This window comes from Bos indicus x Bos taurus, chromosome 10 (assembly GCF_003369695.1).
Source record: "Bos indicus x Bos taurus breed Angus x Brahman F1 hybrid chromosome 10, Bos_hybrid_MaternalHap_v2.0, whole genome shotgun sequence".
Lineage (NCBI taxonomy): Eukaryota > Metazoa > Chordata > Mammalia > Artiodactyla > Bovidae > Bos > Bos indicus x Bos taurus.
Genome location: NC_040085.1, coordinates 58827306 through 58889600, shown reverse-complemented (window position 1 = coordinate 58889600; position 62295 = coordinate 58827306). Strand labels below are relative to the sequence as shown.

General features: G+C 40.7%; 2 protein-coding genes and 1 long non-coding RNA gene across 4 annotated transcripts; all 3 read left to right on the top strand.

The window, feature by feature from the left end:
* The first annotated feature begins 10016 nt into the window (after nucleotides 1-10016).
* On the top strand, nucleotides 10017-20486 carry LOC113900383. Of its 2 annotated transcripts, none has more exons than XR_003513132.1 (4): nucleotides 10017-10075; nucleotides 10193-10280; nucleotides 10620-10711; nucleotides 20447-20486. It is a non-coding gene; the product is annotated as an uncharacterized LOC113900383 (long non-coding RNA). The 2 variants fall into 2 exon arrangements; XR_003513131.1 differs by lacking the exon at nucleotides 20447-20486 and adding an exon at nucleotides 14725-14764 and having other exon boundaries at nucleotides 10018-10075.
* Nucleotides 20487-21508: 1022 nt separating this feature from the next.
* Nucleotides 21509-41988, top strand: SPATA5L1 (spermatogenesis associated 5 like 1). Its single transcript, XM_027554106.1, is given in 9 exon segments — nucleotides 21509-22277; nucleotides 22279-22707; nucleotides 26978-27163; nucleotides 31816-31974; nucleotides 36541-36750; nucleotides 37637-37861; nucleotides 39137-39271; nucleotides 40006-40131; nucleotides 41655-41988. Coding segments are annotated over 9 exon segments (2304 nt in total). The 5' UTR covers nucleotides 21509-21611; the 3' UTR covers nucleotides 41823-41988.
* Nucleotides 41989-50735: 8747 nt separating this feature from the next.
* C10H15orf48 (chromosome 10 C15orf48 homolog) lies at nucleotides 50736-54485 on the top strand. The gene is made up of 5 exons (XM_027554105.1): nucleotides 50736-50890; nucleotides 51029-51089; nucleotides 51244-51329; nucleotides 52508-52568; nucleotides 54117-54485. Exons 2-5 carry the CDS (start codon nucleotides 51054-51056, stop codon nucleotides 54183-54185), a joined length of 252 nt encoding a protein of 83 aa, XP_027409906.1. The 5' UTR covers nucleotides 50736-50890; nucleotides 51029-51053; the 3' UTR covers nucleotides 54186-54485.
* The last annotated feature ends 7810 nt before the right edge of the window (nucleotides 54486-62295 follow it).

Genomic DNA, 62295 nt, shown 5'->3' with positions numbered 1-62295 from the left:
TCATGCATTGGAGAAGGAAATGGCAACCCACTCCAGTGTTCTTGCCTGGAGAATCCCAGGGACGGGAGAGCCTGGTGGGCTGCTGTCTATGGGATTGCACAGAGTCGGACACGACTGAAGTGACTTAGTAGTAGTAGTAGTAGTAGTATTCTGACTAGTGTGAGGAGAAATTCACTAAATTGTTAATAATAGTTATTATCCTTGTATAGAGATATATAATGGGTGTTATTTTTGTTCTTCTTTCCAATGTTCAGTAACTTCTTCAGTTTTCTCTATGAATCATTCTTACACTTATAATCAGAAAAAAATAAATGTCAGTATTTTTTTCTTTGATGCAAAGTGTCCTGTGTTGTGCTATAAAGAACTCTCTCATTGTCACAGATGTTTTCTCTCACAGCTCTGCACCAGGAAAACTGGAAACACTGCTCTGGGAGAACGCCTCCCACAGCCACCTGGCTCCTCTCATGTCCACACACGTGGGGATCCAGCAGAATGAAGAGATTAGTGTGGGAAGGTGCTTCTGTCTGCCATGCTCTTTGCCCAGCTCTCGCAGGTCTGTGCTTGCCACTCCATTCCTGTCTGTCTCACTTGTTGTTGGTGAGGAATTTTCCCAAATTATCACTCCCAGCGAAAGGCATTTCTCTAACTAGGTCTTGGGAGATGGAGACGTAACATTTGCCAGGTTTCTCAACCCGTCTCTCAGGTTGACTTCGGCCACATCCCGGGAGAAAGCACTTACCCCACCCACCTCAGGATCACTCAAGTGGCAAAACATGCCCCCAGCTGTGACATGTTCTCACTGAAGAAAGGCCTGCCTACACAGAATTTTTCAGAATTTTCAAGCTTAGTGTCAGTGTAGGAGCCACTTTTTAATATTTTGCTTAGGACTCCTACATTTCCATTTCCACCATGCTGTTCAGAATTTAAAAGCAAAACTCTATACTAAGACTGAGGACTGCAAGGCCTGAGCCACAAATGTTCAGCCATAAGATGGAAATGAAATGATCTGAGAGGTATGAATGTTTAATGAGGCCTGATTTGGAAATGACAGGATATGCAGCCAACACATGGCCTTTTCTGGAAAGTTATATTGTTCGTGTGACAGCAATTAAGTCACCCCAGGGGACAGATTTCATGCATATCAACATTCCGCAGAGAGGCGAGTCTGCAACAGGAGACAATGTGCTTTTCTGGCCCAGCTCTGCAACAGCCACATTTCTGACTTAAGAGTCCATTTACAGCAGGAAAAGTCCAGTAATCTCAAATTATCATACACAGCCAATTAAAAAAATGTGTAATACTATAGGACAGGTTCGTCACTGACTCTGGTTAGGTTAACTTGTAATATGTCATGGTGATCTTGTTTCTCAGGTCCAAAGCCTTCTCTAACCTCCACAGGCAGAGTGAAGCAGCTCCACCCTGAGTACCGTCGCACCTTGTTAACGCCTCTTTTACAGCACTTGTTACCTGCCCGTAACCGCTTGTTTACAGATCCCTCTCTATCACTGGACCAAGACTTCTGGAGGCAAGGGCTAGAACTCTTGTACTGAGTGCAGAGATTGCCACTTAATAAACGTCTGTGGCACTAACTGCCTGTCAAAATGTTCATTTCCCCCCCTCAGAATTGATACCACACTTTAAACAATGTTTAACACAGTTGAGAGAGGTATATTTATAGAATTTTAGAACCGAGGGGGAACCTCATTTTGTTGAAGGGATAACCACAACTCAGGAAAGCCTAGTGACCCATCCAAATTCATCGAACATTGCTGAACTGAAACATGCACACTACCATGTGTAAAACATAGCTGGTGGGAAGTTGCTGTCTAACACAAAAGCTCAACCTCATGCTCTGTGATGACCTAGAGGGGTGGGATCAGGGGAGGGAGGGAGGCTCAGAAGCGAGGGGGCAGTTGTATACTTACGGCTGATTCACGTTGTGGTATGGCAGAAACTGACACGACATTGTAAAGCACCTATCCTCCAATTAAAAATAAATTAAAAAAAAACATTGCTGAGACCATTCCTCAGTGCAGTTCTCTTTGTGAGAGTTAAATGTGCTTTAGGAAAATGGACTTTTATTTTACATTCTGGGAATTCAAATCTGTAAGCCTTTAACTTCCACGTTTAACAAAATGGTGCTAACAGGCCTCAAGAAGTATTTTAAGTGTGGGTAGTATAGGTCATTGTTTGGCCTAAGTCTGCCCTCTAAACGTGAGGAAGATATGGATCAAGAGACACCTTACTTTAATGTGTTAAAACTATTTTCATGAGTTTGTGGAACATTTTATTTTTATTTTCCATTATAGTTTTAGATTTATAGAAAAGTCACAAGGTAGTACAGAGCCCTCATAAATCTGTCGCCCAGTGTCAGTTTCACCTAATGTCATCTTACATTATCCGTGTATATTTCTCAAAACTAAAGAGACTAACACTGTGTGCATTCCTATTAATGGAACTGTGCATCCCTATAAATGGAACACCAGAATTAATTCAGATTTCACCGGTTTTCCCACCAATGTCCTGTTTCCATACCAGGGTCCCGTCCGGGATACCACATATGGTTAGTTGTCATCTCTTCTCTGAGCGTCTCTGGTCTGTGACAGAGAAGGGTCTTTGCTCTATGACAATTTGTTTGCTTTTAATTTTTTTGGAGTATAGTTGATTTACAGGGTTGTGTTGGTTTCAGGTGTACAGCAAAGTGAATCAGTTATACATATGTCCATTCTTTTTTAGATCCTTTTCCCATATATGCCATTACAGGGTACTGAGCAGAGTTGCCTGTGCTATGCACTTGGTCCTTACCACTTACCTATTTTATATATAGTAGTTTATATATGTCCGTCCTGACAATTTATCCCTCCCTTCTTTCCCCTGGAAACTCTGTTTGTTTTCTATATCTGTAAGACATTTCTGTTTTGTAAGTAAGTTCATTTATATTCTTTTTTTTTTTTTTTTTGGTTCCACATATAAGCGATATCATATGAGATTTGTCTTTGTCTGACTTACTTCACTCAGTATGACAATCTGTAGATTCATCCATGTTGCTGAAAATGGCGTCATTTTGTGCTTTTTTATGGCTACCATGACAGCTCTGAGGAGTACTGGTTGAGTATTTTGTAGATTGTCCCTCAAATTGAATTGGTCATATGTTGTCCTCATGATTAGACTGGAGTTACGGGGTTTTTGGAAGCACGCCACAAAGGTGACGTTCCCTTCTCATCACACTGTATCAGCAGGTGAATGATATTCCCATGTTATCACTGGTGAGGCTAACCATGATCATTTGGTGAAGAAGGGTATTTGCCAGGTTTCTCCACTGTAACGTTAGTATTTTTCCTTTCTATTCTCTGTTCTTTGGAAGTGAGTCACTAGGACCGGCCTGGAAGGGAAGAAAGGTTTTATGTTCATACAGTATTTGGAATTCTTTCGTTAGGGAGATTTATCTCTTGAGTTCAGTTCAGTTCAGTCGCTCAGTCGTGTCCGACTCTTTGCGACCCCATAAACTGCAGCACGCCAGGCCTCCCTGTCCATCACCAACTCCCAGAATCCACCCAAACCCATGTCCATTGTGTTGGTGATGCCATCCAACCATCTCATCCTCTGTCGTCACCTTCTCCTCCTGCCCTCAATCTTTCCCAGCATCAGGGTCTTTTCAAATGAGTCAGGTCTTCACGTCAGGTGGCCAAAGTATTGGAGTTTCAGCTTCAACATCAGTCCCTCCAATGAACACCCAGGACTGATCTCCTTTAGGATGGACTGGTTGGATCTCCTTGCAGTCCAAGGGACTCTCAAGAGTCTTCTCCAACACCACAGTTCAAAAGCATCAATTCTTCAGTGCTCAGCTTTCTTTATAGTCCCAACTCTCACATCCATCCATGACTACTGGAAAAACCATAGCCTTGACTAGACAGACCTTTGTTGACAAAGTAATGTCTCTGCTATTTAATATGCTGTCTAGGTTGGTCATAACTTTCCTTCCAAGAAGCAAGCGTCTTTTAATTTAATGTCTGCATTCACCATCCACAGTGATTTTGGAGCCCAGAAAAATAAAGTCAGCCACTGTTTTCACTGTTATCGCATCTATTTGTTTGTCTAGTCAAGGTTATGGTTTTTCCTGTGGTCATGTATGGATGTGAGAGTTGGACTGTGAAGAAGGCTGAGTGCCGAAGAATTGATGCTTTTGAACTGTGGTGTTGCAGAAGACTCTTGAGAGTCCCTTGGACTGCAAGGAGATCCAACCAGTCCGTTCTGAAGGAGATCAGCCCTGGGATTTCTTTGGCAGGAATGATGCTAAAGCTGAAACTCCAGTACTTTGGCCACCTCATGCGAAGAGTTGACTCATTGGAAAAGACTGATGCTGGGAGGGATTGGGGGCAAGAGGAGAAGGGGACGACAGAGGATGAGATGGCTGATGGCATCACTGACCCGATGGACATGAGTCTGGGTGAACTCCGGGAGTTGGTGATGGACAGGGAGGCCTGGCGTGCTGTGATTCATGGGGTCGCAAAGAGTCGGACACGACTGAGCGACTGATCTGATCTGATCTGATCTGATGGGACCAGATGCCATGATCTTAGTTTTCTGAATGTTGAGCTTTAAGCCAACTTTCACTGTCCTCTTTCACTTTCATCAAGAAGCTCTTTAATTCTTCTTCACTTTCTGCCATAAGCGTGGTGTCATCTGCATATCTGAGGTTACTGATATTTCTCCCGGTAATCTTGATTCCAGCTTGTGCTTCTTCCAGCCCAGCGTTTCTCATGATGTACTCTGCATAGAAGTTAAATAAGCAGGGTGACAATATACAGCCTTGATGTACTCCTTTTCCTATTTGGAACCAGTTTGTTGTTTCATGTCCAGTCCTAACTGTTGCTTCCTGACCTGCATACAGGTTTCTCAAGAGGCAGGTCAGGTGGTCTGGTATTCCCATCTCTTTCAGAATTTTCCAGTTTATTGTGATCCACACAGTCAAAGGCTTTGGCATAGTCAATAAAGCAGAAATAGATGTTTTTCTGGAACTCTCTTGCTTTTTTGATGATCCATCTCTTATCCTCCCTTTATTTGTGGAGACTTTGGTTTAATAGATAATAGCAATTCCTTGAATTTGTGGGAAGCTAAACTAAATTATAATTGTATAAGATAGTAAGCTTGGACAGATTAAAAAATAAGCATATGGTGTTAAAATATGAACTTAAGTGGTAAACACCTTTTTTGGGGGGTACCACCATGGCTACCCTAGTGGTTCAGCTGGCAAAGCATCTGCCTGCAATGCAGGAGACCCAGGTTTGATCCCTGGGTCAGGAAGATCCTTTGGAGAAAGAAATGGCAACCTACTGCAGTATGCTTGCCTGGGAAATCCCATGGACAGAGGAGTCTGGTGGGCTACAGTCCATGGGGTCGCAAAGAGTTGGATGTGACTTAATGACTAACATTTTCACCATGGCTGAGAGGATTCACATCAGTAAACTTTCCAGATAACTGAAATGCATTTCTTTAATCAATAAGAGGGTTTTTTTTTAAAATATATAAACTTCTCCCATTTTTCCGGCTGTCTTTCCAAGATGTATGTATGCTTTTATCTTCTAGAACAGAATATGCTGAACACAAATATAATGTTGTTACAAAGATTGATCATTATACTGAAATTCACTGTGATGATGATGGTTAAACTTGACCTCTAAAGTTTTTTTCCAATGCAAGTTTAACAACTATCAGACAAAATTGATGCTGCTTTGTCCCCAAATAACCAAAGACTTCTTGTTTTAAACCTGAGGTTTTTACCTTCAGCTGGGGTATAGCGGTGTCAGCCTTACTTCTAGACTGGAAGGAAGCAACAGGTGTTCACACAAAAGCATGCAGGACAGCTCATACAAATCCCTCGGGGAGGTGCTGAAAAGCCAGACTCTGATTCACGCCTGAGATTCTTCATGTCTAACAACCTTCCAGGTGGTGCCGGTGCTGCTGGTCCATAGATCGCTCTTTGAGTGGCAAGGACCCAGGGAACTCTGCTCACCAGACTGTGCAGTCTGGCTGTTGGCAAGGCTTTAGGAGGCCAGGAAGTTCCTGGCACAGAGCAGAGCTGCAAAGAGCTTTGACTAGACATGGATCATTCATAAAGTACAGACAGAGCTTAGAAAAAGAAGGAGCTAGGTGACAAAAATAAATCACTCATTCTTCTAAAATAATCCAAAGGAAGGAAAGAGAATTCTCTTCCTTAAGAGAGGTGTTAATACTTTAGAGACAAATATTTTCTGGTCTCTGTGGTTCCTTTGATGTTGAAAAGAAGTACTTAGGCCACATGAAAAAATAATAAGCTAATGTTACATAAAGATCAGTTTTGTGGAGAGAGGTCCACTTCTACAGCATGAGACTTCTTATCCTAAAATTACACTTGAGAATTTTAGGATGGCACTAATGTGCATTTTGGCTCAGACGGTAAAATGTCTGCCTGCAGTGCTGGAGACCCAGGCTTGATCCCTGGGTTGGGAAGATCCCTGGGAGAAGGAAATGGCAACCCACTCCAGTATTCTTGCCTGGATAATTTCATGGACCGAGGAGCCTGGTAGGCTACAGTCCATGGGATCCCAAAGAGTCGGACACGACTGAGTGACTTCACTTTCTTTCACTTTCAATGTGCATTTTATATGATTGCTTCTATTATTCTCTTACAAACAAAGGTTGGTTTGTCCTTCAAGATCCAAGCCCCCACAGCCAAACCCCTAGCTGTTTTCAAGTTAAGCTAATATGACATATGGAATCTATTTATTTAAATCTAAAATCATTCCTCACTATCCAAAGAGGGTTGGCTCCAGGACTCCTATGGATACCGAATCCATGGCTGCTCAAGTCCATTATATAAAATGATACACATCCTCCAGTATACTTTCAAACGTCTCTAGATTACTTATAATACTTACTACAATGTATATGCTTTGTGTGTAGCTGTAAATGTTAAAGCTATGTAAATACCCTCCTTCATTTGGTGGGAATGTAACTTGGTACAGCCATTATGGAGAACAGTATGGGAGTTCCTTAAAAAAAAACAAAAATAGAGCTACCATAAGACCCAACAATTCCACTCCTAGGCATATATCCTGAGAAAACCGAAATTTGAAAAGATGCATGCACCCTAAATGTCATTGCAGCACTTTTTACAATAGCCCAGGATGCTAATAAAGTAATGCTCAAAATTCTCCAAGCCACGCTTCAGCAATACGTGAACCGTGAATTTCCAGGTATTCAAGCTGGTTTTAGAAAAGCAGAAGAACCAGAGATCAAATTGCCAACATCTGCTGGATCACGGAAAAAGCAAGAGAGTTCCAGAAAAACATCTATTTCTGCTTTACTGACTATGCCAAAACCTTTAACTGTGTGGATCACAATAAACTGTGGAAAATTCTGAAAGAGATGGGAATACCAGACCACCTTACCTGCCTCTTGAGAAACCTGTATGCAGGTCAGGAAGCAACAGTTAGAACTGGACATGAAACAGCAGACTGGTTCCAAATAGGAAAAGGAGTACATCAAGGCTGTATATTGTCACCCTGCTTATTTAACTTCTATGCAGAGTACATCATGAGAAACGCTGGGCTGGAAGAAGCACAAGCTGGAATCAAGATCACTGGGAGAAATATCAATAACCCCAGATATGCAGATGACACCACCCTTATGGCAGAAAGTGAAGAAAAACTAAAGAGCCTCTTGATGAAAGTGAAAGAGGAGAGTGAAAAAGTTGGCTTAAAGCTCAACATTCAGAAAACGAAGATCATGGCATCCGGTCCCATCACTTCATTCCAAATAGATGGGGTAACAGTGGAAACAGTGAGAGACTTTATTTTTGTGGGCTCCAAAATCACTGCAGATGGTGACTGCAGCCATGAAATTAAAAGATGCTTACTCCTTGGAATGAAAGTTATGACCAACCTAGACAGCATATTAAAAAGCAGAGACATTACTTTGTCAACAAAGGTCCGTCTAGGCAAGGCTTTGGTTTTTCCAGTAGTCATGTATGGATGTGAGAGCTGGACTATAAAGAAAGCTGAGCGCTGAAGAATTGATGCTTTTGAACTGTGGTGTTGGAGAAGACTCTTGAGAGTCCCTTGGACTGCAAGGAGATCCAACCAGTTCATCCTAAAGGAGATCAGTCCTGGGTGCTCATTGGAAGGATTGATGTTGAAGCTGAAACTCTAATACTTTGGCCACCTGATGTGAAGACCTGACTCATTTGAAAAGACCCTGATGCTGGGAAAGATTGAAGGCAGGAGAAGAGGAAGATAGAGGATGAGATGGCTGGATGGCATCAGTGACTCAATGGACATGAGTTTGGGTAGACTCCAGGAGTTGGTGATGGACAGGGAGGCCTGGCATGCTGTGGTTCATGGGGTCAGAAAGAGTGGGACATGACTGAGCGACTGAACTGAACTGAGGACATGGAAGCAACCTAAACGTCCAATGACAGAGGAATGGAGAAAGAAGATGCAGTACATGTGTAGAATAGAATCTGCTGCTGCTGCTAAGTTGCTTCAGCCATGTCTGACTCTGTGGGACCCCATAGACGGCAGCCCACCAGGCTCCCCCGTCCCTGGGATTCTCCAGGCAAGAACACTAGAGTGGGTTGCCATTTCCTTCTCCAGTGCATGAAAGTGAAAAGTGAAAGTGAAAGTGAAGTTGCTCAGTCGTATCCAACTCTTAGCGACCCCATGGACTGCAGCCTACCAGGCTCCTCCATCCATGGGATTTTCCAGGCAAGAGTACTGGAGTGGGGTGCCATTGCCTTCTCCGAACATATATACACTACTATTTATAAAATAGATAACTAATGAGAACCTACTGTATGGTACAGGGAACTCTCCTCAGTGCTATGTGGTGACCTCAATGGGAAGGAAACATAAGAGTGCGTATATGTATATGTATAACTGACTCATTTTTCTGCACAACAGAAACTAACACAACATTGCAAAGCAATTATACGCCAATAAAAATTAGCTTTACAAACCATGTAAATAGATACCAGAGTGCACAAAATTCAAGTTTCACTTTCTGAAACTTTCTGTAATTTTTTTCTAAATATTTTTGATCATGGTTGAATCCACAGATGCAGAACCTGGGGATACAGAGGGATGACTGTGCAATGAAATTATGATTCCTGAATGAAATGTCTTTATTAGGGAAACTAATGAAGGATTTCTTTCTTTTTTAAATTTATTTATTTTATTTTTGATTGTGCTGGGTCTTCATTGCTGTGCACGGGCTTTTCTCTAGTTGCAGCAAGTGGGGGCTTCTCTTTGCTGTGGCATCTGGTTGCGGAGCATGGGCTCTAGGCACATGGGTTTCAGCAATTGCAGTGTGTGGGCTCGGTAATTGTGGAGCACCGTTTTAGTTGCTCCGTGGCATGTGGAGTCTTCCCTGATCAGGGATCAAACTTGTGTCCCCTGCATTGGCGGGCAGATTCTCATACCACCAGAGAAGTCCATGAAGAGTTTCTTGACTGTGAGAAAGCTTTCACATCATCACATGCATTACAGCAAGCTCTCGGAAATAGTTCTGGTCAGAAATGCAGTACTGAGGGGAAAACATTGCAGACGGATCTGGAGACCTGAATTCTAGCCCCTGCTCAACCAGTAACCATTTGGATAACGTTTACCACTTGGGCAAGTCACTTAGCTTCTCTAGGCCTAACTGTATAAACTAGATGACCTCAGGATTTATTTCAAGCCCTCGTTTTTCACCACTCCATTCCCATATCTCAGAAAGATGTTTTGCATACATTTCAAAATAATACTTATCCCTGTTTATAGTGTCATTAATAAAGATGATTCTGCCAACTTGTGCTTAACCCTTGAGCAAGTAGAAATTGAATGTTATGTCAAATAAATATCAGAGGAAAAAATAGCTGAGATTTGACCTCATTTTTTGAGTAGATATGTTTGTGGTTGTCAGCTAGCTAAGCCACTAATTTAGTTAATATTATACAGAGTTATTGCTAAACTCTCCTTTCCCCCAGATAATGACTAAAAATCAAAGTTTATGTCATGGGTTATTACAAGTTGGTAAAACTCTGAATTCATCGTACCAGGTAACAAATATCATATTAGAGTTAATTTTATTTATTTATTTAAAAAATTTTGGCCATACCACCTGGCATTTGGGATTTTAGTTCCATGACTAGAGTTTGACCCCATTCCCCCTGCAGTGGAAGCACGGAGACCACTGGACTGCCAGGGAAGACCCCGGAGTTGATTTTAGATGGAAAAATGACTCTAGCATCATTGACTGAAAAGGTAAAGAACAAAAGTGCTGACTGCTGCCTGAAAAAATTTAGCTTGGTAAATGTATATCTGAAACAGTGGCAGGCACTATGGCAGGATGAGATGCAGTCAGCATAGCAGTGAGAACATGGGCTGCAGAGCTGTATATTCAGATCTGAAGTCTGACTCTACTACTTGCTGGCGGTATGACTTTGTAAAGTTGCTTAAACCCTCCAGATGTCAGCTTTTTTGAATGTGACAGGAATAATACTAGTACATAACTCATAGAGTTGTTAGGATGATTAAATAATACTTGTAAAGCACTTAAAACACTACTCATTACATGTTCTCTGTTGTTACTGTTATTAATAGGAACTGAGATGGGAAGAGGGAGAACTAGTCAAGACAGGAAGGCAAGCGTGGTCACACTAAGAAAAAGATGCTGAGAGCAAGTTCAGAAATGGGTAAGATAGTAGTACTTTCCATGTCTACTTCCTACATTGATTGTTCTCTGGATGTGACTACAATACTCTTGTATATAACTCTTCACTCTCTGCATGTGGTGGGTAATATTTCAAAGTGATTTCATACATACCTCATTTGATTATCAGCAATCTAGGGAGGTAAAATCTCTTACCCAATCTAGCAAATACCGCTGACTCCCACAGAATGCGCATAAGGCAAGCCCAGGACAGTGCATTAGAGTGCATGAGCACAGTGCCAGAGAGCACAGCAGAGCTCAGCAGGCCGTCTCCTATCTGGACGCTCAGAAGTGTTGCTGGGCTCTTTATATGCACCGGAGATGTAATGTGGGGTTGTTTTCTTTCCCAAGATGACCTTATTGTACATTTCTTGAAAGCATTATGTTTGATCATCCTCATAGCTTCACATCTACCACCTGTACATCATGTTTGTTGGTAATAATAGTAAGCATATTTTGCATGCTTCACCCAGACTTGCACTTCCTTGTGGCTCAGCTGGTAAAGAATCTGCCTGAAATGCAGGAGACCTGGGTTCAATCCCTGGGTTGTGAAGATCCCCTGGAGAAGAGAAAGGCTACCCACTCCAGTATTCTTGCCTGGAGAATTCCATGTCAGTCCATGGGGTCTCAAAGAGTCGGACACGACTGAGCAACTTTCACTTCACTTCACTACACGGCTGATCGACTTTCACTTTGTGACTTTCACGTCACTTCACCGGCCTTAATTCACTTCACTTCACCGGCCTTAATTTTGTATCAGAAAGTAGCCATTTAAAGCATTTTCTTTGCTTAACTCTGGGAGGTACTTGTATTGCTGCATCTTATGTTGTTTGTTTTTGCTATGATAGCAAAGCAATACCCTATGAAACAGTGCCACAAAAATATTTCACATAGAGTTAGGGAAGACCCATAGAAATGGTCTATATGGTGACGATAGAACATAATCTCTGGCTGAGTAACAGGAAATGTGTCATAGAAGTTATTGGCTTATTATAAATTAAGACAATAATTAACATTGACCACTTTCTGTGTGCCTGGCAATATGCCAGGTGTTTTATGTGAATATAACCCACATGATATTGCAGTATGCCCAGCATGTGGCAAACAGTAGGAGTTTAATAGATATTTGTTGAGTAAATAAATCTATGGGATAGGAATTACTTTTATCCACTTTATAAATGATGAAAATCAGGTTTAGAATTTTAAGCTTAGCCTAAGATCACATAACTATTAAGTAACTAGTGAACCTAGTTGGTCAACTGAAATTTGATTGTAGCATAACATAATGTAGTGGTTCAGCGTGGGAATTCTGGAGCCAGCCAGACCACCTAGTTTCGAATCCTAGCTCTGCCACTTGCAAACTGTATGACCTTGGGGAAGTTACCTGGCCTTTCTGTGCCTCAGTTCCTTCATCTGTAAATTAGAAATAGTAATTCCAACCTTCCAACGTCATTGAGGTGATTAAATGAGATCGTACATGTAAAGCACTTAGAACTGTGCCTGGCATTCTCTAAATATAACTATCACTGTTCAGTAGAGTCTTATATTACATACCAGTAGAGCTTTCTACTTTTCAAAGAAAAATTTTTATATTATCATAATATCCTTATAAGGTACTCAATAATCACTATAATTAATATAATAGTATCTTATGCAGTATAACCTATAAAAATATTGAGTCACTATGTTGTACACCAAAACTATTGTAAGTCAACTATACTTCAATTTCAAAAATAATAGTATCTCACTTAATCCTCACAATAGTCCATTTTATAGATTACAAGAATCAGGCTCAGAAAGATTAAATGGATTGCTAAAGATCACAAAGCAACTAGTTAGGCCCTGTTGGGAAAAGATAGAATGAAAGATTAAAGATAACACACAGTGTCAACTCTTAGAATAACTTTTAAGAAGGGAGTAGAGGGAAGACAGACAGGAAAACAACTAGCTCATTCAAGGCATAATGAAGCCATGTACTAAACGGGGTTCAGGTTACATGTTGAGGAAAGCCAAAAGAAGAATTGATGAATTCTGTCTGGAGGTAGTATGTTTGCCTAGAATCCATCCCAATGGCACCAAAGCAGATCACTGTTTTCATGGCAATGAAACATATTGCATCTGTTTGAAGTCAAAAAAGTTTGAAGGTCTTGGAGTAGCAGATAAACATGGAAAGGAGTTTCCCAAAGAAAAAAATGCCTAAGCATTCATAATCACTCCCACACATTTGGGGATGTGGGAAGGAAACAGTGACCTTCATTTTAACGGACAAATTAAGTATTCAGTACCAAGGATAATGTGAACAGTATAGAAAATGAATCGACATGGCCTGAGCCATGTGGAAATTATGTGAAAATAAGTAACTATATAGACGACAGACTGTTTCATACACCTGGGTGCGAATCTTGGGAAAACCTAGAAGCCACAGTTGAGAACACGTCAAACTCAAATCTTGGGGCCTCTTTGGTTCTAGACTCCCTCTAGTGGTTCAACATTGGTGCTGTAATTGGTACGCTTCAGTTGATAGAATCCACCAAATTTGGGATCATATTAAAAGCAAATAAGCAGGGAATTCCCTGGTGGTCCAGTGGCCAAGACTCCACACTCCCAATGCAAGGGACCCGGGTTCCATCTCCATCCCTGGTCAGGAAAGTAGATCTGGCATGCCACAACTAAGAACTCGCCTGCTGCAGCTAAGTGTCCTGCCCGCCACAGTGAAGACTGGAGATCTTCACTGAGTGCTGCAACTGAGGCCAGTGCAGCCGAATAAATCAATAAAAGCAAATAAGCAAAAGAACCACACAACTCTTACTAAAATGGTTTCTCACACACACAAAAAAACTATTTTGTTGAATGGTATAATTTCAACTATTGAGGTAGTGGGAATAATAGGGTTGCAAAGGGTCTGATCTAAAAAGGAACACAGTGGATATCACAGGCTAACTGGAAAAGCCAGTTTTAGTTCTTCTGATGTGTGGGTAAGAGCTGAAGGTCAAGGAACAGGGTTCCTGTATGCTTTTGTTTGCAAACTAAGGTGAGAACTCAACTTTTTAGGGATAAAGAGAAGTGGATATTTTCTAGGTATGTGGATCCTACAGGGTCAGACAACTCTAGCTTGGCCTTGTATAAAGTCAACCTTTAGACTAACCCAAAGAAATACATAGTTTCTTTCATACCATATTCCTAATTTTGCAGCCTCTACATCTGTATTAAACCAAATTCAGAAAATTCTAAGAGTGATATAACTTTGTTTCCCTGCATTGGCTTTGGTTATGCCCTTTGGCTATGTCTTTAAAAAGTCTCCTACTTCTCCTACATGACCGCATGAGGAGGAAGACTTCTGTGTTTCCCTTCCTGCCAGTTCTGCATTATAGATACACATAAATCTGCCAACTCTTTAATATGACAGCCCTTTACATACTTAAGAGTGTTATCATGTCCTCATTAAGTCTTCTTTCCCTTTTTTGGATTTCCAAAGCTTTTTGGAACCAGAATAAGGGAACCTCTGTGAGGTACAGCTATCATGATTGAATAAATTACTGGGCATTTGTTCACACTTTCAGAGGTAAAAACACTGGCTTAAAAAAATATGTATTGAATACAGTCGACTTACAATGTTGTGTTACGTTTAGGTGCACAGTGAAGTGAATGAGTCACATATGTACATATATCCATTTCTTTTTTCAGATTTTTCCCCATATAGGTTATTACAGAATATTGAGCAGAGTTCCCTGTGCTATTCAGCAGGTTCTTGTTAGTTATCTATTTTGTATATAGTAGTGTAGTAGTGTGCATATTATGTTAATCCCAATCTCCTAGGTTATCTTCTCCCATCCCTTTCGCCTTTGGTAACCATAAATTTGCTATGTCTGCAAGTCTATTTCTGTTTTGTAAATAAGTTCATTTTTATCCTTTTTTAAGATTCCACATGTAAATGATATCATATATTTGCCTAAGTTCATCCATGTTGCTTCAAAATACAATGGCTTTTTATTTCAGAAAATACAAAGCTGTTCTTCAGGATAGAAAGCCCAGAGATGAATCCATGCGCCAGTGGACACCTAATTTATGACAAAGGCAGCAAGAATATACAATGGAGAAAAGACAGCCTCTTCAATAAGTGGTGCTGGGAAAACTGGACAGCTACATGTAAAAAAATGAAATTAGAACATTCCCTAACACCATATACAAAAATAAACTCAGAATGGATTAAAAACCTACATGTAAGACCAGACACTATAAAATTCTTAGATGAAAACATAGGCAGAACACTCTTTGACATAAATTACAGCAAAATCTTTTTTGACTGACCTCCTAGAGTAATGAGAATGAAAGCAAAAATAAACAAATAGGACATAATTAAACTTAAAAGCTTTTGCACAGCAAAGGAAACCATAAATCTGACAAAGAAACAGCCCTCAGAATGGGATAAAATAATAGCAAATGAAGCAACTGACAAAGGATTAATTTCTAAAACATACAAACAGCTCATATAGCTCAACGTAAAAAAATCCAATAAAAAAATGGGCAAAAGACCTGAATATATACTTGTCAAAGGAGACACAGAGATGGTCAACAAATACATGAAAAGATGCTCAACATTACTAATTACTAGAGAAATGCAAGTCAAAACTACAATGAGGTATCACCTCACACTGATCAGAATGTCTATCATCAAAAAATCCACAAACAATAAATTCTGGAGAGGGTGTGGAGAAAACGGAACCCTCATACTCTGTTGGTGGGACTGTAAATTGATATAGTCACTATGGAGAATAGTATGGAGGTTCCTTAAAAAACTAAAAATAGGTATAACCCAGCAATTCCAATTCTGGGTGTATACCCAGAGAAAACCATAATTCAAAAAGACACATGCACCCCAATGTTCAATGCAGAACTGTTTACAATAGTCGACACAGAAGCAACCTAAATGTTCATCAATAGAGAAGTGGATAAAGAAGGTGTGGTACATATATACAATGGGATATTCCCTGGTCATAAAAATAAATGAAATTGGGCCATTTGTAGAAATGTGGATGGATTTAGAGACTGTCTCACAGAGTGAAGAAAGTCACAGAAAAGTGAATATCATTATTAACTCATATATGTGGAATCTAGAAACATGGTATCAGTTCAGGTCAGTTGCTCAGTTGTGTCTGACGCTTTGCGACCCCATGGACTGCAGCACACCAGGCCTCCCTGTCCATCGCCAACTCCCAGAGTTTACTCAAACTCATGTCCATTGAGTCAGTGATGCCATCCAACCATCTCATCCTTTGTTGTCCCCTTCTCCTCCCACCTTCAATCTTTCCTAACATCAGGGTCTTTTCAAATGAGTCAGCTCTTCCAATCAGGTGGCCAAAGTATTGGAGTTTCAGCTTCAGCATCAGTCCTTACAATGAATATTCAGGACTGATTTCCTTTAGGATTTACTGGTTTGATCTGCTTGCAGTCCAACACCATAGTTCAAAATTCTTCTCCAACACCATAGTTCAAAAGCATCAATTTTTCTACGCTCAGCTTTCTTTAGTCTAATTCTCACATCCATACATGACTACTAGAAAAACCATAGCCTTGACTAGGTGGACATTTGTTGGCAAAGTAACGTCTCTGCTTTTTAATATGCTACCTCAGTTGGTCATAACTTTTCTCCCAAGGGTCTTCTACAACACCATAGTTCAAAAGCATCAATTCTTCGGTGCTCAGCTTTCTTTATAGTCCAACTCTCACATCCATACGTGACTACTAGAAAAACCATAGCCTTGACAAGATGGACCTTTGTTGGCAAAGTAATGTCTCTGCTTTTTAATATATTGTCTAGATTGGCCATAACATTTCTCCCAAGGAGCAAGTGTCTTTTAATTTCATGGCTGCAGTCACCATCTGCGGTGATTTTGGAGCCCCCCCAAAATAAAGTCTGCCACTGTTTCCACTGTTTCTCCATCTATTTGCCATGAAGTGATGGGGCTGGATGCCATGATCTTCGTTTTCTGAATGTTGAGCTTTAAGCCAACTTTTTCACTCTCCTCTTTCACTTTCATCAAGAGGCTTTTTAGTTCCTCTTCACTTTCTGCCATAAGGGTGGTGTCATCTGCATATCTGAGGTTATTGATATTTCTCCCAGCAATCTTGATTCTAGCTTGTGCTTCTTCCAGCCCAGCATTTCTCATGATGTACTCTGCATATAAGTTAAATAAGCAGGGTGACACTATACAGCCTTGACATACTCCTTTTCCTATTTGGAACCAGTCTGTTGTTCCATGTCCAGTTCGAACTGTTGCTTCCTGACCTGCATACAGTTTTCTCAAGAGGCAGATCAGGTGGTCTGGTATTCCCATCTCTTTCAGAATTTTCCACAGTTTATTGTGATCCACACAGTCAACGACTTTGGCATAGTCAATAAGGCAGAAATAGATGTTTTTCTGGAACTCTCTTGCTTTTTCTAGGATCTGTCAATTTGATCTGGTAATTTGATCTCTGGTTCCTCTGCCTTTTCTAAATCAGCTTGAACAACTAGTTTATGGTTCACATACTATTGAAGCCTGGTTTGGAGAATTTTGAGCATTACTTTACTAGCGTGTGAGATGAGTGCAATTGTGCAGTAGTTTGAGCATTCTTTGGCATTGCCTTTCTTTAGGATTGGAATGAAAACTGACCTTTTCCAGTCCTGTGGCCACTGCTGAGTTTTCCAAATTTGCTGGCATATAGAGTGCAGCACTTTCATAGCATCATCTTTTAGGATTTGAAATAGCTCAACTGGAATTCCATCACCTCCACTAGCTTTGTTCATAGTGGTACTTCCTAAGGCCCACTTGACTTCACATTCCAGGATGTCTGGCTCTGGGTGATCAGACCATCATGATTATCTGGGTTGTGAAGATCTTTTTTGTACAGTTTTTCTGTGTATTCTTGCCACCTCTTCTTAATATCTTCTGCTTCTGTTAGGTCCATACCATTTCTGTCCTTTATCGAGCCCATCTTTGCATGAAATGTTCCCTTGGTATCTTTAATTTTCTTGAAGAGATCTCTAGTCTTTCCTATTCTATTATTTTCTTCTATTTTTTTGCACTGATCACTGAGGAAGGATTTCTTATCTCTCCTTGGTCTTCTTTGGAACTCTGCACTTAAATGGGTATACTGGAGATCAGTGGAGAAATAACTCTGAAAGAATGAAGGGATGGAGCCAAAGGAAAAAGAATAGCCAGCTGTGGATGTGACTGGTGATAGAAACAAGGTCCGATGATGTAAAGAGCAATATTGCATAGGAACCTGGAATGTCAGGTCCATGAATCAAGGCAAGTTGGAAGTGGTCAAACAAGAGATGGCAAGAGTGAATGTCGACATTATAGGAATCAGCGAACTGAAATGGACTGGAATGGGTGAACTTAACTCAGATGACCATTATATCTACTACTGCGGGCAGGAATCCCTCAGAAGAAATGGAGTGGCCATCATGGTCAACAAAAGAGTCCGAAATGCAGTACTTGGATGCAATCTCAAAAACGACAGAATGATCTCTGTTAGTTTCCAAGGCAAACCATTCAATATCACAGTAATCCAAGTCTATGCCCCAACCAGTAACACTGAAGAAGCTGAAGTTGAACGGTTCTATGAAGACCTACAAGACCTTTTAGAACTAACACCCCCAAAAAAAGATGTCCTTTTCATTATAGGTGACTGGAATGCAAAAGTAGGAAGTCAAGAAACACCTGAAGTAACAGGCAAATTTGGCCTTGGAATACAGAATGAAGCAGGGCAAAGACTAATAGAGTTTTGCCGAGAAAATGCACTGGTCATAACAAACACCCTCTTCCAGCAACACAAGAGAAGACTCTAAACATGGACATCACCAGATGGTCAACACCGAAATCAGATTGATTATATTCTTTGCAGCCAAAGATGGAGAAGCTCTATACAGTCAGCCAAAACAAGACCAGAAGCTGACTGTGGCTCAGACCATGAACTCATTGCCAAATTCAGACTTAAATTGAAGAAAGTAGGGAAAACCACTAGACCATTCAGGTATGACCTGAATCAAATCCCTTATGCTTATATAGTGGAAGTGAGAAATAGATTTAAGGGCCTAGATATGATAGATAGAGTGCTGATGAGCTATGGAATGAGGTTCGTGACATTGTACAGGAGACAGGGATCAAGACCATCCCCAGGGAAAAGAAATTCACGAAAGCAAAATGGCTGTCTGAGGAGGCCTTACAAATAGCTGTGAAAAGAAGAGAAGCGAAAAGCAAAGGAGAAAAGCAAAGATATAAACATCTGAATGCAGAGTTCCAAAGAATAGCAAGGAGAGATAAGAAAGCCTTCCTCAGCCATCTATGCAAAGAAACAGAGGAAAACAACAGAATGGGAAAGACTAGAGATCTCTCAAGAAAATCAGAGATACCAAAGGAACATTTCATGCAAAGATGGGCTCGATAAAGGACAGAAATGGTTTGGACCTAACAGACGCAGAAGATATTAAGAAGAGATGGCAAGAATACACAGAAAAACTGTACAAAAAAGATCTTCACGACCCAGATAATCACGATGGTGTGATCACTGACCTAGAGCCAGACATCCTGGAATGTGAAGTCAAGTGGGCCTTAGAAAGCATCACTACAAACAAAGCTAGTGGAGGTGATAGAATTCCAGTTAAGCTATTTCAAATCCTGAAAGATGATGCTGTGAAAGTGCTGCACTCAATATGCCAGCAAATTTGGAAAACTCAGCAGTGGCCACAGGGCTGGCAAAGGTCAGTTTTCATTCCAATCCCAAAGAAAGGCAATGCCAAAGAATGCTCAAACTACCGCACAATTGCACTCACCTCACATGCTAGTAAAGTAATGCTCAAAATTCTCCAAGCCAGGCTTCAGCAATATGTGAACCGTGAACTTCCAGATGTTCAAGCTGGTTTTAGAAAAGGCAGAGGAACCAGAGATCAAATTGCTAACATCTGCTGGATCATGGAAAAAGCAAGAGAGTTCCAGAAAAACATCTATTTCTGCTTTATTGACTATGCCAAAGCCTTTGACTGTGTGGATCACAATAAACTGTGGAAAATTCTGAAAGAGATGGGACTACCAGACCACCTGACCTGCCTCTTGAGAAATTTGTATGCAGGTCAGGAATCAACAGTTAGAACTGGACATGGAACAACAGACTGGTTCCAAATAGGAAAAGGAGTATGTCAAGGCTGTATATTGTCACCCTGTTTATTTAACCTATATGCAGAGTACATCATGAGAAACTCTGGGCTGGATGAAGCACAGGCTGTAATCAAGATTGCCGGGAGAAATATCAATAACCTCAGATATGCAGATGACACCACCCTTATGGCAGAAAGTGAAGAGGAACTAAAAAGCCTCTTGATGAAGGTGAAAGTGGAGAGTGAAAAAGTTGGCTTAAAGCTCAACATTCAGAAAACAAAGATCATGGCATCCGGTCCCATCACTTCATGGGAAATAGATGGGGAAACAGTGGAAACAGTGTCAGACTTTGTTTTTCTGGGCTCCAAAATTACTGAAATTAAAAGACGCTTACTCCTTAGAAGGAAAGTTATGACCAACCTAGATAGCATATTCAAAAGCAGAGACATTACTTTGCCAACAAAGGTTCGTCTAGTCAAGGCTATGGTTTTTATTGTGGTCATGTATGGATGTGAGAGTTGGACTGTGAAGAAGGCTGAGCGCCGAAGAATTGATGCTTTTGAACTGTGGTGTTGCAGAAGACTCTTGAGAGTCCCTTGGACTGCAAGGAGATCCAACCAGTCCATTCTGAAGGAGATCAGCCCTGGGATTTCTTTGGAAGGAATGATGCTAAAGCTGAAACTCCAGTACTTTGGCCACCTCATGCGAAGAGTTGACTCATTGGAAAAGACTCTGATGCTGAGAGGGATTGGGGGCAGGAGGAGAAGGGGACGACAGAGGATGAGATGGCTGGATGGCATCACTGACTCGATGCACGTAAGTCTGGGTGAACTCTGGGAGTTGGTGATGGACAGGGAGGCCTGGCGTGCTGCGATTCATGGGGTCGCAAAGAGTCGGACACGACTGAGTGATTGATCTGATCTGATCTTTCCTTTCCTCCTTTTCTTTTTGCTTCTCTTCTTTTCACAGGTATTTGTATGGTCTCCTCAGACAAAGCAAGAGTAAAGACAGAGACGTTGAGAACAGCTGTGTGGATACCAAGAGGGAAGGGTTGTGGCAGGAATTGGGAGATTGGGATTGACATATATACACTATTCATGTTATGTATAAAATAGATAACTAATGAGACCGTACTGTATCGGGAACTCTACTAAATGCTCTGTGGTGACCTAAGTGGGAAGGAAATCCAAAAAAGAGGATATATGATTCACTTTGCTGTACAGTAGAAACATTATAAAGCAACTGTACTCCAATAAAAATTTTAGAAATTACAAAGCTTTCTTGAGAAGTCTGAATTTACAGTCTTTGTTCTTCAAAGAGAATAGAAAGCACTAGGATTAAGAGAAAGAAGAAAACAGGGTTTAATTGGTGATTTCCCCATCTAAGGATCTCCTCTCAGTATAATTTCCTGGTTCCTTTTAGGTTGTTCCAACCTAGGAGCTGGAAACAGACAGCAGAGGTCAGTAAGTGACTATGGACTCTAGAAGTTCGTCATAGTGTCTGCAAAGCTATAAAAAGGGCCACAAGATTTTACCAAACCCAACACCGTGGCAAACTATCTTGACGGTCTCATCATTGTCTAACAGTCTAACTTCCTATTGGTCCTTTCCACCTATTAGGAGACTCACATCAGCGGCTTCCCTGGCGCATGCGCATCACCTGCTTCCGGCCACGGTGTGCAGGTCTTTCCGGCCCGGTGGAATTCCTACCCGATTTTCCTGGGTTTTGCGTCTTTCGTGAGAAATGGCTCCGGACTCGGGTTCCTTTCCGGAAGGACCTCCCTTAAAGCTGCTACCCGTAGATACTAGGGATCGGGGCACCCAGCGCTGTCGTCTGGGCCCTACCGCCCTCCGCGCCTTAGGCGCCCACCTGGGCTCGGCGGTGAAGATCTCGCTGCCTGACGGTGGCTCCTGCCTGTGCACCGCCTGGCCGCGGCGGGATGGAGCGGACGGCTTTGTGCAGCTGGACCCGCAGTGCACGAGCCCGGGGTCGGCAGTGGGGGCGCCGGGGTCTGGGGGGATTATTAACCTGAACCGACTCCGCTTAGTGCCCTGCCCGCCCCTTCGGAGCCTCGCGGTGTGGCCGGAGTTGAGGGAGCAAGCGGGCGCGTCCGGTGCCCCGAGTCCAGCCGCGGTGCTGGAGGCGGTGCAGGAGCTGCTGAGGAACCGTCCAGTCTCTCAGGGCTACGTGGTGGCCGCTCCTCCAGGCGCTCCGGGTCCAGTGGCCGCCCTGCACATCGTTAGCGGGGCGCCCAGCCCGAATCCTGCTGGGTTGGTCACCCCTCGCACCCACATCAGTCTGAGCGAGGTGCCTCCGTCGGAGGAGGAGCCGCAGCCCGAGGTGCCCCTGGGGGGCCTTTCGGAGGCGGCCGACTCGCTGCGGGAGCTCCTCCGCCTGCCGCTCCGCTACCCCCCGCGCCTTGGCCTCGCTGGGGCTAGAAGTGCCACGCGGGGTGCTCTTGGCCGGCCCCCCGGGGGTGGGCAAGACCCAGCTAGTGCGGGCAGTGGCCCGGGAGACGGGCGCGGAGCTGCTGGCGGTGAGCGCCCCAGCGCTGCAGGGCGCCCGGCCCGGGGAGACGGAGGAAAATGTGCGGCGGATCTTCAAGCGCGCCCGGGAGCTGGCCAGCCGCCGTCCCACCCTCCTCTTCCTGGACGAGGTGGACGCCCTGTGTCCCCGGCGGGGCGGCCCACACCAAGCCCCCGAGAGCCGCGTGGTGGCCCAGGTGTTGACGCTGCTGGACGGCATCGGTGAGGACCGCGAGGTGGTGGTTGTGGGATCCACCAACCGGCCGGATGCTCTAGACCCAGCGCTGCGCAGACCTGGGAGGTTCGACCGAGAGGTAAATAAAGGCTAAGCCAGTTAGCTCATTGCCCCTGAACCCGGCCTCATCTGGCCCTGGTTGGCTGCCCCGAGGCGTTTCCCACTTAGCTTTGGAAGTCAAGGAGACTGAAATGGGGCTTTTATTTAGAGAACCCGTTCTCTGCTTTACAAATGATTTGCGAGCCAGGACCCTTTCCCTCCCAGAGTCAAATTGCTCTGAGAAGCCAGGGGGCCGTTTGGGATTGTTGTGCAGGCCCTGAGAATGAATACTGTTATCAGTAGCGTTAGTTTTTAAGGACTACTACAAGCTATTAAACTCTTAGGATTTGGAATGAGAATCTAAAGTAGAAGGATAGCCTCAAGAAACAAATGTGTTGAAATAAGAAAGAAGGCAGGGAAGAACTAAAGCAAAGCAGACGTTAACTCTTCTATCTAGATTTATGCATTCCTTGTCTGAATGCCAGCATCCTGTACCACAGTTGCTCTCTTAGTTGCCAGGAAGATTGAATATTCAAAATATTCAAATATTCAAGTATTATTTTATAAACTTCAGGCCTAAATTGATTCTTGATTTCTGTTAGTTTGAATGGTGGTTGTGATGTTTGAACTTTGTGGTAGGATTATAAAGAGACAGCTGATAATTGCAGACTTTAGCATAATCTGTTTAGAACTTGAGTGGATTTCTTCTTCACACCATCTAATACCTGTCTGCTGAATAAGCTCCATAAGGGCAGGGACATAGACTTTCTGGTTTACTGGACCTAGAATGTGATAACCCACTCCAGTGTTCTTGCCTGGAGAATCCCAGGGACAGGAGAGCCTGGTAGGCTGCCGTCTATGGGGTCCCACAGAGTCGGACACGACTGAAGCGACTTAGCAGCAGCAGTAGCAGCAGAATGTGATAAGGTTCTCAAAAATAACAAAATAAAAACTTCCTGAAGTTGTTGCTGTTGTTCAGTCACTTAAGTCATGTCTGACTCTTTGTGACTGCATGGACTACAGCACACCAGGCTACCCTATCCTTCACTATCTTCTGGAATTTGCTTAAACTCATGTCAGTGATCGGAGAAGGCAATGGCACTCTACTCCAGTACTCTTGCCTGGAAAATCCCATGGACGGAGGAGCCTGGTAGGCTGCAGTCCACGAGGTAGCTAAGAGTAGGACACGACTGAGCGACTTCACTTTGACTTTTCACTTTCATGCATTGGAGAAGGTAATGGCAACCCACTCCGATGTTCTCGCCTGGAGAATCCCAGGGACAGGGGAGCCTGGTGGGCTGCCGTCTATGGGGTCGCCCAGAGTTGGATACAACTGAAGCGACTTAGCAGCAGCAGCAGCATGTCAGTGATGCTAAGTAATCATCTCATCCTCTCTTACTCCCTTCTCTTTTTGCCTCCAGTCTTTCCCAGCAGCAGGTTCTTTTCTAATGAGTCAGCTCTTTTTATCAGGTGGCCAAATTATTGGGGCTTCAGCGTCAGCATCAGTCCTTCCAGTGAATATTCAGGGTTGATTTCATTTAGAATTGACTGGTTTGATCTCCTTGAAGTCCAGGGGACTGACTCTCAAGGGTCTTCTTCAGCATCACAGTTCGGAAGCATCATTTCTTAGGCACTCAGCCTTCTTTATATGGTCCAACTCTCACTTCTGTACATGACTACTGGAAAACCATCAGTTCAGTTCAGTTCAGTCGCTCAGCCGTGTCTGACTCTTTGTGACTCCATGAATTGCAGCACAGCAGGCCTCCCTGTCCATCCCCAACTCCAGGGGTTCACTCAAACTCACGTCCATCGAGTCAGTGATGCCATCCAGCCATCTCATCCTCTGTTGTCCCCTTCTCCTCCTGCCCCCAGTCCCTCCCAGCATCAGAGTCTTTTCCAATGAGTCAACTCTTCGCATGAGGTGGCCGAAGTGTTGGAGTTTCAGCTTTAGCGTCATTCCTTCCAAAGAACACCCAGGGCTGATCTCCTTCAGAATGGACTGGTTGGATCTCCTTGCAGTTCAAGGGACTCTCAAGAGTCTTCTGCAACACCACAGTTCAAAAGCATCAATTCTTCGGCGCTCAGCCTTCTTCACAGTCCAACTCTCACATCCATACGTGACTACTGGAAAAACCATAGCCTTGACTAGATGGACCTTTGTTGGCAAAGTAATATCTCTGCTTTTGAATATGTTATCTAGGTTGGTCATAACTTTCCTTCCAAGGAGTAAGCGTCTTTCAATTTCATGGCTGCAGTCACCATCTGCAGTGATTTTGGAGCCCAAAAAAGTAAAGTCTGACACTGTTTCCATTGTTTCCCCATCTATTCCCCATGAAGTGATGGGACCAGATGCCATGATCTTCATTTTCTGAATGTTGAGCTTTAAGCCAACTTTTTCACTCTCCTCTTTCACTTTCATCAAGAGGCTTTTTAGTTCCTCTTCACTTTCTGCCATAAAAGTGGTGCCATCTGCATATCTGAGGTTATTGATATTTCTCCCGGCAATCTGGATTCCAGCCTGTGCTTCTTCCAGCCCAGCGTTTCTCATGATGTACTCTGCATATAAGTTAAATAAGCAGGGGGACAATATACAGCCTTGACGTACTCCTTTTCCTATCTGGAACCAGTCTGTTGTTCCATGTCCAGTTCTAACTGTTGCTTCCTGACCTGCATATAGGTTTCTCAAGAGGCAGGTCAGGTGGTCTGGTATTCCCATCTCTTTCAGAATTTTCCACAGTTTATTGTGATCCACACAGTCAAAGGTTTTGGCATAGTCAATAAAGCAGAAATAGATGTTTTTCTGAAACTCTCTTGTTTTTTCCATGATCCAGCGGATGTTGGCAATTTGATCTCTGGTTCCTCTGCCTTTTCTAAAACCAGCTTGAACATCTGGAAGTTCACGGTTCACATATTGCTGAAGCCTGGCTTGGAGAATTTTGAGCATTACTTTACTAGCATGTGAGATGAGTGCAATTGTGCGGTAGTTTGAGCATTCTTTGGCATTGCCTTTCTTTGGGATTGGAATGAAAACTGACCTTTTCCAGTCCTGTGGCCACTGCTGAGTTTTCCAAATTTGCTGGCATATTGAGTGCAGCACTTTCATAGCATCATCTTTCAGGATTTGAAATAGCTCAACTGGAATGCCATCACCTCCACTAGCTTTGTTTGTAGTGATGCTTTCTAAGGCCCACTTGACTTCACATTCCAGGATGTCTGGCTCTAGGTCAGTGATCACACCATCGTGATTATCTGGGTCATGAAGATCTTTTTTGTACAGTTTTTCTGTGTATTCTTGCCACCTCTTCTTAATATCTTCTGCGTCTGTTAGGTCCATGCCATTTCTGTCCTTTATCAAGCCCATCTTTGCATGAAATGTTCCCTTGGTATCTCTAATTTTCTTGAAGAGATCTCTAGTCTTTTCATTCTGTTGTTTTCCTCTATTTCTTTGCATTGATCACTGAGGAAGGCTTTCTTATCTCTCCTTGATATTCTTTGGAACTCTGCATTCAGATGCTTATATCTTTGCTTTTCTCCTTTGCTTTTTGCTTCTCTTCTTTTCACAGCTATTTGTAAGGCGTCCCCAGACAGCCATTTTGCTTTTTTGCATTTCTTTTCCATGGGGATGGTCTTGATCCCTGTCTCCTGTACAGTGTCACAAACCTCAGTCCATAGTTCTTCAGGCACTATGTCTAGTGCCTGTCAGATCTAGTCCCTTGAATCTATTTCTCACTTCCACTGTATAAGCATAAGGGATTTGATTTAGGTCATGCCTGAATGGTCTAGTGGTTTTCCCTACTTTCTTCAATTTAAGTCTGAATTTGGCAATAAGGAGTTCATGATCTGAGCCACAGTCAGCTCCCAGTCTTGTTTTTGCTGACTGTATATAGCTTTGACTATATGGACCTTTGTTGGCAAAGTGATATCTCTGCTTTCTCATTTGCCATTTAGATTTTTGTCATAGCTTTCTTTCCAAGGAGCAAGCGTCCTTTAATTTTGTGGCTGCATTCACTGTCCACAGTGATTTTGGAGCCCAAGAAAATAAAATCTGTCACCGTTTCCACTTTTTCCCCTTCTTTCTGCCATGAAGTGATGGGGCCGGATGCCATAATCTTAGTTTTTTGAATGTTGAGTTTCAAGCCAGCTTTTTCACTCTTGAAAATAAGGATTTTCTCATATTCAGAATCTAAGATACATACTTAAGAGTACCTAGTAATAGTTCCATATTTGTTCGCTAAATTATTATACATATTTGTGAGGATAAAAAAATATTTTTAAGCTGTAAATGTTTTCTTTTCTTGCTTTGCACATAGGTTGTCATTGGAACTCCCACTCTTAGACAAAGAAAGGCAATTCTACAAGTGATTACTTCAAAGATGCCTATCTCTGGTCAAGTTGATTTGAACCTCCTTGCAGAAATGACAGTTGGCTATGTTGGCGCAGACCTGACTGCACTCTGTAGGGAGGCTGCCATGCAGGCTCTGCTTCATAGTGAGAAGGTAAGAAATATTGGTTTATGACTTACGTTAACCCTTTTATTAATGTAACAAGTTAATTTGGGGACTTAAAAAAGTGGTAAGTACCTTTTCTTGAAACTTTTGACACCTTGGACATCTGTTTCTTATATGTATTTTTACATCTGAATTCCATATATAAATAGTGTATGACTGAAAGTGGGGACAGAGAGCTGACTTCTCTAGGTCGGCCGAGGGCATGTTCCCGTTCTCCCATACTAACTCTTTAGTGTTAAAGCCCAGTGCAATAAGGAAAAAGACACTGTGACCCCAGAAGAATCAAACATGTGTCTTTAAAATTTTCGTTTTATTTTGAATCTACTTCAGACTTAGAGAAAAGTTGCAAAAATAGGACAAAGAATTTTTGCATTTTCTTCGCCCAGATTCTTCAAATGTAACATTTTACCCCCTTTGCTTTATCATACTCTCTTCATGTGTATGAATGTTTATGTATATATACTTATACTCTCAAATGCAGCCAAAATGCCCACATAGCTTTGAAAAGTTGAGTGTTTATTTCCTAAAATCAGACTAACCAATAGTACAAACAATAATCAAGATGAAGAAATTAATACCAACTTTTACTTAATCTGTATAGACCTTATCCAAACCTTACCATTTGTCCCATTAATTTCCTTTGTAGCAAAAATTTTAAAAGAAAAAAAAATATTTTTTGATCCAGGATTACACATTGCATTTATTAGTTGTCATGGTTTCTTAATCTTTAATCTAGAAACTTCTTCAGTCTTTCTTTTATGACTTTAATTATTTTTAAGAGTACAGTTCAGTTGTTCTGTAGGATATTCCTCAGTGTAGGTTTGACTGATATTTTCTCATGATTTGATTCAGGTTTTGCATTTTTGGCAGAAATATTCCAGAAATGATACTGTGTTCTTCTCATTGTGTCTGTTAGGTAGAAATGATATATCTTTGTCCTGTTACTGATTTGATATCTTAGATAAGGTGGTTATCTCTGAGATTCCCTATTGTTAAGATACTGTTTTTCCCTTTGTTATCAATACGCATCTTGTAGGGAAAAGAACCTTTTCTTACTCTGGAGAAGATTAAGTGCCTGGAATTTTACTTAAATTCATCTTTGACATTTAAATCCTTAATTCATGAGTGCCTTTTGAAAAAATAGTTGGGATATTAACTTAAATATAGTAGTTTTCAACACTATAGATTGGAAAAGCTGTTCACTTTGTATGTAATAAGTCATCCTGAGTCCCTAAACTCCTCCAGAAAAAAATTAATTTCATTGTGCTAGGGGTTCTGTTGTAACACTTAAAATTGTCCTTTGATCTTACTCCTAATTTTGAGGTTTTTTTGTTTTTTTTTAAACCATAAAAGGATGATTTATCCTAGATTTTGAAAACATTTTTACCTAATTAATTTATATCCTTCCTCATCTTCTTTTCCTTTATTTTTACTCTTACACTGAAGGTAGGGAAGGAATTACATGAACTTTAAGTCCTCATCTTTGGGGTTTAGAACCAGAAGTGCTTAAAGATTTAATGACAAGGCCCATGTGTGAAGATGTGAGAATATATGCCTCTTGAAGGGAGGACAAGAGTACAGGATGTGGAAACAGAGGTTTACATTTAGAATTCCCTCTGCTTTGAAGTTCCAGGTTTGACCTAAAGCACCTTGGCTTAGGTGGTCCAGCCAGCTGCAGTTGTCCTAGGGTGGAGCCCACTGCTACTTCAGGAGGGCCTGCCCAGCCATAGTTAGCACAGGTGATGGCTGAGTTCATAAACAACCAGGGGAAGTGGAAAAAAGAAAGGCAAAAAGGAAGAATGGACGGAGGCATCTGGGCAGGTACTGGTTCCATCTATTTCTTTCTCCATCTCCAGGCAGCTGAGGAGCTGTTGCTGCCTCTATTACAGGGTAGATGAGGACACATTAGAGTTTGTTCAGCTTTTTGTCAAGTATGTCTATTAAAGCATTGGAAGTACAGTTTAACACATAAACATATACACATGGAAGGGAAAGGATTTTATCTGCCTGAAAGGGTTATGAAAATCAAGTGAGTAATATATACACACTAATGATCTGGAAGTGTAAATGGGATTTTCAAATGTTAGTTGGTGTTCACCTAAAGTGTGTTAGTATTCATTTACCCAATATCTGATACTGTTAGCTAGTAAAAAAAAAAAGATGCTATTTAAAAAAATTATTTAATAACATTATTTGTGAGAAATTAAACAAGATAAAAATTGTCTGAAAGCTCATCTCCCAGAGATTATAATTATTAGCATTTTTAGGAACACTGTTAAGAATAGCTCTGTATATACATATTCACTTATTTAATCTTACATAAATGGGATAAAATAGTTTGTTATTGAAAATGGAAATTTTGGGACAACTAAATATTCAGAATTTGATGTAAGGTTAAATACTTAAATATAATACAGATATTACAAATAGAAATATGAATTTTTAATAGCCAAAAAGAAGATAATTTACTGATTTGAGCATTTTAGAATGGCAAAACAATACTATTTTTAAAAAAGATGACAAGTTCAAAAGCAAAACAAACAATACTATAAACAAAGGCAAGGACACGAGACAGACTGGGAAAAATACTGCCAGCCCCTGACAAAACACCAATTTCCTTGGTATAGAAAGAAGTCTTACAAAGCAATAAGACCAATCTAAGAGAAAATGTGTAGTAAAATATGAACTGATGAACTGGTAGTTGACGGTGAAAGGATTACAAATGACTAATAAACATGAAAAATCCTCAACTTTCTTTAAAGATTAGTCTTTTTTGATTCTTTCTCTTTTAAAAACTTATTTTGAAATAATTAAAACTTCAGGGAAAAAATTTAAAAAATTAAACAAAACTTCAAGGGGAGTTGAAGGTAGAGAACTCCTGCTAATTCCTTTATCCAAACTGACAAGTTTTTAACATTTTGCCATATTAGCTTTATCCTCCTTTGTTTTCTCTCATCTGTTTGTCTCTCTGTATATATGCAGTTGATTTTTGAGCAACATGGGTTTGAACTGCTCTAGTTCACTTATACGTAGATATTTTTTGATAGTAAATCCTGCAAGTAGTGCACGGTCCAGGACTGGCTGAACCCACGGATGTGGGGAACAACAGATTTGTTGGGCTTCCTGTACTTAAATGCAGATTAACCTCCATGATGTTCAAGGGTCAACTGTATACATATACGCATTCTTTTTTTTTTTCTGAATCATTTGAAAATGGGTTGCATGCATCTTAACCTGTTGTCTCTTAATATTTTAGTGTCCATTTCCTATGAACGAGTATGTATAATCTCATTATATTCAGGAAATTTAACAGTGATCAAAATGTTGTCAGATCTACAGTCCCTATTCTGATTTTGCTGGCTGTTTCGTTTTGTAGCACCCTTTTCCTTCAGTGTAGAATTTAGTCCAGGATAATATATTATGTCTAGTTTTTGGTTTTCTTTAATTTTGAACGTTTCCATAGCACTTTCTTGGTGTGTGTGCGACATTTTGACATTGACATTTTTAAAGATTTAAAGTCAGTGATGTTATAGAGCATCTCTCAGTTTGGGTGTATCTGTTTCCTCCTAGTTACGTTCAGGTTATGCAAGCCCAATAGGAACACTGCATTAAATGTTAGTGTGTCCTCCTTAGGATGTCATTTGTGGAGACATAGTGTGACCACCTACTCCTCACTGGGGGTGCCTCTCGTGGGTGACTGGTGCGATCAACTAGTCAAGCGTTGGTCCAGTTTATCTGCTTTGGAGTTGTTATTTTTCCCCTTGCAACTAATAAGAAATCTGTGAGGAGACCCTCTAAGACAATGCAGCCATCCTGTTCCCCGTCAGACTTTCTCTCCCCTAGATTGGCATCCACTGATGATTCTTGCCTCAAATAGCCATTACTGTAATGGTTGCAAAATTTATTTTCTAATTCCATTATTCCTTTTACCTCACTCTCGATTGAAGAAACTTAACGCAATAGTAAACACCATGTCCTCTGTCACAATGGCAGACATTTAAGGTCTGGTCATGTCCAGTGTTAGAGAGGTGTGGGGAAAACAGCTTCATATTATTGATACAGCTTGGAGCACATTTTAATAGTAGCTATGAAAATTGTAAGTGTGCATACTCTTAAGCACAGTAATTCTATTTTGAGGAAAGTCTTAAATAAAATACTTGAACATGTGTACAAAGACATTCAGTTGCAGCTTTGTGTTTAGTACCAAAAGACTGGAAAACCTCTGTTCAACAGAAGGGTGTCATTAAAATACTCATGCAATATTATGCAGTTGTCAGAAAGAATGAGGTATTATTGTATTCGTGGACATGAAAAGATTCCTGAGAGATGAAAAAGTACAAATTAATGTGTACGGTATGGTCCCATTTGTGTCTCTCTTTGAAAGGATATACATATGTCATAAACATACTGGAAGAATATACAGGAGACTGTTGACTTTCTCTGGGGATGAAGATTGGTGGGAGTTGGGGAGACATTTAGTTTTTTCATACCATGTATTATAAATTTCTTTATAGTGACAAAAAAATAGATGTATAAATTCAAATGAGGATCACAGTAAAAAAGTAATCATGTTTGTGTGCCACAAAAAAGGCCCACCTGATTTTTGGTTTGATTTTGCTTTTTGGGGTGGATTACTTCAGAACCAGGACAATCCGACGATTGATGAAACAGACTTCCTTGAAGCTTTTAAAAAGATCCAACCCTCATCATTTCGAAGTGTCATTGGAGTGACAGACATCAAACCTGTTGGCTGGGAGCAAATTGGTGGCCTTGAAGATGTAAAACTGAAATTAAAGCAGGTGAGATAGAGACTCTGCTTAAGCCAGTAGAGTAGGACGGTCTAAGTGTAATGCATTTGTGCTGTAAACAAGTGGCACTGAAACATGGCTGCCTTCACTGATGTGAACCTAACATCCGGGTCTAATGATCGCTTTTCCGTCCTTGTTTAACTGGACTCTGCAGACATCAAATGCCATTTTTCATACTTTCTTTCTTCACCTTTTTGTTTAGTTTTTGCTCTAAAGAGTTTCTAATTTAGATGAAGGATCAGTAAACTCTTTCTGTGGAGGACCAGAGAGTAAATAATTTAGGTTTTATGATCTCTGTTGCAGTCATTCGACTCTGCTATCACAGCACAAAAGCAGTCATATGTAATGAGTATTTGTGTTCTGATGAGATTTTATTTATAGACACTGAAGTCATAATTTTCACACCACAGAATAGTCTTTTTTTTTTTTTTTTTTTAACATTTAAACATGTAAAACTGATTCTTAGATCATAGACTGTATAAGTAAAAATCCTTCATTCATAGGCCTGAATTTACCCCGAGACTGGTAAAAACGCAAATTTATAATTAACCGTCACTTTGGCCTGAGTAGTTACTTGATACTGATTCTCACAGTGGCTGTGGAGGGTCACAGCTCACCGGATTTTCTTACCTGCGCTGCAGTTCCGGAAATTAATTTTTCCAATTCCCTTTTGGGTGATCCTGCCATAAGAAAGTAGGTTTCTCAAATTGAGCACACACAAGACTAATTTCTAAGTATCCATTATAATTTATTTATCTTAACTAGGAGCTGTATCTACAGTGAACCCTGGAATCCTTGTATCCATGGATAGGCACATTTTATTGTTGTTGCTAAGTCACTAAGTCATGTCTGACTCTTTGTGACCCCACAGATTGAAGCACACCAGGCTCCTGTGTCCTCCACCATCCCCTAGAGTTTGCTCAAATTCATGTCCATTGAGTCGATGTTCCTCTCTAACCACCTCATCCTCTGTCACCCCCTTCTCCTCCTGCCCGCCCTCTTTCCCAGCATCAGGGTCTTCTAGTGAGTCGGTTGTTTGCATCAGGTGGCCAAAGTCTTGGAGCTTTGGCTTCAGCAACAGTCCTTCCAGTGAATATTCAGGGTTGATTTCCTTTAGGAGTGACTGGTTTGATCTTCTTCCAGTCCAAGGGACTCTGAAGAGTCTTCTCCAGCACCACAATTTGAAAGCACCCTTTTTTTGACACTCAGCTTTCTTTATGGTCCAACTCTCAAATCTGTACACAACTGTTGGGAAAAACCACAGCTTTGACTATACAGACATTTGTCGGCTGAGAGGTATCTCTGCTTTTTAATAGATATCTAGGTTTGTCTTAGCTTTCCTTTCCAGGAGCAAGCGTCTTTTAAGTCATGGCCACAGTCATTGTCCACAGTGATTTTGGAAGCCCAAGAAAATAAAATCTGCCACTGTTTCCACTTTTTCCCTTCCTATTTGCCATGAAGTGATGGGGCCAGATGCCATGATCTTAGTTTTTTGAATGTTGAGTTCTAAACCAGCTTTTTCACTCTCCTCTTTCACCCTCATCAAGAGGCTCTTTAGTTCCTCTTCACTTTCTGCCTTTAGAGTGGTATCATCTGCATATCTGAGATTGTTGATATTTCTCCCAGTAATCTTTATACATATTTATATGTGTGTATGTATTATATGTGTGTGTGTGTGTGTGTGTGTGTGTATATATATATGTATGTATGTATGTATTTGCCTGTGTTGGATCTTAGTTGCATCATACAGGACCTTCCATCTTCATTGTGGCATGTGGAATCTAGTTCCTTGACCATGGATTGAACCTAGGGCCCCTGCCTTGGGAGTGTGGAGTCTTAACCACTGAACGTCAGGGGTATCCCTCTCCCAGTGGTCTCGATTCCATCTTGGGTTTCATCCAGCCCGGCATTTCACATGATGTACTCTGCATAGAAGTTAAATAAGCACAGTGACAATATATAGTCTTGTATACCTTTCCCAATTTTGAACCAGTCAGTTTTTCCATGTCCAGTTATAACTGTTGCTTCTTGACCTGCATACAGATTTCTTAGGAGGCAGGTTAGGTGGTCTGATATTCCCATCTCTTTCAGAATTTTCCACAGTTTGTTGTGATCCACACAATCAACGGCTTTAGCATAGTCAATGAAGCAGAAGTAAATGTTCTTCTGGAATTCCTTTAGTTTCTCCATGATCCAACAACTGTTAGCAATTTGATCTCTGATTTCTTCTGCCTCTTTGAAATCAAGTTTGTACATCTAGTTTTCAGTTCACTTCAGCCAGCTGAAGTCTAGGATTTTGAGCATAACCTTGTAAGTATGTGAAATGATACAATTGTATGATAATTTGAACGTTCTTTGGCATTGCCCTTCTTTGGGATTGGAATGAAAATTGACCTTTTCCAGTCTTGTGGCCACTGCTGAGTCTTCCAAATTTGCTGACATATTGAGTGCAGCATTTTAACAGCATCGTCTTTTAGGGCTTGAAATAGCTCAGCTGGAATTCTGTCACTACCGCTAGCTTTGTTCATAGTAATGCTTCATAAGGCCCACTTGACTTCATACTCCAGGATGTCCAGCTCTAGATGAATGACCACACCATCCTGGTTATCTGGCTCATTAAGACTTTTTTGTACAGTTCTTCTGTGTATTCTTGCCACCTCTTCATCTCTTCTGCTTCTGTTAGGTCCTTAACCATTTCTATCCCTTATTGTGCACATCCTTACATGAAATGTTCCCTTGATATCTCCTATTTTCTTAAAGCACATTTAAATATGCTCTAATTTTTTTATATGCTCTCATTTAATTTTCACAAAATAGCCATACTTTCCTGTGAGACACACTGTCTTCCTTTAGCTCTGAGATGTTAGGCTTTCCTACCTTTTTGAGCACTCCTCTCCCTTACTTTAAATGTTAATTCTCCAAGCTCCCAAGAGTCCTCTTTTTGCATTTTCTAAGTGAGTCCTTCCTCTCTCATCTCCTGAAGTGTGTCCCAGGCTTCAGCTGTCTCCTGAAAGCAGCTAACTCAGAAATCTTTATATCCAGTGCAGCTAGTTCTTTTGACCATCAAAACTACTTAACTCCCTGCCTACTAAATAACTTCCAGGGATCTCGGATTCAGCATGGCATGTCCAGAGTTCAACTTACCAATTCCATCTCTACAGCTGGATTCCCTCTCGCAGTGAAGACAGCCAGTTGCCCCATCCCCTAAGTCAGAGACCTGTCTTCTAAATGGATGTCATGTTGCATGTCATGTACCTTCCCCTCTGACTTCCCCCCTGCATACACTACACTTACACTGTATGTTTCAAGTCCATCCCAACCACATGATCTCTGCTGCCTGTGACACATCCCGCCTTATTATTTTTGTAGCCTGAGTCGTTGCACTCATTGACCACTGCTAAGTAGTTTCCTTCCCTCTGGTTTCATTTCCTTCTAGTTCATTCTCCATACTGCTTCCTCATTTTTGACTAAAACTGTGAAGGCCCAGTGTGATCTGATTCCTACTTCCATTTCAGCTCCATCACTCCTTGCCTCCCACGTCCTCCACTCTGTTCTGCTTTCCACTGGGAGATGAACTGGATGGTTTGATGTGTCTCTGTATATATTTGTTCCTTGTCCACGGAATGCCCTACTCTGGCCTGGTTGGTAGTTTTTAAGCCTGTCTCCCCAGTTACAATAGGAGTTTCTAGTACGGGGATCTTGTCTGTCTTTTTTTGTAGAGGCAATGTATCAGTAGTTAAGAACTCATGCTCTTGACCTACACTGTCTGGGATTAGTCTTAGTTCTGCTACCTCACTCACAATAAGGTAATAAGACCTGGGCAAGTTACTTCACTTTTTAAGCCTGAGTTTCTGCATCTCTGAAATTATGATGATAACAAAACCATCTACCTCAGAGGTATTGAGGATTTGTTTATAATTCAGCTAACATTTAATGAGTGCCTACTTTGTGAAGGTGTCATTCTAGGTGATGGGGATTTAGAGGTGAACTTTGCCTACATTCCGGCAAGAGCAGAATGACAAACTCAACATGGGAATACAGTAATTTCAGACAGCAAATGAGTCAGTGCTCCAAAAATAAAAAATGGATAGTAGCATAGAGTTCCTAGGAAGAGGAAGGTCTGTTTGAACTACAGTGGTTAGGGAAGACCTCTCCAAGGAAATGACTGTAGAGTGGAGACCTGAGTGATGCAGAATAGCATATAAAGAGCGCAAGGGAGTGTTCAAACAGAGAGACTAGCAAGTAAAGGCCCTGAGATGGGAACAAACTGTGGGGTGTTCGGGTGATGGGTTATGTTAGGCCTTGTAAGCAGTGATAAGTTAGGAATTTGGATTTGAATATTGTAATTCTGACAAGAAGTCATTGAAAGATTTTAAGCAGGAAGTGATGTGACCTCACTTATGTCATAAGCTCACTGGCTGCTCTGTGGAGATTGGACCCTATATCCAGCTCATAGCAGGTAGCTGAAGATTGTTGAATGAATTTATTGAATTTTTTTTTTCCACATTATACTAAAACAACTGTCTCCTTTTGTATTCTCTTTTTGTGTTCTTTTAGAGCATTGAATGGCCTCTGAAATTCCCTCGGGAATTTGTTAGGATGGGCCTGACCCAACCAAAGGGAGTTCTCCTATATGGGCCCCCTGGGTGCGCCAAAACCACGCTGGTGAGGGCCCTGGCCACCAGCTGTCGTTGCTCTTTTGTTTCAGTGAGCGGAGCTGATCTCTTCTCGCCTTTTGTTGGAGATTCAGAGAAAATCTTGTCTCAGGTTGGTTGGTTTATTTTCCCTCATGTAGTTAAGTTTACTTTTGAATTTTTGTTTCATGCCTTAAGGATAAACCTTATTTTTTTAAATGTAACTGGCTATTTTTCCTGTTAAGAATGTTATACCTGTTTGTGTATAGAAAACTTAGAAAATATAGAAAAGTATAAATAGGAAATCCTCCACAGTCTCTCTACTTACTGTTAACATTTCGGTGAATTTTCTTTGTCGTTTTGTTTCCTTAGCCAGGGGAGTGAGTGGATATTATATATGTATATCCACTCATTATAGATATATATATATATATATATATATATATACACACACCTATCCACTCATTATATTTATGTACTATCCACTCATCTTTTATATATATATATATCCGGGCTTCCTTCATAGCTCAGTCGGTAAAGAATCTACCTGCAATGCAGGAGACCTGGGTTCAGTTCCTGGGTTGGGTAGATCCCCTGGAGAAGGAAATGGCAACCCACTCCAGTATTCTTGCTTGGAGAATCCCATGGACAAAGGAGCCTGGCAGGCTACGGTCCATGGGGTCACAAGAGTCGGACACGACTGAGTGACTAAACCACCAAACCACCATATATATATCCATTCACATATATATACATATACATACATATATATCTTTATTGTGATTTAGCTTAGTGTTACCACTTTTAAAATTCAGTAATATTAAATGTTTTTTGAAAATAAGATTTTTAACCCCTGTATAATACTGTTCTTTATTTTATTTGTTCATTCCCCAGTTCTTAGACATTTAGAATCTTTCTTTTTATATTTTAAAAATTATAAATAGTAATGCAGAAAGCATTCATTCATATGAATAAGGCATGATGTATAGCCTTTTAATATTTCCGCTTTTGAACAAAAGGTATTTCGACAAGCAAGAGCAAATACACCAGCAATTGTGTTTTTGGATGAGATTGATTCAATCTTGGGCTCTCGATCAATCAGCAGAACAGAATGTAATGTTCAAGATCGTGTTCTTTCTGTTCTCCTAAATGAATTAGATGGTGTTGGATTGAAGACTATAGAGAGAAGAGGAAGTAAATCAGATCAACATGGTAAATGCAAGCAGCTGGAAAAAAATGAAGAGGTATTTATTAGCCAGGATACACCAAAAACCAGGCCAACAATAAACAGACTGCATCTATACTATCTTTTCCTATGCTGGATTCATCTCATACATTTATATAATTTCAGTTTGACTATTAGGATTTTTACAGAGCTGGTAAAATTGTGATTTAGCTGGGAAGATGAGGCAAATTTTATAATAAAGTATCTTAGATATGTGTGAATGTGAATTTTTTCCTAAGATTAGAAATGTAACTGCATATTGCTAGTGGAGAGGGGAGTTTCTTATTTCTGTATCCTCATAAAGTAGTGTTTTATGTGAAATGAAACAAAACAGACTATTATTTCCAATAATCAGTAATTAAAAACTTCCAGTTTTGTTGAGGTTTCCTTGGTTCTAATGCAGTTAAAGTGACCTTTGGAAATCCTTTTCCTTCCAAAGCTTTTGTTTCTTCTTGGTGTTTCTTATTTCCCATTTCTTAAATTGTTCCATAGAAAGAGAGTCTTATAGCTCCTTAGGAAGATATGCCACTAGAATTTGAAGGGACCCATGAGGTGTTCTAATCAGTTCTCATAAAGCAGGAATTCCTTCTATAGCCTCTGACAGGTGTTTACCCAGTCTGCTAAAATACTTGCAGATACAGGGAACTCATTGCTTTGAGAGATCACATTACTGGAAAACTGATCTGAAAATTAAGTTCAACAATTCTGAATGCTTAGCATGTGTAAGGCCTTGCTGTAGCAGCTCTTAGATATATTTTTTTTAAATCTTCATCCTGGATTTATATACACGCAACTTATATTAGTTGTCATATTTTTGCCTCTGTAAAGAAAAAAACAAAAAAAGAGGTAAAATAAATCTCCCTCCTCAAGAACATGAGAGCCAAGACTTTTCATAGGTATACTATGTGCTAGTCAGATGCTTCTGTCTTTTCAAGTCATGCATTTAAGTTGTAATCACTCGCTGGGGCTCAGATGCATTCAGGTCAGCAGATAGATGTTCTCTGCTGTGGTGTAGAGCTTTTTTCATCAGTTCTCACAGTGAGAGATGCCCCACGGGGGTTGATCACTCCCTTCACCGTGTGCATGTTGTATAGCTCTTTGATTAATAATTTGTTTCTAGGGTGCCTTGATATTGAGAAGATGGTCTGGATAGGAAATGTAAGCATTCTAGTCTGAAGAGAACAGTATTCTCCTATTTAAAAACAAACAGACCTGCTGATTTGTAATTAAAAAAAAATACATTTACTAATTAACAACTTATTGATGTTACTTTGTGTTGTATATATTCCCTCAGCTAGAGTTTCAAGAAATTTTCAATAGCAATGTCATCGTTGTTGCAGCAACAAATAGACCTGATGTGTTAGATGATGCCTTGTTACGGCCTGGAAGACTAGATAAGATTATTTATATTCCTCCTCCAGATGAAAAGGTAATCACTGTGCACATTTACTCTGTGTGAGCATTCCTAATAACACATCAGTGTCTGAGCTCTAAGAAGACGGCAGAGTTGAGTTCCTGACTGGATGTAAGTGTACATGGTGTGTGTCCTATATTGGATTCTGTGTTTTTCTTATCTAATGGCTCATCATAAATTATCATTTTCATCTGCTTTTGCTGGATACTCTGGCCCTGTTTTCAGAGAAACATAAGCCTAAAAAATGGTAGTAATTTCAGCTTTGTGGAAGACTCAAAATACTGAGTTTATGGAGTCCCCTCAAAATTATTTTGCAGCTAGAATGGAAGAATCCTAAAGCGTTAAAGAGTTTTGGTGATTATCTGGGTGAGCATCCTTATTTTACAGTGGAGAAATCTGAGCTTACAGAGATTATATAATGTATCCACAGCCAAAGGATCAGTAAACCCTTTGTCCTCATCCAGAGCCACTGGCAGTGAGTGGTGAAAGACACAGAAAATGCATTTTTTATTTATCAGATTTTGAAGGGATGAAAACATTTTTTTAATCTATTTTACTTTTTAAAAATATTAAAATTTATCTTGATGTCACATTTACTTTCTTACCTCTTGAGAAAAAGTGATTCTTATTTTTTAATTCTTAAATATATATATATACTTTCTCTGTAATATAGAAAATTCTATATGTTTTAATATAACATTATGTCAAACATTAAGCTTCTAAACATATTATGTTTTATTTTGTTCCAGGGAAGGCTTTCTATTCTGAAAGTCTGTACAAAAAACACGCCAATGGGGCCTGATGTTTCCTTAGAAAAGGTAGCAGCAGAAACCTGTTTTTTCTCTGGAGCTGATCTTGGAAACCTCTGCAAAGAAGTAAGTTAATGAATTAGTGAAGAAAATGTACACATTTCTGCATTTATTCACATCTTCATTCACTTGGTTTATTCAGCTCTTCATTCACTTGGCAGTATTTACTGAAAGGGAGGCACCATGGGAGGTGAAACAAGCCGCTCTGGTTCCTTGCCTTCTCTTCAGGGCTTACAGGTTGATGCGGCAGGGGGTGGTGCCGAGAGGTGATACTGAATTTAAAAATGTAGTGAGTCAGGGGAGTTTAGGGTGCTAGGAAGAATACAATTCAGACTTGAAAATAAGAGAAGGCTTTCTGAGAGAAGGTGTGTGTACATTGCAAGTGGAAGGATGATTAGGGAGTTAGCCAGTCTGTGGGAGAGAAGGGGAGTGTTTGAGGCACAGGGAATAAAACGTGCAGATGATCGGAGGTGAGGGGATGACATTACTGAAGGGGTGGCCAGTGGCCGGCTCACACAGGTCCCTGGTAAGGCACTCTAAGGCATTTAAACTTTATCTTGAGGGCAGAAAAAAGGTCAGCCACTGTAGGTTTTTCCTTAGCAAAAACTTGTGAAAATGAGAGGATACTGCCCACTGAATTAACATACAGTGAACACACTTGTATAACTACCACTTGGGTCAAGGAAGAATGTCATCAGCATGCTAGAAGCTTTCCGTGGGCCTTCCTGCTGCTGCTGCTGCTAAGTTGCTTCAGTTGTGTCTGACTCTGTGCGACCCCATAGACGGCAGCCCACCAAGCTTCCCCGTCCCTCTATCACAAAAGAACCACTGTCCTGATTTCTAGCACTGGGGAGATGACTTTTGCTGCTTTGGCACTTTATATTAATGGAACCATATGGTATGCTTTTCTGTCTGCTTCTTTAACTCAAGATTATGTCTGTGAAGTTCTTTCGTGCTTTTGTGTGTAACAGTGAAAGTGTTAATTGTTCAGTCATGTCCAACTCTTTACGATCCCATAGACTGTAGCCCGCCAGGCTCCTCTGTCCATGGAATTCTCTAGGCAAGAATACTGGAGTGGGTTATTCTTTTCTCCAGGGGATTTTCCTGACCCAGGGAGTGAACCCTGGTCTCCTGCACTGCAGGCAGATTTTTTATCGTTTGAGCCACCAGGGAAGCCTGTGTATAACAGTGGTTTGTTCATTTTCTGTTTCTTTATGATCAGTGCTGTGTCCTGTTTAAAAACTCCTACTCTGAGATCAGGAATACAGTCGCTCATCTTTTTTTTTTTTTTTTTATTGGAGTATAGTTGATCTCATCTATACTCCAATATAGTTGTTCTGCACTCTGCTCCACCCCCCTGACACCCCCCCGCCCCCGCATTTAAGGCTAGAATGTAATGTAGAAGGAAAGATGGTCCACTGAGAAGACTTAATCACTTTAACTTTTTAGCTTAATGTTTTTATTGCCACGAATATTGAAATTCTGTGAAGTGAGACTGAGATTTTTATGTTCAGATTTTAAAGTATTACTGTATATCATGAAATAACAGTGAAGCATATTTATTATTTCCTATTGTTTGTCTTTTATAGGCCGCCTTGCTGGCTTTGCAAGAAAATGGACTGGAAGTGACCACAGTGAAACAAGAGCACTTTCTAGAATCACTTAAGACTGTAAAACCGTCCTTAAGTCATAAGGATTTGACTTTATATAAAAACTTATTTCAGAAAAAAGAATTTTCTATCTTAGAAGATATTTAAAAATTATTTTACATACCTGCTCAAGGCTTAATTGAAATGTGAATATGCACTATAATTTGCAACTTACTTTGTGTGTATTATTTCCTATAAATAAAAAAACTTGTGCCTGATAGGCTAAGATTTCATACAGAAAAGTTAAAAGAATAAGGCACTCATATACTTTTAACTCAGATTCACCATTTTTTTTTCTTGGCTGTGCCAGGTCTTAGTTGTGGCGTGTGGAATCTAGTTCCCTGACCAGGAATTGAACCTGGGGAGCTCGGATTCTTAACCACTGGGCCACTGGAAGTTCCTCCAGATTCATCAGTTTTTACCATTTTGCCACACTTGTCTCCTCTCTCTCCCTCTTTCTCCTCCCCTCCACAGTATTTTTTATGAACTATTTAGAAGTAGATTTTACACGTCACACATCTTTATCCTTTTAATACTCCACTGTACATCTCGTATAAATGAGGTTATTTTCTTATATGACTACAATGCAGTTATGTCATTCAAGAAATTTAACATCGATAACATTTTAATCTACTGATTAATGAATGTCATCCGTTGTTCCAGTAGTGATTGTTTTTCCATTAGAAGATGTAGTCTAGGATCACACATTCCACTTAGTTGTCGTGTCTCTTTAGGCTCTCTGCCTCTTAATCTGAAATAGCCCCTCAGCCTTCTGAGCACCCTTGACACTTTCGGAGAGTACAGACTACTGTGTGGAACCGTCAGTGCTGCTGTGTGTCTGTCTGCCGGGCGTCACGGTGGATTCGTGTCGTGCAGCAGTATACCTGCTGTCACGTCCTCAGATCACAGCTGGAGGCACGTGACATCTGCACATTATTGGTGATGTCAGTTTTGATCACTTGTTTCTGATATCGTCCCCATCTCCACAGTACAGCTGTTAGTTTTCCTTTTGTAATTCTGAGTATTTTTTAAGGAGCTAGATTATATGTAAGCTTTTATTTTCCTTTATTAAAAAGGTAATAATGCTAGAAAATACAGATAAACGTGAAGAAGACACTTGGGTATTTAACTTTCTAGTCCCTTATACAGATGTGTAAGGGACTTTTTAAAACCAAAAGGCATGGTACTATGTAGCTCTTGTTTTTTTCTCACCTGACAATATCTGCTAAGTATCTTACTGCGTCTTCACCCACAAGGTGTCATACAGAGAAGAGTGTGAGTGAAGGAGCCAGACATGGCATGGAGAGGGCAGCTGGGAGCGGGGACCTCAGACAAATCATGCAGCGAATTAAGCACCAGATGAACTTCAAAAGAAGTGTATGTACAGTCAGAGCATGGTGCATGAACTATACAAAGTCATAAATGTGAAACAGTTGTTGGAAAAGTTTCCTATTTCTGACTGGAGCCAGGATTATTACTAAGCAATTAAGGAGCAATTACTTTTGATTATTACTATAATTACAATTGATTATTACTAAGCAATTGAGCAGTTAAGAAAAAGGCCTATCTTATTTATAGGTATAAAATGTAATTCATGGAGGAGGAAATGGCAACCCACTCTAGTATTCTTGCCTGGAGAATCCCATGGACAGATGAGCCTGTAGGGCTACAGTCCAGTGGCGGGTGGGGGCGGTCACAAAAGAGTCAGAAACGACTTAGCAACTAAACACCACACACTCAATCCAGTTATTGGGAAACATTTAAGTATCTTTGGAATAACTTGAGTACATGAATTGACTTTCTTAACCATAAATTTTATAAAATTTAAATACAAGAATATCAAACCAGTCCTAAAGGAAATCAACACTGAATATTCATTGGGAGGACTGATGCTGAAGCTCCAATACTTTGGCCACCCGATGCAAAGAGCTGACTCATTGGAAGAGGTCCTGATGCTGGAAAAGATTGAAGGCAGGAGGAGAAGGGGGTGACAGAGGATGAGATGGTTGGATGGCATCACTGACTCAATGGACATGAGTTTGAGCAAACTGGGAGATAGGGAGGACAGGGAAGGACAGGGACAGGGAAGCCTGGCGTGCTGCAGTCCATGGGGTCGCAAAGAGTCAGACATGACTTAACAACTGAACAACAAAATGAAGGTCAAAGGTTTCTGATGAAATTTAACATCCAAATCAAAATGCGCCATAAGTAAAAATGTACACTAGAATTCAGACTCAGCATGAAAAAAACTGTTAAGTGATTTATTAATTTGTCATTGATTACATGTTGATGTCATTGTTTTGCTATATTAGGATAGATAAAGTAGATTACTTAAAAAATTATAATTATTCTAACAAAGTGACATGCTTTAGAGTAGTAGGGAAAATACCTAGAAACTTTATTAGAATTCTAATTATTTTCATTCATGTTGTGTCAGTTGTTGATTTTATAGGACAAGGCAGCTATTAGGCCTTTGCCATCTCTAGGTCTAAGGCACTTTAGCCTGAACCCCTTACCTCTTCTAGCTGCGGGCCCTTTTTGTTTTTTCCTAGAGGAAGTTTCCAGTGGTCAGCCTAGAAATTTGGTACACACACTTTGGTTAGAAGCTTGAGTTTTGCTTTGAAATTGTCTTTTTATAACTTCTCAAGAGAATTTCTGGAAGCTTCAAAATTCTTGAAGATAAAATCCATGTTTCTTCTCTCACTGATGTAAATGATGAAGTCAGATTAAGGTGTTCTTTGACTCAGTTTCAGTGTGATTGAAGGTTTGCTCTGGGAAACTTCCAAAAGCTGTGTTCTTAATTGGTGAGAAAACACTTATGCTTCTAAGTACCTGGGAAGTGTGAACAGTTTAGTTCAATCACTCAGTCGTGTCTGACTCTTTGCAACCCCATGGACTTCAGCAGGCCAGGCTTCCCTGTCCAAGGTCAAATCCTGGAATTTACTCAAACTCATGTCCATTGAGTCGGTGATACCATCCAACCATCTCATCCTCTATCATCCCCTTCTCCTGCCTTCAATCTTTCCCAGCATCAGGGTCTTTTCTAATGAACCAGTTCTTTGCATCAAAGTATTGGAGTTTCAGCTTCAGCATCAGTCCTTCCAATGAATATTCAGGACTGATTTCCTTTAGGATGGACTGGTTGGATCTCCTTGCAGTCCAAGGGACTCTCAAGAGTCTTCTCCAACACCACAGTTCAAAAGCATCAATTCTTCGGCAGCTTTCTTTATATTCCAACTCTCATATCTATACATGACTCTTGGAAAAACCATAGCCTTGACTAGACGGACCTTTGTTGGCAAAGTAATGTCTAGATAGCATATTCAAAAGCAGAGACATTACTTTGCCAGCAAAGGTCCATCTAGCCAAGGCTATGGTTTTTCCTGTGGTCACGTATGGATGTGAGAGTTGGACTGTAAAGAAGGCTGAGCACCGAACAATTGATGCTTTTGAACTGTGGTGTTGCAGAAGACTCTTGAGAGTCCCTTGGACTGCAAGAAGATCCAACCAGTCCATTCTGAAGGAGATCATCCCTGGGATTTCTTTGGAAGGAATGATGCTAAAGCTGAAACTCCAGTACTTTGGCCACCTCATGCGAAGAGTTGACTCACTGGAAAAGACTGACGCTGGGAGGGATTGGGGGCAGGAGGAGAAGGGGACGACAGAGGATGAGATGGCTGGATGGCATCACTGACTCGATGGACGTGAGTCTGGGTGAACTCCGGGAGTTGGTGATGGACAGGAGGCCTGGCGTGCTGTGGTTCATGGGGTCGCAAAGAGTCGGACACAACTGAGCAACTGAACTGAGGTTGGTCATAACTTTTCTTCCAAGAAGCAAGTGTCTTTTAATTTCATAACTACATTCACCATCTGCAGTGATTTTGGAGCCCCCCAAAATAAAGTCTGTTTCCACCATTTCCCCACCTATTTGCCATGTAGTGATGGGACCAGATGCCATGATCTTAGTTTTCTGAATGTTGAGCTTTAAGCCAACTTTTTCACTCTCTTTCACTTTCATCAAGAGGCTCTTTAGTTCTTCACTTTCTGCCATAAGGGTGGTGTCATCTGCATATCTGAGGTTATTGATATTTCTCCTGGCAATCTTTATTCCAGCTGTGCTTCATCCAGCCCAGCGTTTCTCATGATGTATTCTGCATATAAGTTAAATAAGCACAGAGACAATATACAGCCTTGACATATTCCTTTCCCTATTTGGAACCAGTCTGTTGTTCCATGTCCAGTTCTAACTGTTGATTCCTGACCTGCATACAGATTTCTCAAGAGGCAGGTCAGGTGGTCTGGTATTCCCATCTCTTTAAGAATTTTATAGAGTTTGTTGTGGTCCACATAGTCACAGTCTTTGGCATAGTCAATAAAGCAGAAGTTTTTCTGGAACTCTCTTGCTTTTTCAATGATCCAACGGCATGTTGGCAATTTGATCTCTGGTTCCTCTACCTTTTCAAAATCCAGCTTGAACATTTGGAATTTCACAGTTCATGGACTGTTGAAGCCTGGCTTGGAGAATTTGAGCATTACTTTACTAGTGTGTGAGATGAGTGCAACTGTGCAGTAGTTTAAGCATTCTTTGGCATTGCCTTTCTTTGGGATTGAAATGAAAACTGACCTTTCCCAGTCCTGTGGCCACTGCTGAGTTTCCAAATTTGCTGGCATATTTGAGTGCAGCATTTTCACAGCATCATCTTTTAGGACTTGAAATAGAGTTCAACTGGAATTCCATCACCTCCACTAGCTTTGTTTTTAGTGATGCTTCCTAAGGCCCACTTCGCATTCCAGGATGTCTGGCTCTAGGTGAGGGATCACACTATGGTGATTGTCTGGGTTGTAAAGATCTTTTTTGTATAGTTCCTCTGTGTATTCTTGCCACCTCTTCTTAATATCTTCTGCTTCTTTTAGGTCCATACCATTTCTGTCCTTTATTGCTTTGCATGAAATGTTCCCTTGGTATCTAATTTTCTTGAAGAGATCTCTAGTCTTTCCCATTCTATTTTTCCCCTCTATTTCTTGAACGGCATTACATTAAACTCAAACTCCTTTCTGAGCCACATTACAGCATTAAACAATATGTACGGATGTGAGAGTTGGACCATAAAGAAGGCTGAGCACCAAAGAACTGATGCTTTTGAGTTGTGGTGCTGGAGAAGACACTTGAGAGTCCCTTGGACAGTAAGGAGATCAAACCAGTCAATCCTAAAGGAAATCAATCCTGAATATTCATTGGAAGGACTGATACTGAAGCTAAAACTCCAATCTTGTGGCCACCTGATTCAGAGAGCTGACTCATTAGAAAAGACCTTGGTGCTGGGAAAGATCGAGGGCAGAGGAGAAGGGGGCAAAAAAGGATGAGATAGTTGGATGGCTTCATTGACTCAGCAGACATGAGTTTGAGCAACCTCCTGGAGATGGTGAAGAACAGGGAAGCCTGGCCTGCTGTAGTCCGTGGAGTTGCAGAGTCGGACACGACGGTGCAACTGAGCAACAACAGACCGTATGAAATTTAGCAAATCCGTATTTGCTAACCCTGGTAACAGTCAGCCACTGAAGGATGGGCATGAAGGAATAATGAAGATGTTCAATGAAAAAATATTTGATTTTTCTTACAAAGCCCAAGCTGGGCTGACTAAAATCTAAGTTAGATTCCTAGAGTGGGAACCAAGTAGCTGTGGTTTCATGCCCCTGCAAGTCTGGGTTACAGCTAATACCTTCTTGCCCCACCTTTCTGTCTTTATAAAAGCTTTCTGTTTGTACTACCCCTTGGAACACCTTTCTAGTTCATCAACTATTGAATAAAGTCAATTAGGTCTTAAAATTGACTCCGTTGAATTTTATTTTTTAATACTATATACAATTTATACATTTTTAAAACATTTTAATCTAAACATTTCCAAACATTTAGTAATATGACAAACTCCCACATATCTATAAGCTAGATTAAATAGTATTTTGCTAAATTTGCTTCATTTGTTTTCTAACTGAAGTATTTTACGGTAAATCCCATACATCATATTTCTTAATCTCTTTAAAAATGTGCTTTTAAAAAAAGCCCATAATACCATTATCACACCTGAGAAAATCAACAATACTCCTTTAATATTTCATCTCTGGTCTGTATTTAAGTTTCTCTAATTGCTCCCAAAATGTCTTTTTACAGTTGGTTTGTTTATATTCAAATAAATATCCTCACCTTTGGTAAGATTTTTCAGAGCCCCTTAGTCAGAATTAATCACCTGTCTTTGGCACCAAATCATGTAAGAATTACATGGAAATTACTTACCCATGGAAAGTAAATTGGAAGAAACGTGATTTACCATGCCCCATTCCCAGAATAGTGCCTAGGCTACTATTACACAAAACTGCATTTTGAAAAGCAACGACTTTGGCAAAGCAGGGCTCTGAGTTTAATTTGGCTTGTGGGATCCTAGTTCCCCCACCAAGGATCAAACCCAGGTTCCCAGCAGTGGAATCTCAGAGTCTTAATCTCTGAGCCACCAGGGAATTCCCAAGGGCTACACATTTTATTTTTAACTTGTGGGCCATGATGGATTCCTATAAGATTTCCTTTTTCTCCTCCTTTCATCCTATAAACAATTTATCTTTAATTAAAATGAGACTTTTTCTTAGAACCTTCTGACAAGCTTTAGAAATTCTGCAGAAGGAGCATTAAAAGGCTTCTTTGATTCTGTTCAATACAAATTGTTCAGTGTCTGACTCTTTGTGACCCCATGGACTGCAGCACACCAGGCTTCCCTGTTCATCACCAATTCCCGGAGCTTGTTCAAACTCATGTCCATCAAGTCAGTGAGGCCATCCAACCATCCCATCCTCTGTCGTCCCCTTCTCCTCCTGCCTTCAATCTTTCCTAGCATCAGGGTCTTTTCAAAGGAGTCAGTTATTCTCATCAGATGGCCAGAGTACTAGAGTTTCAGCTCCGGCGTCAGTCCTTCCAATTAATATTCAGGACTGATTTCTTTTCAGATGGACTGGTTGGATCTCCTTGCAGTCCAAGGGACTCTCAAGAGTCTTCTCCAACACCACAGTTCAAAAGCATAAATTTTTAGCGTCCAGCTTTCTTCATAGTCCAACTCTCAGATCCATACATTACTACTGGAAAAACCATAGCTTTGACTAGATGGACCTTTGTTGGTAAAGCAATGTCTCTGCTTTTTAATGTGCTGTCTAGGTTGGTCATAGCTTTTCTTCCAAGGAGCAAGTGTCTTTTAATTTCATGGCTGCAGTCACCAGCTGCAATGATTTTGGAACCAAAAAAAAAAGAAAGTCTCACTGTTTCGATTGTTTCCCCATCTATTTGCCATGAAGTGATGGGACTGGATGGCTGGCATGAGCTTCTTTTTCTGAATGTTGAGTTTTAAGCCAACTTTTTTACTGTCCTCTTTCACTTTCATCAAGAGGCTCTTTAGTTCTTTACTTTCTGCCATAGGGGTGGTGTCATCTGCATATCTGAGGTTATTGATATTTCTGCTGGCAATCTTGATTCCCACTTGTGCTTCATCCAGCCTGGCATTTTGCTTGATGTACTGTGTCAGTTAAGTAGGCAGGGTGACAATATACAGCCTTGATGTACTCCTTTCCTGATTTGGAACCAGTCTGTTGTTGCATGTCCAGTTCTAACTTGCTTCTTGACATGCATGCAGATTTCTCAGGAGGCAGGTCAGGTGGTCTGGTATTCCCATCTCTTTAAGAATTTTCCATAGTTTGTTGTGAATACAAACTACAAAAAAGTTTTAATTTTCTTTGAAGTAATCAACACACATCTCCAGTTACAACTTGGATTACACAGGAAGAATTAGGTGGTAGTAACTGGGTTAGAAGTTATATTTATGTTCTGCCATATATAAAACAATTATTTGCAAATAACAATTACTATTGATTGAACGCCTACCTCAGGCAAAACAGAATGCTATATTCTTGGCATACAGTCTACCATTTTTTCCAATTCCCTGCTGAGCTAGGTTTGTCCCCATTTTATAAGAGCCATAAAGCCTAAGCAGTTTCCTTGAAGTCAGTCAGCTAATAAAGTGTGGCAGGGGTGGCCAACTGACCTGAACTCAGGTCAGTTTGAATGCAAAGTCCATGACTAGAACTAAAACCAGGTAACAGAGCTGGATCTGGCCCTTCACAGAACACTGTTTTTGATTTTACATTAACTTATATATAGCTTGAACTTCAAACAGTTTTAAAATAATTTTTTTAAAATAACTTTTTAAATAACTGAGCTTGCACTCTTGTCTTAATTTCAGTTGCTAAGAGTGGGGTGCAGAAACAACAGTGATATTGTCAGACAGAACTGGGCTCTGATTGCATCTCCACCACTTACTGCCTATATGACTAGAGCATCTCTGAGCCTAAAAAACTTGCGAAAATGTCGAAAAGATTCTTGTACAGCGTCTGGCACACAGATTATGATTTAATTATTATTCCCGTGATTCTGCAGCCGCCTGCATGTTCCGTGCAAGGCTTGTCTGCTAGCTTAGGGGTGAGTTAAAACCGGACAAGACAAAGCCAGCCTCCAGAGTCGTCTAAGAAATCTTCTCTTGGAAATCTCTCCAGTTGATTCTTTTTGTTTCTTCTCCCTCACATTTTTTTTTTTAATGGTTAAAAAATCAAGACAATAAGGAATTATTCTGAAAGGAACTTTACAGTTTACATGTGTGCCACATCCCATTTTTGGAGCTTTTAATGTGACTTGGATTAATTCTAATTTACTTGCCTGCACCAAGGAGCCTCCCATGGGACCCCCGTTTCTGCGGCTCCTTTTCCAGATCTCCTTTTAGAGGGGCTGCTTTTCACCAGTTTTGGCTATCCGAGCTCTCCTGGTTCTCAGTTGCAGGGGCGCTAACGGTCAGCCTCGGCTCGCTCCGAGCGGAGGTTGAGAACCGTGGCGGGCGGCAGGGGGCGCTCGCGTCCGGCTGCTCGGCGACTGAGGACACGGAGTCCTGCAGGGGGCGCCCAGTTGCCGGGCACCCGGCAGGGAAAGCAAGTCAAGCCCCGCACGGCCCCCGCGCGTCCCGCGTGATCAGAACGCTCCGGCCGGCCTTCCGGAGCGGGCGGGGTTGGTATATAAGCCGCGGGGGTTGAGGTCAGGATTCGGTTCTGGGCGTTGGCATCGTCCGCTCGTGAGGTCCCTCTGGATCCCCCAGGTGAGCCTCCCTCGGTTGAAGGCGCTGATCATCTGGCTCGAGGCTGGCTTTGGGATACGTTAGCCGGTTTGGCGCCTACCAGGTTGAGTCCTAATAGCTGAGTTTTGATCAATATCTTGGATTTTTTCCCCACTATAGATTTGGATTCTATTCTTAAGTCATCATGGGCTTTTTCCAACTCCTGATGAAAAAGAAGGAAGTAAGTTTTTAAAGCAAGTGAAAATTGTGACTAAAAAGATTAACTTTTAAAAATGAACAGATGGTGCCGATTTGGAGAAAATATAAAATGATATAGAGCTATTCTATTTCAAGTGTTTCGCATTGAAACATCAGAATATTTTATTCTCTGTTAGCTTATTCCTTTGGTGTTTTTCATGACCGTGGCAGCTGCTGGAGCTTCGTCATTCGCTGTGTATTCCCTTCGAAAATCCGATGTGATGTAAGTAAGCATTCATCATTTATTGAAACGTTTTTAGTAGTGTTAGGTTGACCTTCAGTTTATGAAATGCATGGTATCAGTTTCCTGGTTTTTCCCAGAGAATAAGAATGTCGAATTGTGAATTGGGAGTCAGGGCCAGAAAGCATCCAGGTTTCAGAAGGCTATTAAATGATGATATTGATGGAATAAGTTTGTTTCTTGTATCTAAATAGCCTTTCATCCATTTCAACCTTTCATCCTCCTCTTCTCCTGCAGCAAAATAAAGTTGTTTTTTTTTAAACATACATTTTGAAATGTAAAGTTCTTGGATAGTCTTTTGGGATATGTATTATCAATCTTAAATCATCATTTTAATGACATTTTAAAATGTCAGTTTACTAGAAAGGTCTTTCCTAATGTGGTAAAGTTGACTGATTCAGTTGTCTACAATAAACCTAATTTCAGCCCTGGATATAAGGTAAAATACCATGTATCCTGGAATATACTGCTGCTGCTGCTAAGTCACTTGAGTCGTGTCTGACTCTGTGCCACCCCATAGATGGCAGCCCATCCCTAGGATTCTCCTGGCAAGAACACTGGAGTGGGTTGCCATTGCCTTCTCCAATGCATGAAAATGAAAAGTGAAAGTGAAGTCGCTCAGTCACCTACTCTAAGCGACCCCATGGACTGCAGCCTCCCAGGCTCCTCTGTCCATGGGATTTTCCAGGCAAGAGTACTGGGGTGGGGTGCCATTGCCTTCTCCGTCCTGGAATATAAGGAACAGAAAAACTGAAAGTCATCTTGGCCCGGTGCAGAGCTCCATAGGCAGTAATGGGAGGTTCTGGCAGTTTACCACCTACAGGGTTCAAGCTGAGCCCTTCTGCCCCTCCCAGAAACTGGGGCAAGAGCTTAATTTGCTTGCTCTTAGCCTGGCACTTCTGCTCTGATTGCTCTCAGCTTATGAAAACATTTTCCAGTCTAGCCCCATAAAGGCACTACAGACCTTTTACCCTGCAGAGGAATTGATCCTTAATGTGTGAGCCAAACTGTGAAGCTTTTTAAAGAACTGTTCCATCAATTTCAGTTAGCAATGAATGCCTGAGTATGCACTCTGAGTCTGTCCCTAGAGTAGTATAAACTCAATATCAGAGTTGGTTTAAATGCACTTTAATGTTTAATCAGCTTTCTTTTTCTTTTAGCCTTGATCGAAAAAGAAATCCAGAACCTTGGGAAACTGTGGATCCTACTGTACCTACAAAGGTATTGCTACATTAAAATGTGATTTATACTTAGCCCAAACCTTAGCACCTTTGTCTGCAGAACAGATGTAATACCTTTCATGTTTAGGGCGCCATTTAGTGTAGTGTTAAAAGAGAGTGCTGTAGGATTGTGGAGATCTAGTTCACATCCTTGCTCTGTTATTCACAGGTGATTTTAGACAACTTGGTCTCTCTGAGGTTCTCAGAATCTATAAAATGGGCACAGTAATATTAGGCCCTGCCTCAGAGATTAGAGGCTTAAAGAAAATAAAGTAGATAAAGCCCTTTAGCATGGTGTCTGGCCCACAGTAAGCACTCAGATAATTAACTTTTATCATTATTGTGATACATCATCTCCTTTTTTAACTTGATTTTTATTTTATGTTGGAGCATAGTTGATTTCCAGTGTTCTATTACAATAGTTTCAGGTGTACAGCAAAGTAATTCAGTTATATAAATACATATATCCACATACATACATATATCCATTCTTTTTCCAATTCTTTTCCCATATAGGTTATTACAGAATACTGAGTAGAACTTCCCGTGCCATACATAGGTCCTTGTTGTTTATCTATTTTATATAAAGAAGTGTATATATGTCAGTCCCAGACTTCTGTTTTAGCCCTTTCCCCCTCTTTACCTTTGGTAACCATAATTTTGTTTTTGAAATCTATGAGTCTGTTTATGCATAATCTCATTTTATCCACTGTTTATCAAAAGTTAATATAAGGTCTATTGTGATAAATAACAGGAACTCCTAAAAACAGCAGTGGCATTCTCTGTAAGCAAAATTAGCTAATATCCACTCATCCAAATGAGTAGATTTTTAAGAATATTGAAAAGACTTTTTTACATTTTAAATATTTTGGAAGTAAACATGTAGTCTGTTGGAATGAACACGACTTAAAATTGTCTCCAAAAAGTTACATGTGTGTGTTTGTGTTTAAACAAAGCATTCTAATGACACAGCTTGACTTAGAGAAGGGCGTCTAGGATCTTTAAAGTTACCTACATCTCCCTGTTCCTGGGGGAATAGAAAACCTGTGCGAATAAATGAGAATCTCTGAATGTGAGTTCTTTAGAAGTCAAGACTTGTCCTCAGCTCTCCGTCTTTCCCCTTATTATGTAACTTGGATCATTTGTACCTTTGTTGAGTAAATATAGTGAGGAAATTTTAAGTGCCTAGCTCTGTGCTAGGAACATTATATAGCCACTCACATGGAACAGATACACTTTTTGAACTTTATAGTCCACATAAAATCATAGGAAATAAAAAAATCTAGAACCTGTTAAGTGAAAATGGGGTATATGTATATAATCTTTCTCGCTAATCCTGTAACACTCAGGAACCCAAAGACTTTATTTAGAGGGATAGAACCAGTACATGTTACTGTTTTAATTAGAGATGGGAAGAGGTGATTCTTTGGCTGCAAATGTTATGGTGATACTTTTTCCAGAGGGAACTATGTACAGATATGAAAAGGGGACCTGAGGATGGACAGATCCTAACAAAACATTTTGATTTTGTTTTATTTACTTTTTAAAGCTTGTAACAATCAACCAAGAATGGAAGCCCATTGAAGAGTTGCAGAAGGTCCGAAGGGCAACCAGGTGACCAGTCCTCGCCTTTTTCTTCCAAAGAGTACTCTATGAATCTAGTGGAAACACTTCTGCACAGGCTAGATTATGGATACCAGTGTGCGGAAATGCTTCTGCTACATTTTTAGGGCCTGCCTACGTTTTTGGACTCTGGATAAGGAATTATAAAGGTAGCACAGCATAACCACATAGTCCCAAAATAAGACTCTGTGTTGTTTTGTGCATTGAAATTTTTGTGTTTATAATGCCTAAATGTTTTTGCCTATAAAGATTTGTTAAATTTGATTGTCTATAATAAAATACAATTTGTGCAAGATTTCTTAAAGATCAGGTACATATTTAAATGGAGGGGAAAGATTTTTTTTATGGGAGATAAACACATTTTGAAGCATGGAGATTCACTTTTAAATTTTATTTATTTTTAATTTTTAAAAGATCTTCTTCTTCTTTTTTTTTACTTATTTTTTTGGTCATGCCACACGTCATGTGGGATCATTCTCCCACCAGGGATTGATCCTGGGCCTCCAGTGAAAGCTCTGAATCCTAACCACTAGGCCACTGGGTACCTTCATGGAGCTTCATCTTTCAGAAATAACACCTCATGCAAATTTCTGTATAATTTTTCCAAATTCATTCATTCACCAGAGATCTGTTGAATATCTGCTGTTAGCCACGCACTGTTTTGTGCAGCTGAGATAAATCAATGAACAAAACCAAATTTTGGAGGGAGAGGACTAAAAGATGGCAAGTACAATGAAGAAAGTGAAGACGAGATGGAGTATGAGATTTTGGGATTCGTCTTGGAGGAAGTACTGGGATTCTGGCGGTGGTGGGAATGCGGTGTATGTGAGACTGGCCCTCCAAATGCCAAGGCTGACAGTGGTGCTCATGTGGGGAGGGGAGGATGGAGGGCACCCCACAAGTTTGGGGCTTCTCTTCACGGGAGATCAAAGATGCAATCAAATCCAGCATGCCCCTTGGCGCTCCCCCTTGACTGTTCCTGAAAAAGAGACCAAATAGAAAATAGCTTTTCATTAACTTTTTAAAAAAATTGAGATATAATTCACAGAGCATGGTATTTAAAGTTCACAATTTGGTGGTTTTTTAGTAAATTCATGAAGTTTTACATTTCCAGCACCTAATTCCAGAACATCTTCATCACCCCAAAAGAACCTACTTCTGATCCCTCTGTCCCCAACCTCAGGCAAACACTAATCTTTGTCCCTATGGATTTGCCTATTCTCTGCACTTCAGATAAATAGGATCACGCCTTATGTGACCTTGGTGCTTAACTCTTAACAGCATAATGTTTTCAGGATCCCTCTGTGTTGTACCATGAATCAGTACTTTGGTCCTTTTTATGGTTGATATTCCATCATGTAGATATACCACATTTTGCTTATCCATCAGCTGACAGACATTTGGGTTGTTCCTACCTTTTGGCTGTTACAAAGAATGCTGCTGTGAACAGCCATGTGCAAGATTTTGTGTAGCCATATATTTTCATTTCTCTTGGGTATATACCCAGGTTCATTGACTCATAAAAATCATAAGTCCCTTTTTCTTAATTTCCATCTGAACGTAATAGAAATTTAAGAGAAGGGCTCAATTCTAACCACCTTCAGGGCAATAAAAATTAGCTAGATCTTACTAGATACTTGGCAATTCTGAAAGGATTAAAGCAAGACTACTTTTGCAACTTCTGCTACTTCCTTATTACCTCAAATTTTCCCAGATAAAAATCTCTGATTGTTGATCTCAAGGAATTACATGTACCAATTATGAAGTATAATTTTATTTGCTTAAGCTTCTGAAGAGCATTGTGGCACTGTAGAGGCAAATAAAAATGAACACCCTTGTGATGGTTGGCCAATTAGAGCAAATAGTAGTGTTTGGGAGGGGGGACTGTGCCTTTCAACTTTAAAACACAAGTCTGATTGAAATGCAGTGGCTTTACAAGATGAACAAGGTGGTGGAAAGTACCATGCAGTGGGTTTGGGAGGGGAAAAGGCCAACAGCAATATTGAAATGTACATTTCAAAAGATTTTTTGATTTTATTTTTGATAGTATTCTCAGCATTTTCCCCAAATGTTTTATTTTGAAAAAATTTCAAATATGCAGAGAAGTTGAAAAACTAGTACAAAGAACACACACTTTTTATCAGTTGACATTTTCCCACATTTGCTCTATCTTTCTGCATACTGTGCTCTTTTAAAATGAACTCTGAAACTAAGTTACAAGGTAAAGCTATTTATGCCTAAGAGTAAGGATATTCTAGCCATTGTTACACTATTATCAGTCCTACATCATGAGAAACGCTGGGCTGGAAGAAGTGCAAGCTGGAATCAAGATTGCCGGGAGAAATATCAATAACCTCAGATATGCAGATGACACCACCCTTATGGCAGAAAGTGAAGAGGAACTAAAAAACCTCTTGATGAAAGTGAAAGAAGAGAGTGAAAAAGTTGGCTTAAAGCTCAACATTCAGAAAATTAAGGTCACGGCATCCGGTCCCATCACTTCATGGGAAATAGATGGGAAAACAGTGAAAACAGTGTCAGACTTTATTTTTTGGGCTCCAAAATCACTGCAGATGATGATTGCAGCCATGAAATTAAAAGACGCTTACTCCTTGGAAGGAAAGTTATGACCAACCTAGATAGCATATTCAAAAGCAGAGACATTACTTTGCCAACAAAGGTCCGTCTAGTCAAGGCTATGGTTTTTCCAGTGGTCATGTATGGATGTGAGAGTTGGACTGTGAAGAAAGCTGAGTGCCGAAGAATTGATGCTTTTGAACTGTGGTGCTGGAGAAGACTCTTGAGTGTCCCTTGGACTGCAAGGAGATCCAACCAGTCCATCCTAAAGCAGATCAGTCCTGGGTGGTCGTTGGAAGGACTGATGCTGAAGCTGAAACTCCAATACTTTGGCCACCTCATGTGAAGAGTTGACTCATTGGAAAAGACTCTGATGCTGGGAGGGATTGGGGGCAGGAGGAGAAGGGGACAACAGAGGATGAGATGGTTGGATGGCATCACCAACTCGATGGACATGAGTCTGGGTGAACTCCGGGTGTTGGTGATGGACAGGGAGGCCTGGCATGCTGCAGTTCATGGGGTAGCAAGGAGTCGGACACAACTGAGCGACTGAACTGAACTGAACCAAAGAAAATTAACATTAATTCAATACTATCACCTAACATATGACCCATTTCCATTTCCTCTAATTTTAATGCCTTTTTTTTTTTAGAAGAAAAAAAATGAAAGAATCTTTCCTTCATTATTTTCTTAGAGTGAAGTCCTTTCTAATCATAACAAAATTATCAAGTCATGAGAGAATATATTGGTACACTGTGTACATAAAATTAATATATGCAGTTCAGTTCAGTTGCTCAGTCGTGTCCAACTCTCTGCAACCCCATCCACAGCACAGCAGGCCTCCCCGTCCATCACCAACTCCCGGAGTTTACCCAAACCCATGGCCACCGAGTTGGCGATGCCATCCAACCATCCCGTCCTCCGCCATCCCTCTCCCCTCCCGCCCCCAATCCCTCCCAGCACCAGGGCCATAACTGTATTTTTTAGTTCAGAGTCCTATCCAAGCTTCACTTGTTGCATTTGGTTGTTAGGCTGTTGTACTGAACACCTGACAGCTATGTGGTCATGGAGGTGACTCCCAGGGAGCTTATAGAACTTCTTTTCCTAGAGTTTGATCTGGATGAGATTCTCTTGGATTGTGGGCTTTGAATTTTAAAAGTTTGAGACATCATAATGACATTTTCAAGGGATCTAAATATTTAAGAAGTTGCACAGTTATTGGGCCTTCACTGTCTGGTGGGTGTTGTGCTGACCTCAAGGATCTGGCAGGAAAAGGAGACACACTTAAGAACAAATCCAAGCAATGTGATGACAATAAAGCAAGGGTAGAAACGAGCACATGGTACAAAGGAAACCTTCCCGAAGAACAAGGATCCCTGAAAACCTAGTTTCTTTAAAAACCAGTAATTAAAATTCAGAAAGGCAATTGAAGTAGAGACACATATTTACCAAGCCACAGAGGGCTCACATAGCATATCTTTAGAAACTTGAGTAGTTTAGTACATGAAATTTAATATTGGAGTGTAAGGTGGGATAGGATATTATGCTATTATCCTGCAAGCACAAAGAAACTAGACTAAGATTTTTATTATATATATGAGATGAGGATGGACATCATACAGTTTACTTAAGGGAATGTTGACTGTTACCAACTAGAGGTTTGTGATGTGCACTGGAGGAAACTTTGGTTGGAGGCCAGAGACCAGCTGCTGCCAGTGGTCCTGGGTCCAGGTGGTGAGTCATGACTAACTAAGGAAATGGCAGCGGGAATGGGGAAAGGCGGATGTACTTGAGCAGGATTGAAGTGGGGAAGACCTCAAGGCTTATTAGGCATGGCTGGGAGATGTCCAAAAGCGCCCTCGGATTTCTCACCCCAGTAGCTGGGTGGGTGGTGGTGCCAAGACCGAGCATACAGGAGGGAAATAAAATGGGATGTTCAAGGGAGGGGTAGATAAGGAATGAGTTAGGTTTTGGAATTGTTCATTGGAGAGCCCAGTAAGCTATCTAGGTAAATTATTTCTCAAGAACTGCAGAGATGTGTGTTGGAGACAGTTCAAAGAATGATAAAAGCCAGGGTGTGGATGAAACTGCCTACAGAGGGCAGTTATAGGTGGCTCAGACCGTAAAGCGTCTGCCTGCAATGTGGGATTCCCGGGTTGGGAAGATCCCCTGGAGAAGGAAATGGTAACTCACTCCAGTACTCTTGCCTAGAAAATTCCATAGATGGAGGAGCCTGGTGGGCTACAGTCCATGGGGTCGCCAAGAGTCGGACACGACTGAGTGACTTCACTTTCACTTTCTTTCATGAAGCCTGAACAGACAGAGAGGAGTGTCATCATGAAAGACATGGGCTGGAAAGAGGATTTGGTCCCTGGTGAGGACTGAGAGAGGGTTCCCAGGTGACTCAGTGGATAAAGAATCTGTCTGCAATGCAGGAGACACAAGAGGGTTCAATCCCTGGGTTCAATTCCCTGAAGAAGGGTATGGCAAAGCACTCAAGTGTTCTTACCTGGAGAATCCCATGGACAGAGGAGCCTGGTGGGCTACAATCCATGGGGCCGCAGAGACATGACTGAAGTGACTGAGCACATACACACAAGGACTGAGAAATATGGGGAAGGAGAATCAGGGGATACATCATGGAGCCCAAAGAAGAAGGAATACTCTTCCCTCATTGGTTCCAGTTTGCAATTAAACCAAAGCCCAGAGTCCTTCAGCTAATGGCCTTGAGCCTTAAGCAGACACCCATAATTCTCTCTTACATAAAAAGAAAATATGGAATTAAGCTTTCTGAATAAAAAGGTTAAAGTCCATATCACTAAAAAACGAGTGAAGTCTAATTATGTACTAACTCAACATTATTTTCTTGGGGAAATTTTCTCACATTTTAGTTGAGACTTTGGAGAATGAAACTACAGGCTCTGAAATCAGAACACTCTGCCACTTTTCTACCTATGTTTTGTAACTCAGATTCCTGGTCTATGAACTTGGGTTAATCTGTACCTGCTTGGGTTAGTTGTGAAGATTATGTGAGATAAAAATATCTAATTTGGTGCTTAACATGTAGTAGTTGCTGAGTGTGTGTGTGTGTGTGTGTGTGTGTATTCAGTTGCTCAGTTTTGTTCAACTCTTTGCAACCAGCCTACCAGGCACCTCTATTCATGAGATTGTTCAGGCAAGAATACTGGAGTGTTGCCATTCTCTTCTCCAGGGGATCTTCCCAACCCAGGGATTGAACCTGAGTCTCCTGTATCTCCTGCATTGGCAGGCAGATTCTTTACCTCTAGCATCATATCATGGTCCTTTTTGCTTTCTAAAGAATGATTATTACTATAAAAGAGAAAGCTCTTAATGTGTTGAAAATTATATTCTTCCATGAGTGAGAATATTGCCTGTTTGAAATTCACACATGTCGACTTCTGGTAACTGGTCCACCTTTGGCTCACAACGCCCCAGTTATAAACCTTTGCCAGGGCACAGACACACCCAAAGATAAACACGTCTCACCTTTACTCTTACCTACACAGATACCGAGCTAGAAATAAGAGCCTCTGCATGTGTGCGCACATTTAGAAAATACATAATAGCAAAAGTAATTATATATATATATAAAATATATGGACATGAACTTGAGCAAATTCTGAGATAGTGGAGGGCAGAGGAGCCTGGTGTGCTGCAGTCCATAGGGTTGCAAAGAGTCAGACACAATTCAGAGACTGAACAACAGCAACGTATGTAATGTTAAAAGTGTCACTAGCAACCTACTTATATTTTAGTAATCACTGTATTCCACAAACACACGACGTATATTCTTACGTTCAAAAATGATGGTATGTGGAGTTCCTTGGCAGTCCTCCACTCCATGCTTTTACTGCAGAGAGCCTGGGTTCAATCCCTGGTTAAGGAACTAAGATCCCACATCCCACAAGCCATGCAGAATGGCAAAAAAAAAAAAAAAATTGTATGAATAAGGAAGGGAGGTGAAGTTGAATATATGTATGTAAGAGAACACTAGGAATCTAGTTAGTTTTCCTGGTAATTATTCCTTATAATATCTTTTCTCCATGCTTAGAAAGTTACTTTCAGGTATTTATGTAGTTTCTCCCTAAAAACTAAGGCTTTGGTTTTGGAAGTGTTTTCCTACATCATTTGCCTGTGTGCTTACTACTTAGCTTTAAAATGAAAATTAGAATACAATTAAGGGAAAAAAACCAAAACCCAATTTGATAACTCTTGCTAACATGCTAAAAACAAATTGCTCTTTCACCTGGTGTGACTTATGATACATATATAATAAAATATTGCTTATTTGGAGAGAGGGCATACTATTTAAAAAATTAAACTCTGCTTTTTTGTATTTTTACCAAGTAATACATGTGATTTTTCCTTTACTTAGCTGTGTGTAATCATGAAGTCGATACCATTCTATTCCTTGGGTGTTTGTTCAGGCTACATTGCCTCAGGCAAGTTAACCTGATTATTTTATAATGCCTATGTTTATCTCAATTTTCCTTACCAACATTAACAAGGAATGGGTTCATGTCACAAGGCAAATGTGACTGCTTGTTATTTTGGGGACAAGTTCATTGAGTCAACCACTGGACATTTCTCAAATTTTGTTTCAGATTTTTGAAAGTAGCATCATTTATTTATTTTTACATTTAGACATCCTTTAGATACTTTGAGGCTTTCCGGATGTGCATACCCTTCAGGGCACAAAGACTTGAACTTCTTGGTTTGCATAATTTTGTGGGGTTTTCTGGGTCAATTGAATAATGAACCATTTTCAGAGATCACCTCCAGGCTACTTACTGGGAAAACGCACCGTTTACTTTTTAAATTGAAGTATAGTTTAGACAGAATAAAATAAACAGGACATAATGGTTCAGTTAGAAGAGTTTTGAAAATTATATGCACCCATGGAAGTATCAGGCAAAACAAGTGAAACTGAAAGTCTCTCAGTCACGTCCGACTCTCTGCAACCCCGGACTATATAGTCCATGGAATTCTCCAGGCCAGAATATTAGAGTGGGTAGCCTTTCCCTTCTCCAGGGGATCTTCCCAACCCAGGGATTGAACCCAGGTCTCCCACACTGCAGGCAGATTCTTTACCAGCTGAGCCACAAAGGAAGCCCATCAGGCAAAGCAAGCTATTGAACATTTCTATCACCCCAGAAAGTTCTCTTGTGGCACAATTTACTTTAAAACCCACCAAACTGTACACTTTAAAAGGGTGAGTTTTATGGCATGTGAATTATGTTTTTAAAAAATCTGCTCTATATTTACTTGCTGTCTCACCTCAAGAAATAACAGAGGTTGGCATAACTTTTTCTATCGTATGTAGTAGTCGGCCCCCAGCCCCCACATACTATTACATTTTGGTTGTTTTCTTTTCTGAAAACAGAAAATTGGAAGTTATTGCAGATTGTAAGAAACACACCAACAAGACCACCTGGGCCAGGCCCGGGTGTAGTTCAGGCTGTCCCTGCAGTGATAACAAGCGGGCTTCCCTGGGCTCGGTGTGGATA

What these genes read in the sequence shown, in the direction of transcription:
- C10H15orf48 (XM_027554105.1), top strand. Translation starts at nt 51,054, where the DNA reads ATGGGCTTTTTCCAACTCCTGATGAAAAAGAAGGAA. An exon ending in TCCTGATGAAAAAGAAGGAA is followed by an intron (nt 51,090 to 51,243) that starts GTAAGTTTTTAA and finishes ATTCTCTGTTAG; the next exon opens with CTTATTCCTTTGGTGTTTTT. An exon ending in ATCCTACTGTACCTACAAAG is followed by an intron (nt 52,569 to 54,116) that starts GTATTGCTACAT and finishes TACTTTTTAAAG; the next exon opens with CTTGTAACAATCAACCAAGA.